The sequence below is a fragment of the Bidens hawaiensis genome, unplaced genomic scaffold (assembly GCF_021521415.1).
Source record: "Bidens hawaiensis isolate Kalapana, Puna unplaced genomic scaffold, B.hawaiensis_p1.1 tig00055040_1, whole genome shotgun sequence".
NCBI lineage: Eukaryota > Viridiplantae > Streptophyta > Magnoliopsida > Asterales > Asteraceae > Bidens > Bidens hawaiensis.
This window is the reverse complement of record NW_027499938.1, coordinates 34,994-101,488: the sequence shown is the minus strand read 5'-3', so window position 1 is coordinate 101,488 and position 66,495 is coordinate 34,994. Positions and strand designations below refer to the sequence as shown.

The 66,495-nt window shown below is 36.9% G+C and overlaps 1 pseudogene; it reads left to right on the top strand.

Annotated features, from left to right (window-relative positions):
- Window positions 1–21,114: 21,114 nt before the first annotated feature.
- Window positions 21,115–28,806, top strand: LOC143600903 (GDSL esterase/lipase At4g16230-like; annotated as a pseudogene).
- Window positions 28,807–66,495: the final 37,689 nt, after the last annotated feature.

Genomic DNA, 66,495 nt, shown 5'->3' with positions numbered 1-66,495 from the left:
AAGTGCCGGTCACCCCCCCCCCCCTTATAGCTGAAATTGGGATCCATCGCGTAGCGCGATGGTCCCTTCACTTAAGCCATCGAGTAGCGCGATGTCAGAGAATGACGTGTGGCATGATGACTCAGTCCTAGCTTCTGCCACGACAAGTGTTGCTACGTCATCATAGACCATCGCATAGCACGATGGCTTTGTTCTTGGGCTCATCGTGTAGCGCGATGGGCTCCAGAATTCTGATTTTTATTTTTTAGTCCCTCTTCTTTGATAACTTGCCACTTCTTGATCATACTTCCATTTTTCAAAAGTACTAAAGGGGCCCTTATACGGCTCGCGGCGATGCAAAGTGCGCCATCAAAACGCCACATTACGCCCATCGCCCGGGTCCGGGTCCGGGTCCGTGCGCGAAGCACCCTCCGCTAGGACTATGGAGAGTTGTTAGTCACATTAAAACATTTCTATGGAAACTTGCTTCCTTATATAGAGCTTCCATTTCTTTACTTGTTTCCATGTGGGATGAAACTTTTCTCTCTTATTTATGCCCATGGGAAATACTTCCCTTTTTTTTCATCTTTTCATGTGGGATGGGTTTTCTTACTATCTTAAAATGAAATGTTTATTTTACTTATTTCATTTTTCTCATTACTTATCTTGAGAATATTTTTAATCCTTCAACTTTCAACGTTGACAACTTAAGTCTAAAATAAATATGGGTTTTTCCTATATGTTACATCCTCCCCACCTTGGGATGAATCTCGTCCTCGAGATTCGCTTGTCTTATCATTCAAAGTGTGCCATCAAAACGGCACATTACGCCCATCGCCCGAGCCCGTGCCCGGTGCGCGTGCGCGTCGGGTGCTCCGCACCCTCCGCTAGGACTATGGAGAGTAGTTAGTCACATTAAAACATTTCTATGGAAACTTGCTTCCTTATAAAGTGCTTCCATTTCTTTACTTGTTTCCATGTGGGATGAAACTTTTCTTCCTTATTTATACCCATGGGAAATACTTCCCTTTTTTTTTCCATCTTTCCATGTGGGATGGGTTTTCTTACTATCTTAAAATGAAATTTTTATTTTACTTATTTCATTTTTCTCATTACTTATCTTGAGAATATTTTTAATCCTTCAACTTTCAAAGTTGACAACTTAAGTCTAAAATAAATATGGGTTTTTCCTACATGTTACATCCTCCCCACCTTGGGATGAATCTCGTCCTCGAGATTCGCTTGTCTTATCATGCAAAGTGTGCCATCAAAACGCCACATTACGCCCGAGCCCGAGCCCGTGCGCTGTGCGCGTCGGGTGCTTCGCACCCTCCGCTAGAACTATGGAGAGTGGTTAGTCACATTAAAACATTTATATGGAAACTTACTTCCTTATAAAGAGCTTCCATTTCTTTACTTGTTTCCATATGGATGAAACTTTTCTTCCTTATTTATACCCATGGGAATACTTCCCTTTTTATTTCCATCTTTCCATGTGAGATGGGTTTTCTTACTTTCTTAACATGAAATGTTTATTTTACTTATTTCATTTTTCTCATGACTTATCTTGAGAATATTTTTAATCCTTCTACTTTCAAAGTTGACAACTTTAGTCCAAAATAAATATGGGTTTTTCCTAGATGTTACATCATCCCCATCTTGGGATAAATCTCTTCCTCGAGATTCGCTTGTCTTAGGTTTGGATGTTCTTACTTTGTTAATCTGTGATTAGATTGTATCTAATCTGATTCTCGCGTTTAACTATCATTGCAGAATGATGAAAATTTTTAGACCTTAATTATCTAGGATCAAATGTATTTATGGCATATCAGTTGATGAAATGTGACATCATGCAACCGATTCAAAAAGTTTTGAAATGTGATGAACCTCAAATACTAAAATCCATTTTGCAAGTTGTGGCAAAGTTGGGATTTGTTTCTGATAAAGTGGCTCAAAATATGTTGAATAAAGATGTGATAAGATATTCAGTTATGTGTTTTAAACGATCTAGAGGTAAACATAACCTTGCCTATTTTCATGTTTGTTAGTTTTTTACATGAAGCATATGTTTGATTGTTTATAATAAAAGTAAGTTTGTATACAAAATCAGTTTGCTTTCTACAGGCACCATATCGATATAATATTTTTTTCATCAGCTCAATCGTAACACCTGACCTTAGGTTATCCATATTTACAGAGTTGTTGACTTGTTTCATTATGGAACTAACAATGCTACATATTTTAGTTATGGAATACTTTCATTGCATATTATGATATTATGTATAGCAAATTTGAAAGTTGGGTTGTTGGCAGAGATTATTAATTCAAGCTTCTATTTTTTTTTTTTTTTTATTTATAGGCAACATACTTTAAACAACCAATTTAACATTCGTGTAATAATTTCCGTTCTAGAGTTTACATAATAGTTATCATTTTTTGTTGTAATGGAATTGAAAAGGATTTTTTATTCAAAAGAATAAATCAAGTATGTATCAATTTGTAGTTTCTTATAATGAATATCTGTTTGCAAATAATATTTAAAATAATGTTTCTTTAAAACATTTTTTCATAATTGTCTTAATATCCTATTTCTTCTAATAATAATGATTTAGTTTTACATAAATAGCTTCTTTTAACGATGTAGTTAACTTAGATAAGCGTAAATGATCAATCTTGTGCAAGCGTAAATGAATGAACATAAAGTACATTCACGAACATAGTGATGTGTTATTATTCGTTAGTTTAACTAAATGAACAAAAAAAGTTATCCTTGTTCGTTAGTTTGTTGATAAACAAATATAAACGTACTTCCTATCAAACAGTACATTGAACTCACGGTTTGCTAACAAGCCCACATAAAGTAGGCGCTTGGGTTAAGATGATTTTTTTTTTTAAGAAAATTGTTAAATAAATTAATAGTTAACTTGTGTGGTAAATATGATTTTAAATTTTTATTTACCCATATGCGCATTTCTTTTAACTTTTTTTATGACTGTCTATTGGACCTATTAAAGATTAAAGTTAAAACTTAAGGTGAACCAACACATTTATAAATATTTTATTTCTTTTTGTTTGTTTTAGAAACGACTCGGGTTGATGGCAAAGATTTTTTTTGGACAATCCAGGTAAATATATGCGCCCTTGCAAATCTAGAGAATAGTATTACATAAAGTGTATTCATGTAAAATTATTTATTTGGCAAAATTTATACAAGAATTGTAATTATAGTAGTGCTTAACTTATTAGGAGCCGATATCATACGAGCAATTTGCTACATTCTTACTCAATGTGAATGAAAACAGTAAAAAATAATCGAAGGAGGTATGTGTTTTTATATTATTTTTTATAATATTTTAATTTTGCAAAGTGGTAATATTTTGTTTGTGATATTTAGTTGGGAGGTATGAAGTCCCAAGTTGAAATCTGGACTTGATGCCTTAACAAGGTTTGTTTTCGAAAGGACCAGCCCAAACAAGCCGGGTCTATAGTTATGACCGCGCCATTCTTGCCAGTATCACCCAATCCTATTTAGATGCTCCTAACAGAGATGCAGTGCCTATTATAACTTCTTCATTGCAGGTTTACTTTTGTTCTATTCATTATTTTTTTCTTATAAATGAGATGAAGGATTTAAATCTGAATGATATTATTTACGTGTGAAAGAGCAAATTCAAACTGCTCTCATTTCAAAATAGAATGAAGCAAAAGGTTTAGATGTATTTTGGATTTTGAAACCCTCTACACTTTCTAGTTGAATTATTCTAAAAACAGAAAGAATGATTATGCAATCTTATTACTTTTTAATTATTGATTTTTTTTTTCTTTGTAGGTGTGAAAACATAGCTATTATTTTTTACCTAGGCTGAGAATATTATACAATAGCCTAGGCAGAGACTACTGTTTTTTTAACCTATCAGGAACCCACAACAGGTTATTATAAATGTCAATTTTATGATGCATTAAATTTTGTATTTGACACTATAAATTAATTGGGTTCTTCAAGTATGTTACAAAACAAAATGGTTTTAAACAATTAAATTTTTGTTTAAAATTGTCTCACATTGCTTATATGGACAAAATTTTAGTATCATATTGATTCTCTTCCATTCTAATATGTTGAAACAACCTGAGAGATCTCACGGAGCCTTACGGATCTAGTTCTTAGATGACAACATGTGATTCGGATTCATTACGATTAGGATGATGATAATATGTTTAGTGTGTCTCTGGAGAGAATTTGGCAGAGTAATAGTAAGATTCATAAACAGGAAATTCTCATTACTTTAATGATAATGTACAAAGTATTTATAGATGACGAGTTCATTCGTTAAGCATACTTTCACGAATGACTCATTCGTTACATTAACATATACGAATGACCTATTGTCATTCGTCCTTATTACATTAATATGAATAGCATACATTCGCTATCACATTCGTTAGACAAGATAATGAATGTGATTTACATTATGCAAATGGACTCATTCGTTATAGGGTAACAAATGAGCCTTACATTTAGGCGAATGGGCAATACATTAATGACCTAAATGCCCTTGATACATTTAAACTAATATAATAATATAATATAAAAACCAAGACACTGAATCATTTATCAACAAACTCCCCCTCGTCTCGAGCTCTTTATAGTTTTCAAAATACTTTAACTTTGAAACATCTTCATCTTCCAACGGTGCAACTATGAATCTTGAATGCGTAGCATACACGTACAACTCGCTGGAACTAAATTGCAAGATCATAGTCCTTTACATCTGCAAATCGGATAAGATTATGGAATAACGCGTCGTTATCAGACTCCGATAAGTTAACCAACCACAGAGGATAGATTACGCGAATAAACTCATTATTCATTCCCGATCCTAATACAATCACCGCTTCACTAGTTCGATTATCATAATACCATCGATTGAACGTAGTGAACAGACTCTGAGGGAATGTTTTCATCGGAACCCTCTTCATCATCTTAGGTAGTTTAACCTGTAGTATCCTCTTCCTCCAGCCCATGCGCGGATCGATCTCGTCGATATATTTGTGTGTTGGCACCTGCGGCTTGAAGAATTTGAAACCACAATAAGCTTCGTGTTGAAGATGCTCATAGGGCCAATTTGCCCACTGATCTTTACCTCGATTAACAAACGATCGGTTGGCCAAGGTTCTCACATCCCAACGCGGCATGGCTAATACATCACGAATACGCTTAAAATAATATATACCATGTTCCCACTTAACCATGTATGCCTTAAGCTCCAAATCGTAAAGCCATGACACAATGTTACCCTTTACTGATCTCGAGCTCTTGTACTTCGTCATTTGGTATGCTGATGCTCGAGTCTTCGTTTGTCTGATTTCTTTCTTGTTTGTTGTAGCAAAGGGTCTCGATCATCTTGTTCATCTTCTTGACATTATGCTCAAACATACCATCCATAGCATGTTTCCTATTTCTTTCCTTTATAGTCTCTGTGCTCATCTCAGTTTGCTTATCCCACCGATCTCGTTCTTGCCTGAGACGTTCTTCTGCCGCATCAAAGTGTTCAGTAGTGAAAAACGGAATACCAGAATCTGAATTGTTTGTCATATACATATCTGGATATTCCTCGGCAGTCACGTCTTCAACCTTCTACTTCATCATAATCTGGAACATTCCCACGTGGAATGCCAATGTTAGTACTTGTCTCAAATTCAACCTCACATCCACAGTTTTCCCCAATTCTTCCACTTCATCCTCGTTTAACCCAGAAGAGAGCGATTTGTTCTTTCGTTAACGAGTGGTCAACAAACTCGCCCTCTTCAATCTCATCCGCATTAACCATGCTACCACCAACACCATTCATACCGACAAATAAATCATATTAGCCGCGATCGTGTTGACCGGCTTAACACTTGTATAATCCTTGTACGGTATTATCTGCATGTTATTACCACCACTACCACTCGCACTAGCCCCAGCTTGATTACCTGCCGACGATGAAGTACCATCGCCCGGTTGCTGATCACTATTTCCACCCATGTCAAGATCTTGATCATCATTCTTTAATTTCCTCAACTCATCTTCCTTGCAAGTCAACTGCAATATGATCTCATCTTGCTTATCCAGTCTCTCCCCCTGAGCAGCAACAAGGGCTTTCAAATCCTTGTTCTCCTTTTGAATAAACGTAATGTGTCTATACATATTTCTCTGCTCAATACGCATCTGCTCTTGAAATACCCAATCAGCTGCTATTTGCGTTTGTTGCAAATGTATCAAATTAAGCAACTGAAACATTTGAGCCTGGGGAGACATCTGATAGAAATTTGGGTGAACTGGTTGCATCGGACCATGAGGACGGTTAAATGACATAAAGGAATACTCAGGTCTCTACATCATAGATGGACTAGTCAGAGCCTGTTGTGTTGTGGGCTCGACATAGTAGCTAGTACGGTCTAAAGTATATCACCAAAATGAGGATCAGACATAGAAGTCGTAATCAAAGTCATCATCAAAGAAACAACTGGAGATGTAGGCATGTGAATCGGAGTAGGAGATCTCGGAATCTTAGGAGTCACCGAAGCAGGAAGAGAAACATGTATCGACGGTCTGATAGTTGGCATCGCCGGTTGACTTGATATCTCAATCCCAGTACCTCGTCGAACCCTTTGCTTCTTTAGTTTCTCAGCGTTTTCAAACATAGGCTCTTTCCCTTTCCGTTTCCTCATCTCAACACACGAAAAACCAACGCTCAGTCCTTGACCACCATCATTACCATCATCATTTCCATCACACGCACCACCATCACCCCTTCACGCTCAGAATCGGAATTATCATGATCCCAGCGATCATTAGGTGGAGCCTCATAATCAATGTTGGCGAGATGGCCAATCAAATGCTTGTACTGAGGACGTTCATGTAGCTTCTGATTACAATAAGTCCGAATGCGCCTCATAGTATCAAGGTTCATGTGATCGAGAACCATCAAGTCAATTCTGTCGTCGGGTCTTTGAATAACTCAGGCCGTAGATCGTTGATAATCAGCTGCAGGAATCGAGGATACATTAAGAACTTATTCTGACGTGTCGTGCAGTTTTCCTTCAAATGATAGAACACCATTTCCGAGAAGTTGAATGGTTTGTTGAGAACCAGAGCAACAAAGGCTAACTGCAACATGATACGACACACATCGTATCCACCCTTACGGCCACCTAAGCAATGAATAAGTACATGTAATATATACTTATATTGCTCACACAGGTTCGCCTTATTGTACATCGACCTGTCCAAATCCCCCATATACTTTATCCTCCCAAACAACCCTCTAATCAACGTATGATCAAATTCGCACCTATCGTCTATCGTATCCTGAAATCCTAATACATCTCGTATCACCAAAACGTCAATAACCACAGGCTTATCCTGTATAGTTGCCTCAATCTGGTTCTCCCACTCAATGTAACGAGCGGCATCCCAGAATGCGCATATAATGCTCTGGTAAACGATCGTATCAGTAGATATAGCTCAGTAGATCATTGAATGTCTCAGGAAACTGATAATGCCACCGAACATCGCAGAACCGAAAAAATCATCCTGTAAGAACGCATAGATATTGTGCTTCTTCTTCCACGGTAATACTACAGGTTCTTGTTCGGGTTAGGCTTCTTGCGCATCAGCTTGAGCTTCCTGATAAGGTTGTTGCTCGGGAACTGGATCAGGTATATTTTCCTCAGTCATACTGTTAAAAACAAATACATTAGCATATAAATATTAAAAAATTATCTTTTTGATTAACGAATGCTATCATATTCGTTAAGATAATCTGAACGAATGAGCACATTCATTAAGTTTTACTTTAACAAATCACAAGCTTATTCGTTATACTAACGACTAGAAAGCTATTCGTTAATTTATAACGAATCTTGTTCATTCGTTGACTTAACGAATGACCCACTTATTCGTTACCTTAACAAATAAGTTATTCGTTACTAATAACACTGTCATTCGTTACCTTAGCGAATGAGTATGTTATTCGTTCTATTAACGAATAACCCAGTTATTCGTTTACAATAACGAATAATACATTATCATTCAATTTTGACTATCCAGGTCAAGGTCAAAATAACCAGAAACCCAGAAGAAGTCAAAACCGATACACTATACATCAAAAGTTTGTCTAAACATTGATTAAACTCTAATTAACCTAATTACACTTCATCGATAGTATTTTTAACGTCTCTATTTACATCAAACAATAGAAAATGATTAAGAATTAAGAGTTATAAACAGTCTATCATGTAAGTTCCATTTGTTATCGATTAAACCCTAATTATACGGTAAAATCCAGTGAAGTTTATATCATTAATGAACTCGCCTTTACATGTATAAAAAAATCGAACAGTTAGAGTGAATAATAATGAGGTTTAGGATTCTGGGAAAAATTTGCAAGAGTTTCCTTCTGTAAATGCAATGTAATAGTGAAAGACGAATGGGTTCTCTTTTGTCGTCTTGGGATTATAAACCCTCAACAATAATACATGAAACCCTAGGCGATTCGTTAATTCAAATTAACGAATAAGCCTTCATTCGTTAATTTAAATATGCTAATCGTCCAAAATCACACGAATAACCATTATTTTTTAATTTCTAACGAATAAGCCATGTCATTTGTTAATTTCTAACGAATGTAATGTCATTCGTTATACTGTTATAACGAATAAGCTATATCCGTCAACGAATGAAACCAAAATCATTCAAAATGTATTAAATAATCACTTTATTTCCAATTCGGGTTTCAAGTGTTTAATATTTTAATATTGTTTATGTTAACCGATCAAACGTTGATCGAAGATCATTAAATTAAGCAGATATATTTTAAAATCAATACTTTAAGCACGAATTAACTTAAAATGTGGATAAAATCTTTTTAATTTTATCTTTGAATAGTTCGCTCACTCGGTAAATCGAAAATAAAGCAGAAAAATAAAATCTTTTTTATTTTTCAAAGTTTATATCAAAACACACTAAAAATATTTTTGTATTTTTCAATTTATCAAACAAAAATGAAATATGGAAATGTAAAGCAATGAATGTAAAGACCATTAAAGCAGCACATATTTTTGTGAGTTTGAGCAGGGAATCATATTGACTGATGACATCTCTAAGCAACAATTCAATTTCAATATTATTATGCACATAATCCAACGTTAATTGCATATATAATTGTCCTCTTAAACTTTACATAGACTTGTCGAAACTTTACGATATGATTTGGGTTCAATTAAGCACGAATCTTATGTGTACCCCACCTACCAGACGTAATTTTTCTATCTCTTATATAGTGAGTATTCACATGTACATTTTTCTTTTAATTTTTAGTATCTGATTAACTGTGACTCATGCAAAAATAAGAAAGTAAAAATAAAGAATTTTCCCTTAAGATCGGTATTACTACACGTAGATAAGGTTCCATTTTAACAAAATAAAAAGATAAAATAAGTTGAAGTTGCATAAAATCTTAACTCTAAATTCGGATAATCCCGTATTATCGTGCGGAGAAAGTCCAAGATTTTATACAAAACACCAAGAAAATAAAGTAGAATATTCAAGTATTAACCCTTAGGTCGGATAATCTCATCGCGTAGGAGAAGATCCAATATTTGAACAGAAGTAAAGAAAAAATAAATTTGAATTTCTTTGCAAAATTAAAGGAAAAATAAGTTGAATTTTCTTATCAAACTGAACGCATGCACACACAGTAATCTTTTAAACTTTTTGATTTATCAATTAGATATATTATCACGCGTCTAGATGTTATACCACTAGATTCGGTGATCGTTATATTTATATCTTATCAGTTCCTATATAGTCTGTCAAGCCTATCTTTGCATATCATATTGCTGGTCTTACGACACTTTTTAATCTAATTTATTCATGTGCTAGATCAATCACGTCAATGTACCATCATTTTCTCTTTTTGCTTCAAAAACTCATTTTGAGGAGCAATTTTTAATGTTTTTGTATTTTTTATATTTGAATGTTTTTGGATTTTTTAAATTTTCTCTATACAAACTAAAATCACAATATTTTTGTCTATCTTCTCCCCGTAAAAACATACAAATAAAAAGGAAAATAAGAAAAACAAAAATAAATGATTTAACAGAGTAATTGAACTTCTGTTAAAGTTTTAATCTGTTTATACCAAAAAAATATTTGAATCTCGTTTTATCAAACGCTTTGGTATAAAGGTCAGCTTTTTGAAAATCCATGTGTATCTTATCTATACTGACTAATTTCAATTCGTAACAGTCACGGATAAAATGATATTTGATCTCGATGTGTTTAGTTTTTGAATGATGAACGGGGTTTTTGTGAAAGAAATGGCAGCAGAATTATCAATAAAAATAGGCGTTGTAAGAAACTTCAAACCGTAATCCCGCAGATGCTGCTGGATCCAGAGAACTGATGAACAACAACTCGAGGCCGCCACATACTCCGCTTCGGCTATTGAAGTTGAGACTGTTGTCTACTTCTTACATTGCCAGGAAACAAGTCGGTTTCCAAGAAATTGACATCCCGTCGTCGTCGATTTGAAATTGATCTTGCAGCACTTGTAATCTGAATCGGTATAAGCCGTTAGATCAAAACTATCATCCTTGGAATACCATAACTCGATGTCAGGGTTACCCCTCAGATTGTGCATGATTCGCTTAACCGTCGCCAGGTAAGTCACTCGGGGAATCGACTAATACCTGGCACACAAACAAACATCAAACATGATATCAGGACGAGAAGCAGTTAAGTGCATTAAAGATCCTATCATAGCTAGATAAAGGTTCGGAACTACGGCTTCCTCTAATTCGTCCGGTGACAAATTATGACCGACGAAAAGAGGTGTCGGGGGGATTTTTCCGGCAGGGATCTTGAATCGGCTCAAGACGTCATTCACGTATTTTGTCTGATGAATAAAGATTCCCGTGTCAGACTGGTGAACCTGCAGCCCCAAGAAAAATTTCATCTCTCCCATCGAACTCATTTCGAACTTAGTCTACATCGTGTTCTCGAATTCCTTGCACAGCTTGTCATTTGTAGAGCCGAATATGATATCGTCAACGTAAATCTGGACGAGGAGCAGATCGCTACCAATGTTTTTATAGAATAGGGTACACTCCATAGTCTCTCCCCCCCCCCCCCCGGTTTGAAGCCACTATCCAACAAATGGTCAGCAAGTGTGTTGTACCAGGCTCTCGGGGCCTGCTGTAGACCATAAAGAGCTTTGTTTAAACGGTAAACATGCTCTGGATAGTCCAGATATTCAAAACCGGGAGGTTGCTTAACATACACCTCCTCATGTATTTCCCCATTGGAAAACGTTGATTTCACATCCATCTAAAACCTTAAAGTTCTTATAAGCTGCATAGGCCAAGAATATGCGTATACCTTCCAGTCGTGCTACTGGAGCATACACCTCTGTGTAATCAATGCCTTCCTGTTGATTATAACCTAGGATGACTAATCGCACTTTGTTACGCACGATCACCCCACGATCGTCCTTTTTGCATTTGTAAACCCACTTAGTTGGTATAGCCATTTTTTACTCTATCCGGTTTATCTATTAAGTCCCATACACCTAGTCGAACGAACTGCTGCAACTCCTCTTGCATTGCTTCGACCTAATATGGTTCCTTAAGCGCCATAATGACACTTGTCGGTTCTATCTGAGATAGAAAGCAGGTGTATCTTGCAATATTAAGAATTCCCGTGGCGTGTGTATCCGCATAAGCACACAACATGGATTCTTCACATACATTATCGGTAGGAGATACATTAACTTCAGTTTCTTTGTAACATACGTTAGAGATCTTGCGTCATGTTCTTGCATCATCGCTTACGTTACCGATTATCTATTCTTGTGGATGATTTGCGTGAATCCTTAAGGAAGGATTCGCCGGAACATATACGTTATCACCAAGATTGGTGATATTCTCCTCGACTGTGTCTAAGGAGATAGTTGGTGAAATATCTTCAGTTGGAATCGACTCGGGCAAGTCTTGAGCATCTTCCAAAGGAACAGAAGATGAGTCAACGAGCTCAGATTCAACGGAGGAATCTGAAAAATCATTCAATGTTCCCGATTGAATAGATACTTCGGTCTCTTCACGCGTAGAAGAACTCGGTCGTGGAATACACTGATCTTCCAAATATGCTCTAACCAAGTCTTCAGATACTACTTCAACCGACTGTGTAAACGAGTTAAATAACGACTCGTAATCGAACATCCATTCAGGTCCTTTACCGGTTGGAGGTGTGGTGTAACTCTGACAGTCAACATGAAACCATTCTTCCACACACCCCGAATAAATGTTAATACCCGCTTCTAGGTGAATTATACCCAAGAAAGTATCCCTCAAATGCCTTTTCATCAAATTTCCTGGCGTCTTTCTTCAGTACGATACACGGACAACCGAAAGGTTCCAAATACTTTATATTCAACTTACTGTTATTAAGAAGTTCGTAGCTCGTCTTTTTGAACTTCTTAACCATGAGGACTCGATGCAACGTGTAGCAAGCGGTGTTCAAAGCTTCGTTCCTAAATTGAAAGGGAAGCTTAGAATCCGCTAACACAGTCCTTGCCACTTTAATTAATGTACAATTCTTCCATTCAGACACACCATTTTGTTGTGGTGCGTACGGTGCACTAAACCCGCGATGTATTCCCCATTGAATACAAAAGAAGTCCAATACATTGTACTTGAACTCCGTACCATTATCACTTGGAATCCACCTCACTTTATGTTTGTAAACTGATTCGATCTTCGTGATCAAATTCTGAATCAAAACAGGCGTCTAATCTTTGGAACTCATAAATAAAACCCATGAGTATCTCGAATAATCATCGGTTACCACTAAACAATAGAAATCGCCCGCAATACTTGCACAATTCACAGGACCGAATAAATCCATATGAAGTCGTTCGTGTGGAGTGTCAATCGAGTTCAACGACTTGCTCGGGTGAGACTTCTTCTTCTGTTTACCCTTTTTGCAGTGATCGTTCAGCTTGAAATGTTTTAGGGATACACCATCCACCATATTGTTCACAATTAAATGGTTCATTTCGCGAATGTGGATGCGTCCTACACGTGTATGCCAGAGAATCGTGTCTTTCTTAATGGCTTTTGAGATGAAACACGTCTCATTAGGTGTAGCCGATACATTAATACCCATGTCAAGGACATAAATATCATTAGATCGTGGTGATCACATGACAACCATATCTTCTGGAATTGTGAATCCCGGTTGAAGGATTACACATTCCTTATCTGTGAAAACGGTAGTGTATTTCTTGCCACAGATCTAAGATACACTTAACAGACTGTGATCTACCTTCTCACAAATTAACCTTTTCGAACTTTATTCGACCATTCGACACTTCTCCCTCTTTCGTAATCATACCCCCATTATTACCCACAAACGCTACATAACCCCCTTGTATATCCTTAACATTGGTTAGAAGGTCTAGTGATGTGCTAAAAGTGGTCCACAAAAACCTAACCTAGACACTCTAGTTTTAAATTTATAAATCTAGACTATCCTAATGCTAGACCACTAGACAAGCAAGTGTACCTATCAACTATAGTAAAGCCTAATGAAGTCCGGATATCGAACCCAAAGGACACTAGCGACACCTAAAACTAGACTCTGACTTAAACTTAATGATAAAGATTTAAATGATTTTTTTGTGTTTTTTTATTTATTAACAATAAACTAATGAATACTTAAACTAAAACTGACACTGACACTAGCAGACTTTAACTCGATTACCTAGACGAACTCAAATATAAGAGAAGCACAACCTAGGTTTAGAATCCTACTTGTGAATCTTGGATCTCACTCGGCTATGGAAACTATGATGGAACCGGAATCTTAAAATATGACACCCTTAGGCAACCTATGGATCCCTGATCATTCTCCGGGTGTGACCTAAAAGGAAACTTTAAGGGGCGTGTAAACTTACCGGCTGGTCGGATTACCTGTTAGTCTCTCCAACAATACTAAAGTACCCTAAAAGAAAGATCACCCGTCGGTCTCACTATCTCAATACACACTAAAGTGCAAGGGTAACCTAAAAACAATCGATAAACACGGAATTACAATGAAACTAGGGAAATCTATGAAACCTCCTGTCAGAGCGGTCTAGCCTAAACACCTAATCCCAAAGACAACCCGACTATCTATTACCTCTCAGTCTCTAGATAAGTAGAATATAAAATCTTAATAAATCACCAACCAATGTTCCTATGGAATACTACGTCTATTAAAACCATAAAATAATCGCAAACACACAGTCATCGACCTAAACATGCGTCTATAACTTAAAGACGTTCAACAAGACACACGCGAAACAAAGATTAATAATAAATCAAAACTAGATACGCAAACACATCAAATCAATTGTAAAAAGATTCTTTACTTTAGTACTAATCCAACATTAGCAACCAAAAACCAAGAAAAATCCGCAATCATAAAGTAGTCATCAAAAACCTAGGTAGCTAGGGGGTTTAGCCAACAACCTTACTCAAAAACATAAAATATATAAGTTCAAAAACCAAGTTCATAATAAAAATAATAAGATTCAAACCAAAGATTATGACGTTGGTATGAATAGGTGTGAACCCAAATGACTCAACTCGAATAATCAATAACCTTCTTGTGTCTTTCCCCTTTTCGTGTGGCTATAAGGTTTTCCCCAGAATAATAATAATAATGTTAAGGTGGGTTCCATTTTAGTCACAAGATTAGTAAAATGGTTCCATTTTAGCTCATAGTCTCTAGAAACCATTAAACTCACATGCGAACCAAATATTAATAATATTCAATAAAAACTTGGCTCAAAAGCACTTAAAAGTATAGAGAATATTTATATAATAATATGTATAATTGAGACCACATCATCTAGGTTGCTAGTAATGTGCCGAGAAGATCCTCTATCTAGAATCCATTTGTCTCCCGATATCGTTCTAAATGAACTCTGCACATAAGGTAAAATGATTAGTTCAAAAAGACAGCCCAATCCTCAATCTTGGGCTCTCCTTTCAAGATTTTCGAAGAAACATTTACAATAGATTGTGATTTCAGGTATGATTGAGGCACTTGTGAATATGATAATGGTTTATTTGATTTCTTTTTCAAGTAACCATCTCTAATCACACCCGAATCGGTATTCTTGCAGATCGGTTGACCAGGCTCAAACAATTTGCTCGATACATTAACAGCATCAACTCGAACAACTTTTTGAGGATTGATGTTGGAATATATTATGAATGATCTATCAACATGTGATTCCACCGATTGTTGTTCAATGTCAATAGTAGGAATTTTATCTTTATTTATTTGTTTGACATTCTTAACCATAGCCCCACACTTTTTAGCAACATGACCGTGTTCACCACAATTAAAACCTAAACGTGTATCGAAAATTGTTTGTATTGAAACATTAGTCGTGTGAATAGGCTTAGGTTGAACAGTAACAACCTTAGGATTCACATCGGTTATCGGGTCTAAAACTGTATTCTTTATGTCCTTTATATTTTTGTAAAATTCCAGATTTATTGTGTTGGAAGAACTTTCCAAACCAAAAGATTTAACAAATTTTATAGATTTAAAAGAGTTAACAGTTTGTTTAGCATGAGATTTAGATGCTTTTGACATTAAAAATGCATTTTCAAGCTCGGTAACTTTTGATGTATCATCGTTGAAGACAATCTCAATCAGTTCAAGTTTAAGTAAGTTCAAAGGAACTTCCTTATCAGAAAAGACTTTGTTAAGTCCTTTCAATTTGACAACCCAACCCTGGTTTAACTTAGAATCTTTTAGAGGATTGATAAATTTCATCAAATCCTCATCAGAAACTTTCGGTTTTTCTGATGATTTTATATTAAGAGAAGATTTTGAACCGTACACGGCTTGTTCAAACTCTTTTGTTTCACATAAAATATGATTATCAGAAGGAATGTTATCATTCTTAACAACTACTTCTGGTTCGTTTAGCTCTTCAATAGAACCATCAACCTCGTTCTCGGTAAAGACCGATTTACTCTTAATGTGAATCTTATCATGAGTCGTTTTAACAGATTCAACATTTTCAACATTCACTTGATTGCTTTTGGGGTTTTCTGAGGTTCTATCAGTTTTAACAATTTTAGGTTCAACAACCTTGGGAATACTCGTATAATCATTCTTGAATGTTAGATGAATTTCCACAAATCCTAAACCAGCTTTACCATTCTTTTGGTAGAGTTATTAACTTCAATAATCTCATTCAAAAAAAAAGATGAATCCCTAAACTTGCTTATTTTATTTTTCTATTCTAAAATCTCATTTTCAAGTTTAGTTATGCTGGTACGCAACTTAAGAATCTCTTGAAAATGTTGATCTATTATTACGAGTTTACAGTTCACCTCAGCTTTCAAACCGTGATTGCTCACAGATAGATTTTTAATTTTCAAAGTCGATTGATCTAAAAGTTAGGTTTTCTATCTGTGGCATTCCTTGAGCATTGAAAGTTCATTAACGAGTTGATCATTCTGTTACAAAGCTAATTCAAGTTTACACTTGAGCTCGCAACATTGATCACAGTCAGTAATTACTTTAGAAGTAAATGTCTCATGAGATTCATTATCTGATACATTAAATGAGGAATTTGTATAAACCTCTTCAATCTTCGCCATACAAGCGAATAATTCGGTTTGCTCCATGCTTGAGTTGTCAGACTCTGTTTCTGACTCGGATGTATCACTTTCATCTGATAAGCTATCACCACTTGCATCCATGAAATGCTCAGCAGGTTCGACCTTTGCAAGATTCGCTTGATTCACTAAGAGCTTCTGTGACCAATCCAAACCCTCATTCACAACCAAATCCAGTAAACTGTTGGCCTTAACCTGATCCCCATATGTCTTTGTTTTCTTCTCTGGCACATTTGTGCTTTTGCCCGAGTTACGATCTGAAGTACGAGGACCGGTATATTGTTTCTTCAGCTTGTCACACTCTTTCGCGAAATGGCCGAATTCTTGACAATTGTAGCATTTCACCTTTAACTTATCGAATCCTACCCGTTTGTTAAGAGTGGGTAGATCCATTCTAATTCGTTGCATGAACCTCTTTACCTTACATACGATCATGGCCTGTTCCATTTCAAATCCGCGAGTTCAAGATCGTCTGGATCGATTTGATCGTAATCCTCGTCACTTGTGGCTATTTTACTCCCCACAAGTTGTTCATATGAGGTCATAAACGCACACATGAAAGCAAATTGTTGTTCGACCTCTTTCATGTTTATATTAGGGGTGAACTTGACTGATTTGATCCAGTAGTAGATCCCGATGTCATAAATCATACTTTAGGAGGCTGATTACTGCTAGGAATACCATCAGGAGAACTCAGAGAAAAAAAATTATAATCGAGACTGAACTGTCATTACTGTTCGCAGGTAACACTCCACCATACAATGTAGGATTCTGGCTATCTTTTAATGAAGTCTGACACTTCATATCGTATTCACGTTCCTCAAGTTTATTAATAAACTCTTCGGCCATGAGATTTTCATTTCTGAAATAGCCATTCTCCTTCAAAACAAGTAAGAATGTGGAATACATTGCAGGCAGAGCATTTTTCAAAGTGTCAATCTTGTCCACCTCGCTCGGTTCTAATTTAACCATTGACATCTCAGCAATCAGATAACAGAACCTGCTAATCATCTTCTCAACTGTCTCGTTCTTAAGCAGTGTAAAGTTTCTAAATTTAAACTTCACGATCGTTTTTTACTCTCAAGTGTATTACCCAAGCTTCGAGACTTCAATTAGGCAAATAAAGTTACACATGGCTTGATGTGACTGAATTGATGAAAGATGTTTTCAGGTAAGCCATTGTCAATGTCGAATAAGCTTTTGTCTCATTGTCCATCTCTTTTCGTTCATCTACCTCATACATGCTGAATAATTTGTCAGAATATCCAATAGTCGCACTTCCGACTTGCGGTGGCAGGTATACAACATCCAAATGACGAAGACATTCGGGATAAAGGCAACCCAAAAGTGCTCGGAACCTCGGTTCCCATCTTGCAAAGTCAAACAGTTTAAGTAGCTTCGGACACTTATTGTGAGATCCAATTTTGTTGTCCATTGTAAACATTTGTTGCATTAACGCGTTCTGGGAAGCTAACGCGTAATACGAGGCAAGAGAAGACATTTTTATCAACTTTTGAAAATCAAAGGACTGACTTTGACAACAATGAAAACTTGGTCAACGAATGACTAGTTTACTGTAGACACGAATGAGATAGGCAGACGAATGAGACACGAATGATACTTTAATTGACACGAATGAGTGATTACTGTGTACACGAATGACACACGAATGATATTGACACGAAAGACACATTAATGGGCTTTGATGAATGTGAGTGAGGAACATTGTTTTAATGAATGTGATCAGTTAACGAATGAGTGAAAGATGACGAATGGGTTGAACGAATGTGTTTAACGAATAGGTTTCCGATAAAGAATGACTCAAATTTTAACGAATAGTCAGTTATAACTGCTTGACAGCTGGCAGAAATCTATTGCAACTGCTTAGCGAATAACTCCTAACGAATGACCACTCATCCACATGAATGAGCATTCATCATCATTCAAACTTGTCCAGATTTTTCAAACTTGTCCAAAACTGATCAATTCATTGCAAAACTAACTTTAATCCACTCGGAATTCAATTCCGAACTCGTCCGAACTCAAACCAAACCTCAATTCACCTCAAAACCAAACCGATTTCACAATTCAAACCTTACACATCTTCCCGCCAAAACACAAATCTATTCCAAACCTTAACACCAATACAATTAACCTACAAATCTGTTAATAACACTCAATTAACATCAATTCGAAACCATAATTCATCCAATTAGGTCCAAATCGATGTAAAACTGAATCAATTACAGTCCCTGTTCTAATATACTATTAAACGATACTAGTAATCAACCAATCTATACGATTAATCAACGAAACACACGTAGATCAGAATCCCCTTGGCTCTGATACCAGATTACCAGTTGAGAGAACTCACGGAGCCTTACGAATCTAGTTTTTAGATAACAAAATGTGATTTGGATTCATTACGATTAGATTGATTACGATTAGGATGATGATAATACGTTTGGTGCGCTAAGTGTGTGTGTCTGGAGAGAATTTGGCAGAGTAACAGTAAGATTCATAAACAGGAAATTCTCATTACTTTAATGATAACGTACAAGGTATTTATAGATGATGACTTCATTCATTAAGCATTGGCTCATTCATTACATTAACAGATACGAATGACCTATTGTCATTTGTCCTTATTGCATTAATACGAATAGCCTACATTCGCTATCACATTCGTTAGACAAGATAACGAACGTGATTTTACATTATGCGAATGGACTCATTCGTTACAGGGTAACGAATGAGCCTTACATTTAGGTGAATGGGCAATACATTAATGACCAAAATGCCCTTGGTACATTTAAACTAATATAATAATATAATATGAAGACCAACACGATGAATCATGTATCAACACAACCAAACCGTGGGAATATGCGATTGACGTATGTTTCCATTCTTTACCATATGTAAAAGTTATCGCATAACGCACAACTAATGTTGGCACCATAACAAGCTAAAACGCTATAAACGGTATTCTTGTTGCGTTTCCGTTGCAACACACAGGGTCTCATACTAGTGATATTTATGAGCGTCTTATGTGGTTGCTAAAAGCGACAAGTTATAACTAGTAAAGATAGGATAGTTCGATTAACAGGTAAAGAAAATAATTAATTATATTGTCATTATTGTTGTTCCTTTTTAAACAATTTATTCATAGTTTCACACACCCATGAAACTTACAGCACTAGCTTAACACTAGCTTATAATAAGACTTGATACTCAAGTACAACTTTTTTTCTTTACCACTATAATTCCTTTGAATACATGCCCTTTGTTAATTATTTTGTCATAATGTTAACTATTAATATGGCACGTAATATTCATTTCTCCCATAGAGAAAATGTGTTTATTTAATGGGTTTAAGACGTTTTACATCGACTATTTTTTGTTGATTTTATAGTGGGTTTTAGACGTAATATTCACTTTTACTACAGAGAAAATGTGTTTTTTTTTCTTTTTTTTAAGGGTTTCAAACATTTTACACCGACTATTTTTGTGGATTTTATAGTGGGTTTCAGACATGCTGATTGAGCTTTTCATAACTACATAATTATTCACTCCTACAAACTTATTATTTTGTTGCACACTTCTTTAGTTCCATAACAGAATGGGCTCCTACACTAAAAAAATAATTCACATAAATTTAATGCTATCGAAATTAATAAATGTTACGTGTTTTTCCAAGTTTCAAATCATATCATGTAAACTCTCATCCTTATAACTAATTAGTATTCAAAAAATATCTGAATCAGGTACAATTCATTCTCTCTTTATTGTTTCTAAACTGGGCATGCTTTGTGACTTATAATATGCGTAAACGTCGACACTAAGGGGTATGCTTCCTTGTCAAATGGGTTTTATAATTAAAAATGGTGAAAATATGCCTTCACATATTAGGCATCTGAGGGGCTTGTCAGTTAACTTTAATGGCCATTAATTAGTGTTAATACCTAATTTTGTTACACAAAGTAAAGCATAGTACCCAAACTTATTACTTGAAACCTCAATACCCAAGTCCATCACTTTTTAAAAACCATATGTAGTAGTAGTGTAATTGCCTTAAAACTAAATTATGCATTATGAATCCAATAAATACTGAGGGTAAAACAAAATTATTCAATCTAGCTTTATCTAGCTTCCCGTGGGACAAAATTATTCATTCCTACTCTTGGTCTTTTGGATCTAGACTTGTAAGCTCTAGAGGCTAGAACATAAAGGCTCCGAAGCTATAAAAATTATTCATAGAAATTTAAGGCCACCGAATTTAATTGTACGCTGTTATTAATCCTTAACATGTGAACACCAAGTAATTAGAAGTATTCGAAATCAACGAATCCGTCCAATTCATCTTATCTTTGTTGTTTATGTATCGACCAAATTCATCAAATGGGCATGCTTCCTTGTGAAAAAGAGGCGGTAAAGATTGTTCGTGGAGTGTTGATAGTGTTGGTCTGGTCAGGGACGTGTTTTGCCAAAAATATTTCCGCTAGTTTTGTTTTCGGTGATTCGTTGGTTGATGTGGGCTATAATAACTACATTATCTCCATATGGAAGGCAAACTACCCCCCTAATGGGATTGACTTTGGGAAGCCTACTGGATGATATACGAATGGAAGAACAGTACCAGACATTCTAAGTTGGTGATCAGTTTTGTGAGTCACAAATTTTGGTCACTAGTGCGAAGTTTTTTGTTAGTAAATCGTGTTTCCCGTTATAAAGTTATCGATTCTCAAGATTGTTATCACATGAAAACGAATCTATTTTTGATTTTATTTTTTCTAGGTCAGGAATTGGGTTTGAAGGATTATCCACCACCGTACCTAGCTCCAACCACTGTTGGCCTGATGATACTTAAAGGTGTCAATTATGCATCTGGTGGTGCAGGAATTCTAAATGAAACGGGAAAGATATTTATAAGTAGTGACGGATTCATGATTTTTTTCATGATGTTTATTTTTAACATATGGATTACTGATCGATGTCGAAAGGTCAATCAAAACATTTATAAAAATTACCTTTACTAGCTAGGGCAGGTAAGGTGTCGAATCCACAGGGAATCAGTGGAAAGTGCTAATCAAGTTTAAGTCTTTGTAATTAATTATACTAGGGTGGACAAACGATGTCAAGCGGTTTGAATATTGATTTGTTTGTAAAACAGTTAGAGAAACAGTGACACACTTCAGGTTCAGGTAATGCAATGAACTGATTGACGATAAATTATAACAATTGGGAAATCACATAGACATGATTCGTTTATTAGAATAGATAAATGATTACTAAACATAATAGTTTGGTTATGATGATTCACATAACTTAATCCGAAGAATTGACACAACTGAACACGGTCTATCTAATTACCAGTTCATTAATATAAAACTTAGCATCTATCAATGATTAATGGTAAACGGTTCAATGACGATAAGAACTTAGTCCTAAATGTTGATGAACACAAACCAAATAATTGATGATAAACGAAAGTCCTAGAAACACAACTATTTAATCAGTTCCAATAAACATGTATATTCAATCAACCAAAAGATTAATCAAAACTAAATCCCAATACATGTAATGGTCATAAAATAATCAGTTCATATGCAAACCCTACACCTGAAGTGGTCACGAGTGATTTAGCCTTGCCTCTTCATCATAATTAGCTTGATAACAGATTGCAAGGATGAAACCATGGATGATTACAGTGATTGGGAGGTGTTAGAATGGTGAAGAATGGCCCCAAAATTGCCCAAATATGTTAGGGTATGAAGCATAGCCGTCCTAGGGTTGAACCGGGCTTAAATATGGAAGAAAATACCAAAAAATCGTCTTTTTCTGCCCAGGCGATCGTAGCCTACGGTCTCCCCACCATAAGCTTCGGTGGGACCGTAGCCTACGATCATCAGCCACTGCTTTACGGTGACAGCCCCCTTGCACTGTTTTGCCCGTAACTTCTTCGTTATAGCTCCGTTTTACGCACCGTTTTCGGCCACGTATTCGTCTTCAAATTCTCTATCATTCCATGCAATAAAATCTTCATTTCCACTCCATTTCATATGCTCCAATTTAGCTCATTCAAGATCTTTTAAGCTCCGCTCACCTATAAATGTAAAACCACTCAAAGTAATTGTGTCCAATACATATAAACACACAAAATGCATTATATAACTTAATTAACACACCATATTTCACCCACACATCACATTACCACACTTATCCTTTTTCGTCCGAAAAATATGTACAACGAAATCAGAACCGGAAACTGTTTTTTTTCTAAATAATTAAATTATATTTTGAATATCAACAAATAACACAAAAACCGCGATTGTTGATATTGCTACCACTTAAACCCATACCCCAATACTTACTGGGATAAATAAGGCATGACAATTTCATTAGTTTATACGATTAAATGGAACCCACACATCAAAGCCTTGAAGCCGCCTTACCATGCTTCATTATGGTTTACCAAGCCAAACCACCTCAAATTGACTTAAACCTTAGAGCTAGATGATCAAAACTATGCACAACCATGTGTACCATTTTAAACCCATATGTAATAGCTAAACAATCATGGATATTTTATCAAACCAAAACATAAACTTAAGCATCAAAGTCTACCAGAATGGCCGTTAGATACGATTAAGGTACAATTATGTAACTAACTAGCAAATAGCCCCCACTACATGGTATACCCTCGTTATCAAGCAACACCCCAAAGTCCATCACCATAGGTGAGTATGCACGAATTCATCTGTAGGGCTTACATATGACGTGTCCCGTGTGGTCTGTTTCTTAATGGTAATGAGACGCGAGCACAGGGACCCCATATGACTAACAGCATGGATGATCAAGTTAGTAGTGTAATTGTACTTTAAAAGCACGTAATAATCATGTTTAATGACTTATATTTGGCAGATAAACTGCGGGTTTGCTCTTTGAGCTCTTTTAATATTCATAAATCCACTTAGGAGATATGAATACCCAGATGATATACCGCATAAAGACCCATGGTCTCCGAACCCTAGAGCATCCCGTCAATACAGGATTTAAGGTTATAAAACCATACACCTATGAAGCGTTAACCACTTAAACTAGAAGCATTTTCGCTATGTTTATATCACAAGCCATCTAGCATACTCTAACGTTAAGCCTATCCAAGCATCGTTTAATAGTCTATTCATATTTTAAAATTTTCTTTTGGTGATCAAATCTAACAAAGGCTTGAGTATGGCCCGACCTTTCATCCCAGTCCTTACACAGGCTTAGCTAAGCAAACAAAACCCGAAGATGTTTCCCACTAAAATCAAGCAATTAAAAGTTCAATTAAGTCCACAACCAAACCGTCCTTTCATTCTTAAAGGCTGAGCCTACCGGCACATCCCAAATTAAGTGTGTTACTGTTCCTTTATTATTATTATTACTATTATTATTATTTATTTATTTATTTATTTATTTATTTATTTATTTATATATTTTTTATTATTTGCTTTTAAAAATTTTTTATTTTTTTATTATTATTTTTTTTAACAGCTCCACTTTTTCTATCATTTTTATTTGTGTATAAGTATAAAATTTTCGGGACATTCTTAGCATTACCCGCATCCCCACACTTAAACATTACGTTGTCTCCAATGTAATTATTCATTTAAAATTCGAGTGTGACACATGGGAACTTCAACATTTTAACAACCATAGTAAAGGAAAGAGACACATGCACCTGATTCGAATATCTCTTATCAAACGGGTCCTACTGATAAGTACTTTTGCAACCTTGGCCCGCACTCCTTAAACTTTGATGTTGCACTATATGCTCCACCGAATCTTGACTAGACCACCATGAACTTCCCCACACTTAGGGTTTAGTATAACTGCAAAACACAAACAAAAAGTAACACGGAAAAAGAAAAAAAAAGAAAAATAAAATAAAATAAAAGGTCGGGTTGCCTCTCGGTTAGCGCTAAGTTTTTGTTAAGGTCTTCAGCCAGACCAATACCTGATTTGGCGGTTATGGTGGTCTAATGGAACATTTACCTATCGAATTTCCTATAAAAGCTTGATAGTTAACCAGTCTTAAGCTTGCTTCCTTCTTCATGTTCATCAAGTCTGATGAATAAATACGGGCCGGTGTGAATGCACATTTACCCTTAGAGTTTCCAATATATGCCTAGTATTTAACAAGTCTAGCCCACACCCTCTTTCTTATCTATGAAGCATCAAACATTAATCGGGGCCGAACCAAGCATTTTCCCATCGAGTTTCCTGTGTAAGCTTGGCATTTGACTTTCTGTGTCCAAACTTTCTTCCTCATAGTTGACATGTCTGTAGAACCCATGTGAGCCCAAATATTCTTCATCTTCACTTTCTTTATATTCGAATTCAAATCATCATCCCCGACTTTATCAATATGAATAATGGGTAATGGAGGATGATCAGGATAATATGAAACTATCTCTTCGGCCGGGTCTAGACATTCAACTCTATACTCCAACAGCTCTGGATCCACTCCTACTACTACATCATCATCAAACAAAACCTGGGTTAATTCCTTTATCGATTCTTCAAAGGTTGCTATGTCTTCAACATGGTATAAACTTTTAACTTCATGCCCTATAAGATCTGAACTCTCCCCCTTTATATAATCATTTTCAACCACAACCGACGCATTCATTGGATCTTCGGTAACTAAAGGAATTGGTGTGGTATTATTCTCCATAACCACCTCCTCAAATTCATTTTCTGAAAAATCAAAAGCCTCTTCTATCACTCCCTCATCAACCACAGCACCACTAGCCAACTTCTCTCGTTCTCGTTTAATTTGGGCCACCTCTTCTAATAGTTGACTCATCAGTTCATCTTGGGCCGCATTAGACGTTTCTTGAAGCTCTAACCTTTGATTTATTGCCTTATTCTGAGCTTCTTGATCTCTCTTCATCTCCTTCAGAAAATCCATAACATCTTTCATAAGTACCCCCATGATTATAAAATTGAGGGATTTCTTCGTATATTGGTTGGGGGTAGTCATCATAATAATAGTCTTCCTCCTCTCGGTAACTTACAAAAGTTGGCGTCTCAGGTCCATCACTATCATATTCACTTGACTCATAGTAGCTCTGAGGGTTGTATGAAGGTGGCTCATAGTACGGGATTGGATGGTACGGATCTGCATCTTCCACGAACTCATATCCCTCATGTGGGTTATAAACCCAACTCCCTGTCATTGTGAGCTACCTACACACATGAAATACAAAGATACCAAGCGTAAAACCAAACAAATAAAACTAAAAACAAAAACAAACTAAACTAGCACTTTGCGCGTTGATTCCCCGGCAACGGCGCCATTTTGATCGATGTCGAAAGGTCAATCAAAAACATTTATAAAAATTACCTTTACTAGCTAGGGCAAATAAGGTGTCGACTCTACAGGGAATCAGTGGAAAGTGCTAATCAAGTTTAAGTCTTTGTAATTAATTATACTAGGGTGGACAAACGATGTCAAACGGTTTGAATATTGATTTGTTTGTAAAACAGTTAGAGAAACAGTGACACACTTCAGGTTCAGGTAATGCAATGAACTGATTGACGATAAATTATAACAATCGGGAAATCACATAGACATGATTCGTTTATTAGAATAGATAAATGATTACTAGACATAATAGTTTGGTTATGATGATTCACAGAACTTAATCCGAAGAATTGACACAATTGAACACGGTCTATCTAATTACCAGTTCATTAATATAAAACTTAGCATCTATCAATGATTAATGGTAAACGGTTCAATGACGATAAAAACTTAGTCCTAAATGTTGATGAACACAAACCAAATAATTGATGATAAACGAAAGTCCTAGAAACACAACTATTTAATCAGTTTCAATAAACATGTATATTCAATCAACCAAAAGATTAATCAAAACTAAATCCCAATATATGTAATGGTCATGAAAATAATCAGTTCATATGCAAACCCTACACCTAAAGTGGTCACGAGTGATTTAGCCTTGCCTCTTCATCATAATTAGCTTGATTACGGATTGGAAGGATGAAACCATGGATGATTATGGTGATTGGGAGGTGTTAGAATGGTGAAGAATGGCCCCAAAATCGCCCAAATATGTTAGGGTATGAAGCATAGCCTTCCTAGGGTTGAACCGGGATTAAATATGGAAGAAAATACCAAAAAATCGTCTTTTTCCGCCTAGGCGACCGTAGCCTACGGTCTCCCCACCGTAAGCTACGGTGGGACCGTAGCCCTACGGTCATCAGCCACTGCTTTACGGTGACAGCCCCTTGCACTTTTTTGCCCGTAACTTCTTCGTTATAGATCCGTTTTACGCACCGTTTTCGGCCACGTCTTCGTCTTCAAACTCTCTATCATTCCATGCAATAAAATCTTCATTTCCACTCCATCTCATATGCTCCAATTTAGCTCATTTAAGATCCTTTAAGCTCCGCTCACCTATAAACGTAAAACCACTCAAAGTAATCGTGTCCAAGACATATAAACACACAAAATGCATGATATAACTTACTTAACACATAATATTTCACCCATACATCAATTACCGGAAAAAATTTTGAGTTGAGTGAACTTTTTTGAGGTAATGCACATCACATATGGATTACCGGAAAAAATAACCCAATAATTGATGGTTGGTAATCTTGTTCGCAAATTGCTGGTAGTAAATCTTATTTGCGAACGACAATTTTATTTTTGTTATAATTTTAAACAACTAGCGACGAAATTTACTATGGGGTTAATTTACTGACAGAACACAAACAAATTTTTATAGCAAAGGATTATGCCTTTCTTAATCCATCTTAAGAATTAGTTAATTTGAAAAAGCAATCTGGAAAATAAAAATAAAAATAAAATTTCATAGGCAATTATCCGGAGGTGACATTCTGCTTTTTAAGATATTTGTATACTATGTGAGATCTATGTAAGCTTTGTAGGTTGGCAGGATAAATATGGATGCACAACTCGACAACTTTGCGAACACGAGGCAAGACATAATCTCAAGAATCGATGAATCTGCAGAACAGGATTTGTTCCAAATAGCTCTGTTCATAATAAACATGGGTTCAAATGATTTTCTAGATAACTACCTCACACCAATTCTTTCAAAACCTGAACAAGAACTAGTGTCTCCAGAAGAATTTGTGGAAAATACAAAGGTCAGCTGAAAGTAAAATTGTATAACATTAATTTTATCCCATTTTCGGGTTATATGTGAAAAAAATCTTTTATTTTTTGTTGATTTATATACAGAGACTGTATGATATGGGTGCTAGAAAGATTGTGGTAACAAATGTTGGATCTATTGGATGCATTCCATATAGTAGGGATATAAATTCTTCATCAGCTGGAATAGATGAATGTGTAGCTTTGCCAAATTACTTGGCTAACATTTTTAACAAGCAGTTAAGAGGCTTGCTCCAAGACCTTACTGAAAGAATCAACATTTGTATATGCAGATGTCAATCATATTTTTGGAGATATTCTTCACAACTTCAAATCATATGGTCAGTTTGAAGTATCACTATAAATATTTTGGTCAATCTTTGACATGATGGGTAGGACAACAAGTCAATATTTTGGAAAAATGGTGTTGGATTCACATAAAAGTATAAAACACTTTATTTCTTGGAAAAACATCAACGGTATGTGATATTTTTGCTTTTCGACATATTCGAAAACAAATGATAGCTCGAATAAACAAATTCTTAAGAAAATGGATTAAGTCCACTTGCTAATATCGAATTATGGTTTATGCAAGGCTTTCAATATTTTGCACTTGAGAAATGTTCAGTTGGACTAGAAGCTTATTATTTGTTTACCCAAGTGTACTTATTGTTATAGGTTTTGAAAATGCGGATTCAGCGTGTTGTCGTTTGGTCGGTAAACATGGTGGCATCATACCATATGGACCACCATCCAAAGTTTGTCCTGACAGATCAAAGTACGTTTTTTGAGACCCGTATCACATGCCTGAAGACGCCAATACTATCATAGCCAAGCGACTTATGGATGGCGGCATCGAAGAGATATATCCCATGAACTTAAGAACCCTTGTTAGGCATTGAAAAAATGATGGTTGTCGAGTGTCGAGTTGAATTAGTTATCCACTAATCGTTCAACAGAAATGATTGTATTCATCCCAAATATTGGGAGTCTTTACTTCGAAAAATGTACAACTAGGTAAGGAGTGTGTATTGAGCATCAACTTAGTCCAATAAGAGTAGTTTGCATGTATGCAATAGTTAAGCCTAAAACTCTATACATGTTGGCTTTCATTTTAGTAGGATTATAGTTTGGATCATTACGTCAAACATTATCTTGATTATTGTTTTTGTAAGGATATACTTCTTAGAGATTAAGAAATGTTTTTCTGAGGATATACTTCTTAGAGATTAAAGATTAAGAAACTATGTAATGAGTTAATTCAAACGGGTCATAGGATATATCAGAGAAGTTTTACCAAGGTGCAATCAAGTTAGTCATGTTCATAGCGAAACTTAGACGCGTCAATTATGTTTGGTAACGGGTTTCAAGTTGGCTGCTTGAACCGTTGAACCCAACATCACCCATGCATTAGAAATCATCCATAACACAACCCGTCTTACCCATTTTTCTACCCAAGTTAGTTGTAATCACATTGTAAAGTGTTAAGCTAGTTGGGTTGTACATATTGGATTAAACATGTCATGTTGCTAGTTTGCTATATATGTGTGTAGGTAAATGTTCAAAGCGAAACGGAAAATCTTGAGAATTGCGAGATCCACGTAATAGAATTTTACATTTTGCTTTAAATGTGACACAAAGCCAGTTAAATAGCCGCTTAGCCATCGATGCACCAGGTATAAATTATTTATGCAATTCTCAGAGTTGTTAACATAAAACTAGTTCTGGAAATAAGACCTCCATGTATATAACTCTAGTTCCCTAAACGCTGGGTCCGAAAAACGGACGGATTTTGTTCATGACAAGCGATCAAGACGGGTGTGGTGAAATCAAACAATCGAACAAATAATATAAAGATAATATGAATAGTGAACAACTCCGTAATCGGTAATAAAAGATAGAAATATATTAAAATGAGCCGATCCCGCCCAAGGTGAGCTCCCCTTGGGTGGTTGATTACACCATAGAAACACACACAAACAAAGACAATACAAGTCCCTATTTATAGCAAACTAATAAATATTCTAGAAGCTCTCTCACATTGAAGCTAAACGTTTGCATCGAAGCTCTCGTCTCGGATCTGAATTTCTCGACAACTTTACCTTTGATTAACCAATATATAAATAATGAGTTTCGCCACATTGATATAGCAAGCCACAATTTTTAGCCTTACAATAACATGTTATAATACAACCTTGTTTTACATGGTACTGAGTTATAATTTTGGTTGTTAATGAAAACGGGTTTGTATCTTGGGACATGTGTTTGTAAAGACTGAGATATATCGGTAAAAGATGTAAAGGCGGAATCAATACATCATATACATAAACATGATTAATCACAATGTATAATTGATTAGTAGCATGATATAAACAAGTTCTAATTTTATTTCATCAATATGCCCGTTACAATGAATTTGACCAACAAGAAAAGTGACAAAACAATACACCAAACCTATTTATACATGATATACAATCACAAAAACTAGTTTTTGCATTCCCCAAGTAGTTTTCGCTTTGACTAGATATACTTCAAGTTTTCACTTATAATATATAGTTTACGCATTCCGGGAAGGTTTTTGCAATTCGAATATAATTTAATTCGCAAGCCTTATAATCAAACCCTACGATGTATTTTCATAACAAGGAATGCCTATCACTTTTAGGGATGACAAATGAGCTGAGACAACCCTGATACATTTGGGATGATTAATGGAATTAATACTTGGGTATGAATCTGGCAACGAGATTAGATTTAAATTTGTCGGACATACGTGATATTAGTTAATACTTAACATGTTTGCATTACCCTAAACCAAAACAAGATAGGTAAACATTTTTTTTCCTTTGTACGCAGGTAATAGAAAATTTTGCTAATTTATATATTTTTAGCTTTTATATTTCTAATTTTCTAATTAGGTGATAAAGTTTTCTAACAAATGTTTTCGAGAATTACGAAGGGCAGGTTTTAAGAAACTAATTGATATACATGATAACAAGTAATTATCTTATGGATATTAGACAAGGTATAAGACAATAAATTGAAGCCTTTACAAACTTTTTTCCTCACGCCCTTTTTGTACTCTTAAGATATACTAGCATAAAAACCCGCACGATGCGGCGGGCGGCGACAATTTAAGGTTAATCGGATGCTGAATGCTTTGAGAGTTTGAGGTCTAAGGTACGAGAACCGTGCGTGTGTAATCAAATTGTTGTAAGCAAGTTGTATTTAGGGTAGGAATGATACTATCAGTAGCATGGTTGCTAGATTATGAACCGACATGGGGCTGGAGCTATTGTTGAAATGTTGTGGTTAGGTGTCAAAGGGATGCAGGTTTTGATGAGATACTTTCAAATTTTGGCTTTATATTAGTATCACTAAAAGCAAGTTTTGACCTACAAAAGGTTAAGCATACTTCATAGCTATAAATTAAAAACATATATTTAAAGAATAAACACAATAAACGTTTAAAGCACATTTTCAATTGTTAAGTAAATATGAAAACATACTTCATATTTACAAAGCACTTGAAAAATCTATTTTAGACTTTTAAGTTACAAAATAATCTGAATCAGGAATCAATCACACTTGGTAGTTTAATTCTCCAACTCAATGTGACATATATATATATACATATATGATGTGAACTTGAATTCTCCAACTGTTGAGCTGTGAATAACCACCTTCTTAGCTGCATAGAACTTATTTAATTAAGTATAAAAATATATAATATTGCAAACATGATTTAAAAATGAGCTAATTTATATATCTACTTACCAGATCCCACCTACAAGACTGTCGGCCTAGGGTGGATTTTTGATGAAATACAACTGCTTGATTCCAAAGGCCCCATAGATTTGAAACAGTGAATATACCACCCTACAAAATAAGATAATATGAGGTATAAAATTATGCTTAAAAATGACAATAAATAACTTAACAAAAAGGTGGGAAGTATTCAAACCTCATAATCAGCTTGGTTTCAAGCTATTTTCTCCATCTTTCTTGGCTTTTAGATCCTCTAAAATTGCTGACAAGCCCTTCTTATCAGCATCCTGCACAAATCCAAATTATAAACTCAATTGTATTTTCATAAAAAGTTTAAATTTCAAAAGCACATATATATTAGAGAGGTCGCAATTTGAACTGATTTACTTATAAATGGGTCAACTTAAATTATGTTGCATCTTTAACAAGTCAAAGTTGTATATCACGTATTATTTAATAGGGTTTAAGGCTGCTTTGGGTCGGATTTGGTAATTGAATTTGAGTAAGTCAGAAGTTGTTTACAGAAGATATATAATTCAATTTTAAATTTTAATGGTTGCAGGCTTGCAGCTAAAAACTATTAACCATTGTTAGGTGATACAAGGTACCTACATTAAAGAATAGCTATAACTATAAAAATGGTAGTAGTAAATTTTTGTATGATATTAATCAAGGGGAGGTTTGGAGACGATTCGTTGGTGATACAAGGTAATCAGGTAGTTTAGGAACAATTAATTAATTAATGAATAAGAAACAAGTATAGCCCTGAGCAAGCTCAAGCTTCAAAACTTACTCCCGAGCCGAGCTTGAGCTATGTAGAGTTACACGAGCCAAGCTCAAGCTCAACTCACTTAACCTAAAAGATCTTGAAGTCAGCTAGTTAGTTTAAAATCAGTTGTTTTTAACATTATTTACTTTGATTGGGATGTAAATGGGTCAACAAATTAGCATACCCTTGTCAGCAATTGTTTTGTGAGGGTTGTGCAACAATTGGTGACAAGGGTTGTGCAAGTTTTGTGACAAGGGTTGTGCAACAATTGCTGAGTCTGGAACCAATTGTTGCACAACCCTTGTCACAAAACTTGCAATAAAAATTGTATCATTACTGACTCTATTACAACATGATCACCAAGTTTGATATTTAGATCATAAAACATACCCATGGGATTTCCACCAATCTAGAAGTTGACACTTCAAGCAATAACATGAAGCTCGGGTGGTATTCCACAGAATTTGTTTAGGACCATGGGCCCACCTCGTCTTTAGTTCCTGCTGAACCTCTGAGATAACATGCAAAATTGAACATATAAATTTTGGTGAATATAAATGCAATGATAAAAAACCAAAAAAAAATATGCATCATAAAAAAGTCACTTTTGACCAATTAATAGCAGCCTATAAATAGTAAATTGAATAAGGCAATAAGCAACAAAAAATATGACAAAACCATTTGTAAACAATATGACAAATTAAGGTCTAACAACTTACTTATCACTTAGTTAAGTCATGAGCAGTGGTTCTCTAGTTTTGATCAAAAATAAATATGGATACTGTGGTTTTGGATTGCATCCATCCACAGCAAAATTCCTAGCAGCAGCGTGAAAGGTAAGACGAAGGCCATCAAGTTCAGGTTTTGCAATTACTTGACAACCAAAGCAAGATCTGCACAAAATAACATAGACATTTATTTATGTTAAATTTTATATAATTCGTAATAAATCATGTACTCTAGATATAGCATAAGTTTATATTTTTTAACTTGCTAACTTTTAGACTTTTTATGTAAAACTTCATATATATGAGGCAATGCATCTAATAACAAATGTCCATAACACTGCCACCTGAATGATGACCTCACTGCACCATCACCTAACTGTTGACTTCACTAACCACCCTACACATAGTAACCCTGATTATATACATGTACACAAATGTAATAGTAAAAATTACAAACTAAAATGTATTTTAAGTTTTTAACCTTTGGCAAATTGCCTCCAATCGTACAAGGCATGGCACTGTTACATCATTCTCAGCCATGTCCATTATGTTATGCCAACACCAAACACACACCTACAACAACTATGTCATCATAACTATTATTCAAATTATATATTCCATCTTGTTTACCAATGTTAACAAATTACATTTTGATATCACATCGACTAAATGTGCCCAATTATGAACAACAGGTGCAAACATTTACACAGGTACCATCATATAACATAAAACAAATTTCAAATATAATAAAATAAATTAACTTAACAAGCAAATAATCTGTCAATAACTAAGAATTCAAGCCTCCCAAACCCAAATCAATATCAGATTTAAAGTTTACTGAATCACCTCCCCGTTCTCTCAAATCTTCCAGCGAAAACACCATCGTTGTTGGCTATTGACGGATATTCCGACGCCATTACTCGTCCCTATACCAAATCGCATAATATAGGGTTAGAAATCCCCAAACTGAATACGACTAATTAGGTCAAATAATAAAACAAGATTATAGAACAGGTGAAATAGAGGGTCAAGTTGGGTGAAATGTGTATCAGTGACCGGAGGTGATATGCAATCCCATTTGTGATGAACAAACACAACTGGTTGCTATCAAATCCGCTTGTACCTAATTATTTAGAGGCTGACACGCAAATAATTTGATCTGGATTGGGATATACTTTTGGAAGAAAAGCATGTTCGAATTCAAAATATCCAATCTCCTGGTGGCTAATTATTTCAATGAGAAGCGTACCATAAGCTTTCAAGAGTTTTTAGTGAAATGACTATTTTGCCCACTCTATATGTATTTTAATATAGTATAGATATCTTAAAGATATAATCTAACTTCATTTATAGAAAAAAGTTCAAAAAAGAAAAAGAAAGCTTCTTTTATAGAAAAAATTCAAAAAAGAAAAAGAAAGCTTCTGACAACAGAACCTAATCATTTTCTAGTATTATTGAAGAGGCATTACTGGTGTGGTACTAGTGATTTATTTGTAAGTTTTCAATATTCATTGATGATTTGAAATTAGAACCCAATCTTTATATAGTATTGTGTTGTTATTAAGGATTGTGAACACTATATTGAAATGGTGTGCCTTTTGTTAGAGTTTAGACACTATTTGGTCATAGTGTTGGTAGGCTTCGGTATTTTGACATAATGAATGTTTGAAGGCTCGTAAAGATTAGCTATCTTGACATAGAGTGTTGAAAAAAATGATCCCTACTGTTTAAGTAAATGAGAGGGTTAAAGAGAGGACTAGAGTTAATTAATTAACATTCACATGAACCTCTATAATCAGTTGTGTCATCTCCTAAAAATCAGACATCCGATAAAAGAAAAACATCAATAAAAACCTAAAAAAGCAAACTGTAAAGAAACATAAAATGAGCCAACATTGAAAAATGGATAACAAAAAAAGGTAATTGTTTGTAATGTTAAAAAAATCAGCATCTACATCTCAGATTTTGGAATCAACAGTCTGTTATACCAAGTTGCATCGGACACATCCTTTGGGTCAAACTTCTTCTGGTTACTTGACGATAGAGCAAATGAGCCATCAATGTTGTATACCTCTTCGAGACATATATTTTATTTGTCTAATGGAGCAAATCAGCATATATCATATATTTAAATAATAACACCATGTTAAATATAAAAAATATGTTCAACATATATAAAGATATAATATATGGTAGAATAAATCACACAATACAAAATATGAAAACTAAAAGTTAAAAATTCGTAAATCTCTAAATATGTCTTTGTATATAGTACTTGTAATTTTATTTATAATTTTGTCCTTCACATTTAAATTAGTAGTTTCACTTTGTTTTTAGTTTCAACTCTAGATAATGGAACACATAACTGATCACGTGTTAAAACAGGCTGTCTCAAAAACACAAACCATCTAAAGCGATTGATCTTAGATTTTATTAATCTTCAATGCAAAACAAACATAAAGTGTAAATTTTCTTCTTTGAAATTTGAAATTAATTATCTTATCTAAATCAACATGAAAATTCATTACTTATAAAATCTTAGTGTTAGTAACTAATAAAATATATTTGTATAAAACAAAATAATATGTTTATGTTGGTATTAAAAATTTTAAACCATGAAATAATTATTAAAAAGAGAAAATAATAGATTAAAAAGAAAAAAGAATAAAATATCAAACTATTAATAAGAAAAAGAAATATGCGTTTAATATGAGAGAGAGCCAAAAAAAATTTTTAAGAATCGATCTTGTATGATGTCACGTGGCATTGACATATAGCACTAAGAAACCCGGGTAGAACACATGTTAGAATAAATAAATTTATTTAAATAATAACACAATGTGAAATACAAAAAATATGTTCAAAAGATATAAAGATATAATATATAGTAGAATAAATTATACATTACACAATATGGAAATAAAAAGTTGTTGAAAATTCACAAATCTCTAAATATATATTTTGTATACAATATTTGTAATTTTAACTTCCGTATCAAAATTAGTAGTTTCACTGTGTTTTTTTTTCAACTTTAGATAATAAAAGACATAACTTACCATGAATTAAAACATGTTGTCTCAAAAACAAATAAGTCATCTATAGTGGTTGCCCTTAGCTTTTATTAATCTTTAATGCAAAACAAACATAAAGTGAAAATTTCCTTGTTTAAATTTGAAATTAACTACTTTAAATAAATCAACGTGAAAAGTCGTTACTTATTGATGTGCTAAAAGTAGTTATTAATTTATTAACTAAATAAACGCTAATCTAGACACTAAGAAATAAATTCTAGACTCTTAATTAAACTAAAACTACAAACCGGCAAGTGAACCAGTCGACTCTAGTATAGCTAAGTCCGAAAATCGAACCCACGAGACTCTTTTAATTACGTAAACTAGCTAAATTAGACTCAACTACAAACACAACTATTTAAAGGGGGTTTTACTAATAAATTAATTTTAAACTAATTAAGGAAACTAAAGACGACTAAACATAGAACTTGGACTTAATTCAGATGATGATGAACAACCACTTAGGCTAGAATCCCCTAAGTTTTAGTTATCAATTAACCCGAGAAAAAAGTTAGTTATGGAACTGGTATCGTAAAATAGACGCTTAAGAGAAAACCCGAACATGACCCCTGACCCTTCTCAAGAGACACCTATGGGTTTCTAATAAGTTTTAACGCACACCAGTATTAAAAATCAAGTTTCCTTACGGTCACCTAATTAATTACAAACTAGTTCCTTTATACGAAATCCATCCTTACAGCGTGGAAATTAAAGGCAGTCTAATATATTCAATTGACTCAATATACAAAGGTAATCTATAAAAACTAAGCGGACTCCTTACGAAAAACTAAATCTAGCAATCCTGATCAACAAAGACCTACCAATAACCTAGCATCTTACAGCTATTTAGGTTAGCGGCACACTTAGGTTTATTAAATTAAATAATATTATTCCTATGATCTTATTCGAAATCAATCATAAAATAGTTAAAAACACAAAGTAGATGACCTAATAGCAACTATCATAATGACAAACAATAATCAAGGCAACTATGGAATAATAAAACTCAACAAACAACCCTAAGCACACATATGCATCAATTTAATATAATTAAACCTTTTACTAGTTCATAAAACCATAACGATAAATAAATCTCTAGCCAAGATCAAACGTCAACAAAAGTTCATTATAAGCCTAGGCGGTCTAAGGGTTTAGCCAACAACCATACTCAAAACAATAATAAAATATATACGTGCAACACCCAAGTTCATAATATAAGTAATAAAGTTAAACCAAAAGAACCGTGTCTAGATGAGTAGGTGTGAACCAAGTGCCTTCACTCGAATAATAAATAATCTTTCTGCGTTTTCGTTTGTTGCTTGCCGTGAGGCTCCCTCTACTTCAGCTGACACTTTTTCCAATATATATTGCATCTGGCTGGATATCTCTTCTTATATTATAATAATCATCCACTTTTTAAACCTCCTCGTCCAAACCCTTTCTTGAGCATCAAGTTGCCGAAAAAAAAAATAATAATAATGCAATCCTTTATTTTAATCTTTGGTCCACCATTTAATCGTTGAATACAACTGACCCTTCAAACAAAATGATTAAAGCAATTATATTCATGTTACTTGTTGAATTTTTGAATTAGTTCATCATCACATCAACCGAACCAAATATTTATATATTTAATCTAACTAGAATTATTATTAGTATTATTATTATTCAATGATCTCAAGTTTATTTTTAAATACCTTATAGTAGCTCATTGTCTCTTGAAATCATTAAAACTCAAATATGAACCAATTAAGGATAATATTTAATAAAAACTTGACTCAAAAGCACTTAAAAGTATAGAAAATATTTATATAATAATATGTATAATTGAGACCACATCAAATATCCCCACACTTAAACATTTTTCGTCCCATAAAAGCTATTTTGCAATGGAATCATAATCGGAGAAATACAGTCTTAAAAACATAGAGGTTATCTTAAGATTTTAGAACAGCGTAAAAACCGCGATTGCCGATATTGTTATCCACTTAAACCCAGCCACCAGCCTATCAAGCCCCCACACACATTTAGCAATTAAGTTCATGTGATATCAAAAACCTATGGGTCTTACACCTTTGGAGCTAAGATCCACCTACCCCATCTCAAGCATAGTAAAGACAATTAAAAATAATCGAGTTGAAACAAGCTGTTTCAGCATATCACCATAAGATAACAACCCCTTAATGGTAAAAAGAAAATGCACTTAGATGGAATTAATGGATGATAGGTCAAGTGAGGTCGTACGAGCATGCCCTAAATATTATTGGACTTTGTCCTATATATTTCCTAAGAAAATATTTATTGACTAAAAACTTTCGAGCCCCAATAGTATATCCTCAGAGTCGCCATCCCCTTGGTAACACGTAAGCTCTCAGTCTCGTCTAGTATGTGCACTTTGGCCTCTTTTTCTATTTTTGAGAATGCTTCTTTGGCATTTTTCATTACATAACTTTTCTCACCTTTTCTTTTCAGATCAATTTTTGGAATACTTTTTTATTTATTTCTTTATTTATTTATTTTTATTTTTTTATTGTGCACTTAGGCATCTTTAACGTAAAAATATATAACTAAATACTAAAGCTCGTATAAAGTTGGACATTTGCGGGCGCCACCACTCTTTATTTATTTTCATAAAACGGAATGGCGTGCTAAATTTAAAGTACATTCAATTCTCACCACCTTAGGGTAATCAGCTTATGGTAATACTCCCTATACCTTATCGAATTTCAGCTTCACTGTCCCCCCTAGGATGAGAACCCACAAAATCTAATATTAATTAGGTTTATTAAGAATATGCAATGGAAAACCTTTCAAGACTAGTTGGGCCTACCGACACATCCCAAGTTTAGTACGCTCTCTTTTATATTATCTCATATTATTAGTAGTTTGAAAAACCGATTCCCGATTATTAATATCATCTTCCATTATAATGCAAAAAACCATATTCAAGGGACATTTTTTATTTTTACTACGACTCAAATATCCTATCCCAACACTTAAATTTTGCATTGTCCTCAATGCAAGGATAAGGACTAAAAATAAAAATAAAGTCGAAATACAAAAAACTAAAAACCTAAAAATAAAAACAAAAACAAAACTAAAAATAAACTAGCTAGATAAATAATGGAAAAGACTTAGCTGGTAATATGCGTAAGAAGTATAATGCTAAAGTCTTCTTCCACAAATGCCTTCCAACTCCGAACGTACTCAGCAAACGGTATCTCCTTCTCTCACACACGATCGGAAGCGACAAAAACAACAAACAATATCTAAAACATATCTTATCAATTTGATAGATATTAATCATTTAAAGTATGTAACCAGACCATCCAACCCAACCAATATATAAAACATGAATAAATAGCAGCAAAAAATAAAAAATTATATAGTTCGGCTGCTCTATCCCCACACTTGAATTTTGCATTATACTTCGTGGGGGTCATTTTTCTAGCTCAAAACCTACAAAACTTAAACAAAAACAAAGAAAACTACAAAAATCTACTTTAGTCACTCGACACGACTCAAAAATAAAGATAGGACAAATATACATAATCTCTACACTTGAGCTTTCACTCAAGACACTCTCCTATGAGAACTACTCGGTTGTCCGAGTGGAGCTTCCTCCACCTCGTTATAACTCCATGGTTCTCCAAGAAACTGCATCACGATACGACCACTCATCACTCTTATTTCTCTTATCTCCAAATCCTCCAAACTCCACAAACTTCTGCTTTCCTCGGTCACCATCATACTTCAACAACTCTCGAGAACTCGCGGCCTCTCTCCCATCCTCGGAACGAAAATGATCAAGACGATGATCCACGCCCAGAATAAAAGACTCAATCACATAAACGGGATGGCACGGATCAATGAGACCGTCTTGTCCAATCGGGTGTCTCATGGATTTAGCAATATAAGTGGCACTATCGTCGCCGGCTCTAAGAGTGATCTTACCATCAAAAAATTTACAAGTGCCCTAGCAGTACGCAGGAATGGACAACCTAAAATATAGGAACTCTCTCATCGGCCTCCATATATAAGACCACAAAATCTACGGGGAAAAACAAATTATCGACTTTCACGAGCAAGTTTTCTATGATCCTCCTAGGGTACTTCACCGAACGGTCAGCTAAAGTGTTGTGCGTCGGATATGTCGATAACAATGAATGACCCTCACAACTAAGCTTTAATTTTAAACCGAAAATCCTAACCACACACAACTGGCAAGTGTACTGGTCGCAAGTAGTATAGACCTAGGAAGTCCGAGTATCGAACACGTGGACACATATAAACGCTAATGATCACTAACCCTAGACAATACCAACCCAAGAATAATAATTAATTGATTTTGATTTTTAATAATTTAACTGGACTAAGTGGACTGACTGACAGAGGTTACCAAAAATAGAAAACTTAACGGAAAACTAACTGTGTTGACTTAGGATGGAGAAAAATGTCTACCTAGGTTTGAATCAAATTGTAGGCCTAACAAGCAAATGGATTGAATGATATCAAGACACCGGTTCCTAAAGATGACACGACTAAGGATCACTCAGGCTCGCTGGATTACCTCTCGGTCTCACTCAACAAACCTTAACTACTCTTAATCGGCTAAAACGACCAAACCGGAAAATAATTGATAACGTGTTATAATGCTGACTCACCTCTCGGTCTCACCAACACTCGACCCTAATGGTAATGAATACTACACAACCAAGGATAGAGGAACAATTTAACTTAAACCAAAATAGATTAACTAGTCGCTCAAAACACCTAAACCGGACAAGAAACGAACTCGCTCTAGCGCAATCCTTATTCTAGCATGCAAAGGTAATGAGACGACCCTACTTCTTAACACCTCTTGGTCTCTAAGAAGGTGCCTAACCGCTGTACTTTAACCAATAATTCATGCAACAAAACACTACGGTTGTACCTACCGCAAACAAACCCTAAACACAAAGTCTAGAATCAAACAAGCACCGATCAATCAATAAAAAATTAATTAACCAACGCAAGGTGTTTAAGCAATTAATTAACCGACAACTCTTGGTCTTATTTATTTATTATTATTATTATTATTTCTTTTTAAAGTATTAGAACAAGTGACCATTTACCCAAATATTTCTGTCCACTTTTCAACTTTCACCTAATAAGCTAGATCAGGTCGATTGCCGGTATTGCGGGCCACTTAAACCCATGCCCCTAATACTTACCGAGGCAAATAAGGCGTGACAATTTTATTAGTTTGTATGAATAAGCGGGACCCACACTTGAAAGCCCTGCTGCCACTTCACCATGTTCCATTATGATTTTACCGGACCGAGTCACCCCAACTTGACTTAAACCTATTGCCACACAATCAAAACATTTTCGACTCATATACAACCTATAAACTCTAGCTTGGTCCTTGATCGACCGACAGTAGTTTCCTTCTTGGTGGTTTTGATTTGAATTTTTTTTTCTGTCTTTTGGCTTTTTACATTTTTTGTCTCTGCCTTTTTTTTATGTTAATAATAGAAGATCCCTTAAATCGATCGACTCGAATGGAGATTGAGTACAAGCGGTTTCATTTTGGAAAATCCTGAAATAGACAAACACATATAAAACAAATAGCACACACAAATAACAGAGACACAAACTCTACAACTCGGGCAGTCTCTCTAGTGATGCATCTTGCACGTCTACGTCTCGGAGAGCGAGTCAAAGTAGAATACCTCGACAGTCTGATCAGCCATCGGCTCGCCAATGTAGTGCTTCAGTCTATGACCGCTCACTTTAAATTTCCCGCTTTTATCCTCTATCTCAACAGTGCCATACGTGAGAACCTCAGTGACCGTAAACGGTCCCTACCATCGGGATTTCAACTTTCCCGGGAATAACCTCAACCGGCAATTATACAATAAGACCAAATCCCCACACTTGAACTGCTTGTTCCCCTTCAATTTCCTATCGTGCAGTTCCTTCGTCCGCTCCTTATACCTAAACAACTGCGCGTAAGCGTGATCTCTCAGCTCCTCTAACTCGTGCAACTGGTGGAAGCTAGTGCCTTTCGCGGCGGACATATCAAAATTGACTCTCTGTAGGGCCCACAAAGCACGGTGCTCCAACTCAACAGGCAGGTGGCAGGCCTTCCCATAAATCATCCGAAACGGTGTGGAACCGGTCAGAGTTTTGTAGGCTGTACGGAAGGCCCACAGCACATCATCCAACTTGTCGGACCAATCCAGACAATTCGAACCAACCGTTTTCTCAAAAATACGTTTGATCCACCGATTACTCACTTCCACCTGCCCACTAGTCTATGGGTAGTAGGCGGTTGCAAGCCAATGGGTGACCCCATAGTGTCACAACGCCTTCTCCATCTACAAATTGCAGAAGTGAGTACCTCTATCACAAATCAACGCCTTCGGGACACCAAAACTAGCAAAAAGGCTCTTGAGAAAACGGACTACAACTCGGTCATCATTCGTGGGTAAGGCCTTGGCCTCAACCCATTTCGAAACATAATCACAGCAACGAGTATGTACTTATTCCCACACGAAGATGGAAACGGTCCCATGAATTCAATGCCCCACACATCAAAAACCTCACAAACCTGAATAGCATTTTGGGGCATTTCATTTCGTGACGAAATGTTGCCGACACGCTGGCAACGATCACAACTCCTAACGAACGCGTGTGCTTCCTTAAAAATTGAAGGCCAATAAAAACCACAATCAAAGACCTTCTTTGCTGTAAAACTCGCACCGTGGTGACCTCCTGTCGGTCTAACATGGCAATGGCTCAGAATCTGCCATCCCTCCTTCACATCAACACACCTCCTGATCAACTGGTCAGCACCTATCCGAAAGAGATACGGGTCGTCCCAAAGGTAAATGTGACATTCGCGATAAAACGAAGTACACTATATTCATTACGTAACAAGTAAACGATAAATCGGTTAAGTCGTAGTGCTTAAACGAGTAACCGACCGATACTAATTATGACCCGTATACATACTGAGGGGTCATATACGAGTTATATATATGTTATAGAGGCTAACATATTGATATTTAGGCCCCAGTACGTTTAAAACTCTTTAAACGAAAAAGGTTTCGTTTATCGATACGCTATAAGCTTAAACGCAATCGTTAATATCAAAACGAGCATTGTAGCATCCGTTAAGCCGAAAAAGATTTATAAAACACTTATATGACATGTTCTAAGCAATCCGTGAAAATATTTTGGAATTTTACAACGAGTCAGTACGTTTTTCTTATTTTACAAAAATAAGCTGAAAAACACTCGTTTTTGCGCTATTTCTCACACCCGAATTAATTTTCTTGCGAAAAACCGAACCCGAACTAAATTTGAAGTGGGATTTTCATGTTTGGGCTTGTATGATCAGATTAATGGGCCAAAACAGCCCATTAAGGGCCCCTCCTTGGTTCCGATCGCCAGCCCACCCTACCCCACATTTTTTTTATATAACTTATTCCTTAAGCATTGTTATTCATTCTAACTCACAAAAATTTGAAGTCCAAGCAGCTGCAAAGTAGAACTCCAGAAACTTTCAAAAACCTAAGGTAATTAGTGATTTTCTTTGAGTTTTAACCATGATTAACATAGTTTAACCATGAAAAATTAATCCTTGATTAGTTTTAAACATGTTTAACCATCCAAAAATCCTAAAAATCAAGTAAAACCATGTTTTGATGTTAAACATGTTTACAAACCTGGAACATATACTTTTTTGGTCAAAAACGCGGATTAGAACATGAATATAACGTTTTTACGGTTAGAAAGTTCGGTTTGAACCCAAAACCGAAACCCTAATTATCAAGGCTGTTACATGGATGATTTATGCTTGGTTTGATGTTATATGATATGTAGATATACTGAGTTTGCAACCCGAGACCCGGAGAATCGTTTAAGCTAGCAAAACTCACCGAAAACCGACAAGGTAAACCCGTAACACTCGTTTAGGGGCTGTTTAGTATTAGATTGTGACGTGCTTGTTGTTAGCTTGTTAAAACTTGCAGGGACATTAGGGATCATATTAATGAGTCCCTGTTCAAATTTGGTAATTTTTTCGATAAACGGAGAATATTTGGTGAATTTATTTCCGTTTATGAGCGTTTATTTGGGAAAAATAGCTAAACATATTGAAAAATTATGAAACTTGGTTTTGGAGTTTAATATGTGATGGTAAGATCACTGGTAAAGTTTGGGGATCATTGGAAATGCCTAAGTATGGTTTGTGCAATCATGGTTTAACCGAATTTTAACAGCCGAAAAATGCACAAAAAGGCATTTTGTCAAAAGAGTTAGGTTCTGGAAATTTTGCAGGGGCTATGTAATAACATTGAGGCCATTTGTAAAAATTATCGGATTTTTCGGAGGTCGTTTGATATAAACGGGCCATTTATTACACGATTATAACCTATTAAATGAATTTTTATAAATAAATAAATAATCATAAAATTTCTGAAAATATTTTTATAAAATTCTCCATGTCTTAATGTATTTTTACAAAAATTTACATAATTTATATATAAGTACATATTTAGTTATGATTAATCAAAGATTTAAATTATAATTGTTTTAACGAAACCGGCAGTTTTGTGTTTAACGGACTGACTGGTATGTCAAAATGTCAAAAGTGGTCAAATATCATATTTTTTAATGATATTGATAAAAACGAACTTTTTACGAGAATTCCGGAAAATTCGGGTGAATTATGCGCGTTTTGTATAATCAAACCCGTGTGAAAACGGAAACGAACCCTGCGATCAAACCAGACACCGAAACCTTAAAATTCTTTCATAAATCAAATCATTTTATCAATCAATATATTTACTTAAGTTTATGTGATCTTACCTAATCCCGAAACGTATAAACGATCAACTGGGCTAGGCTCGGGAAACGGTGAAACTGAGCCAAATCCAGTTTTAAACATTTCATAGTATACAACGTCACAATCTAAGACTATGGTCATGTTCTGGGCCTACAGCTATACCCAGATTATCTATACAGCCCGACTTAGCTTGAACACTGTACTAGTAATAACAATACGATACCGTTTATAGGAATCAGGCTATAAACGAGGCATCTGACTTATTGATACGTAATTTCCGTGCGAACTACGATAAGGTGAGTTTCACGACCCCCACTTTCTGAACTGTTTTACGAACTTTTGGGGTGAAAATCATGTTTACATATACTTATATACTTGAAAACGTGTGACGATGTGGATTATCTAAGTACTAACACTTGACAAGTCCCCACAAACACAAGTGATTAACTTCGTGCCGGTGACGTGTGGATAGTACTATCGGTTTGACAAACCCAACTGACAGAGCCGGAGGGGTATGCCGGAATATATGTAAACCCAGTTGCACATTGTCATTATATTTTTACATACTGCTATGTGGTGTTAGACATAGTACATACTTGGGGCAAGTGGCTGTTAAATGCCAACGGGAGTGCATGGGCAGTAGAGGCCATGTGTTTTAGCTCGTTTCGGTTTCACTTGTGGCTTAGTATAATACATCATACACATACATATATACATACACACTGTAAACTTTACGAATTCGTGTACTGATTTCATTGACACTCGTGAAACTTGAAACTCACCAACTAGACGTAGTTGACCCGTTTTAACATGCTTTTCAGGTAAAGCAAAAGTGGAATAATTTGCTTACATGCTTGGTGTTAGAAGGAAAGTTGATTAGCTGTGAATAGACGCTGATATAATACTGAATAAGAAGCTCGTAAACCGGTTATGTGTTTTTCACCTAGTTTGTAAACATAGTACCTACCAATGTAATATGATGTAATTTAGCTGTTGAATTTCTTTATAAACAATGTGGTTGATACCAGTGTTATCTGTTACATTCCCGTATTACGCTTCCGCAACTACCTAGTCGGGGTGTGACAGAAGTTGGTATCAGAGCCATTGGTTATAAAGAATTAGGATGTCCATTAGGATACCCTAAGATAACCGTAGGCTCGATTAACTCTGGGAATAAAATAATATTAAATAATATACACGAATGATTCTCGTGATGAACGCGAATGGACAAGTGGGTTATTATGGTCCGGAACGTAATAACGGACTTGTTTGTACGAGGGAATTCGAGAGGAAGTCAATAAACAATCGAATAGGTAAAAACAGCAACATATGTGTATAAAATATAATAATAAATAAATATTTGTGTATATAAACGATTATTTGTGCTTATCTGTATAAATACCTTATGTGTATAAATACCTGCATGTAATAACAATTGTGCAGGAATATGTCAAGATCTACTGATCGCTTACCTAATACCCTACCAACAGGGTCTGAGGAGGAGGAGGAGGATCCGGAAGAGGAAAGTGGGGAGGAATCAGAGGAAATGGAAGAAGGTGCAGACGCGGTAATTCCGCACGAGGTACCCTTAGATCAACCCGACTTATCGGGTTACCGTTGTGACACCTATCCCCCTAGGGAATCCCCTAGGAATGTTGCAGGACAGGGAGCTACTAGTGCTTATCATTCACCTGTTAGAGCACCCAGATCCCCTACTCCACCTGTACAGCATACACCAGTACCCCCACCCACTATTAGAAACCGTCAGACCGCTCGCATTTCAGTGCGTCCACCTGAGCACACCTCTTCCCCACCTTGATCTACATACCATAGGGGAGAAACATCACGTGTCCAGGTCACTGAGATACCTATTCCTACTTGGGGTTTACCCGCCCCGGTACCCGAGCCACCTCGTCATTCTGATTCAGCATGGTTTGGTTTAGCAACTGATCAGCTTTTAGAACAATCACATTCGATAAATAACCTAAACCAGCATAGACATGATATGCAAGATCACATGCGGTACATGCAACAAGAAATCAGAATTGTGCAAAGATCCAGTGCTCATAGCCACGGGCGTCAGGATCGGGCAATGATACTACTAGGGGTATGCTTAGCGGTTAATGCGGCCCTAGTGGCTGCTGTTGTTTGGTTGTGGCTTTATGTTACAAAGAATGGTAGGACATAGTAGTCTAGTCTTATGTATATAGTCTTTTGATATCCCAAGCAGCATTTTGTTACAGCGTGTTGGGCTGGCTTGGGAGTTATTTGTGGTTTAGTACTATTTCAAACACTGGCCCTTATCGGGTTAAGTCTACATGTCACTTAGTGACAAATTTTGATACGCATATACAAGCGCTGGCCTATACCAGGTTAAGCCTATGCGCTAATTTTGGATGCATATGTACAGTAATGATTATAATTAATACAAACGTGTTTTCTTTGGCATAGTTATGTGTTGTGAAATTGTAATATTGTAAAGTTGTGCTTATCATAGTGAAACGATATTGATTATTATATAATTGATCATTTTATAGAATGGCCCCTAAGAAAGCAAACCCTTTGTCTGAGGCGGAAGTGGCCGCAATGATTGCTCGTCAACTACAATCAGTGATACCAACAATTGTAACACAAGTCACTGCAGGCATACGTGCTAACAATACTGTTAATCAACCTACGAGCACCACCACGGCCACTGTTAATACACCTCTGCCGGACACTAATGTAGCCCCGGGTGTTACTACCCCGGTGAATACTGATAATGTCATAAATAATAATAACACTCTCCCAACTATGAATGTCACTGGGAACCCAGAACCTGTTGTGCACCCTGATAATATCCCGAACCCTGTACCGGTTGTTAACACAACTAATAATGATAATACTCGGACCAATATCGATAATAATAATAATAATAACCGAGAACCCCCGCGTCAGGAGTACTCATACAAACAATTTACATCATGTAAACCGGTTGATTTTAAGGGTATTGAAGGACCTAGCGGGCTGGTCAAATGGATAGAAAAGACCGAATCAGTAATTAATATCAGTGAGTGTCCACCGAACCGCGTGGTCAAATTTGCTACCAGTATGTTTCTAGACCAAGCGCTGATGTGGTGGAACACGGTAGTCCAAATAAGGGGACAAGATGCTATTAATCGTATGTCATGGACTGAATTAAAAACCCTCATGCTAGAGCATTTTTGTCCTAAAAGTGAGATTCAGAGGTTGGAACACGAGTTATGGAATCTGGAAATGAAAGGAGCGGACCATGTGGGATACACGAATCATTTTAACGAACTGTCCCGCTTAGTTCCATGGTTAGTTACACCGGAAGCGAAGCGAATTGAACGTTATATCTGGGGACTGACCCCTGCTATGAGAAGTATAGTGAATTCAGTTGCCCACCCGACATTAGAAAGTGCTGTATCTCAAACGGGTGTCGTTACTTTTGATCTGATGAGAAGTGGAGTGATAAGGATGCCAGGTGAAACAACAAGTTTAAAACGAACTGATTATGGGACAAGAATGCAAGGAAACCCTCAAAACAAGCGGGCTCGTCCGAATACCCGAAGTTATGCCATGACCAGTTCTAATGTAAAACAAGAGACCTATAAAGGGACGTTACCGAAGTGCAGAAGATGTAACTTTCATAATGTGGGTGATTGCAAACCGATCATTTGTCAAAAGTGTAGAAGAACGGGACACTACGCCCCCAACTGTAGAACCCCCACCAACACTGTTAACTGTCCACCGCAATCAACTCAACTCCCTCGACCTCAACCAACCCACCCACAACTCAACCAACAAACCCCACCTACCACGAACCTCCGTGCCTGCTATGAATGTGGCAGTACGGAACACTTTCGGAGATACTGCCCCAATTTGAACCCGGGTACAGTGAGAAGGCAGAACCAAGCACAAGCATCAACCTCCAACGCAGCTAGGGGACGCGCGTTTGTATTAGGACCGGGTGAAGCGCGTCATGATCCAAATGTGGTGACAGGTACATTCTTAGTTTCGGGTCAGTATGCTTCAGTTTTGTTTGATACGGGCGCCGATAGAAGTTTCGTATCTGTTAATTTCTTACCTTTAGAAAATATGCCGGTTAGTGAACTAACAAAACCATATACTATAGAACTCGCTAACGGTAAGTCTATACTTGTTAACCGAATAGTCCGAGACTGTTCCCTTATCCTAAACGACCACCCATTCCTTATTGATTTACTTCCAGTGGAATTGGGAAGTTTCGATGTTATAGTCGGTATGGACTGGCTATCTAAGTATAAAGCTGAAATTGTCTGTAAGGATAAGACCGTTAGGATACTTCTTTCGAATGATGAAGCTATGATTGTTCAAGGTGAGAAATCTGGTACGGTACTGCCTCTCATATCTCAACATAAGGCATTGAGATATTTACGCCAAGGTTGTACTTTATACGTGGCGAGCGTAACAGTTAAGGAACCCGAGGAAAAACGAATGGAAGACATCCCAGTGATACACGAGTATTCAGATGTATTCCCCGATGAGTTGCCTGGTTTACCACCGACCCGACAAGTTGAATTCCGTATTGACTTGATACCGGGAGCAGCACCCATTGCTAAGGCACCTTATCGACTTGCACCTTCTGAAATGCAAGAACTATCCAACCAGTTACAAGAATTACTGGACAGGGGTTTTATTCGCCCTAGTTACTCACCGTGGGGAGCACCAGTGTTGTTTGTAAAGAAGAAGGATGGGAGTTTTAGAATGTGTATTGATTATCGGGAATTGAATAAAGTGACTATAAAGAATAGATACCCCTTACCTCGAATTGATGACTTGTTTGATCAGCTCCAAGGTGCGAAGTATTTTTCAAAAATTGATCTTAGATCTGGTTATCATCAAGTAAGAATTCAGGAAGAAGACGTACCAAAAACAGCTTTCCGAACTCGGTATGGTCACTATGAATTTTTGGTTATGCCGTTTGGGTTGACAAATGCACCTGCAGTGTTTATGGACCTCATGAACCGAGTTTGCAAACCTTACCTTGACAAGTTTGTGATAGTGTTTATCGATGACATTTTGATATATTCGAGAAGTAAGGAGGAACACGAACAACATTTGCGGGAAATCTTAAAATTATTGAAGCAAGAGAAGTTATACGCAAAGTTATCCAAATGTGAGTTTTGGCTACAAGAAGTACAGTTTTTGGGACACATTGTGAACCATCAAGGATCCAAGTAGACCCAAGTAAAATTGAGGCCATTAAGAATTGGCAAGTGCCTAAGTCACCAAGAGAAATTCGTCAATTCTTAGGACTAGCCGGGTATTATAGAAGATTCATTGAAAACTTTTCAAGTATTGCACAACCTCTAACCCTCCTAACTCAAAAAGATCGAGCATATGAATGGGGAGAAGAACAAGAAATGGCATTCCAAACGTTAAAACAGAAGTTATGTGAGGCTCCAATATTAAGCCTTCCAGATGGAACTGATGAATTGGTGGTATATTGTGACGCATCTCGTAAAGGTTTAAGATGCGTACTGATGCAAAGAAAGAAAGTAATAGCATATGCTTCCCGACAATTAAAGTACATGAAAAAAATTATACGACCCATGATTTGGAAATGGGAGCAGTTATCTTTGCATTGAAGATTTGGAGACATTACTTGTATGGCACTAAATGTACCATCTATACTGATCACAAAAGCCTACAACACATATTTGATCAGAAAGAGCTAAACATGAGACAAAGGAGATGGGTAGAACTGTTAAATGATTATGATTGTGAGATTAAATACCATCCGGGTAAGGCCAACGTAGTAGCTGATGCTTTAAGCCGAAAAGACAGAATCAGACCATTAAGGGTACGAGCACTCGGAATGATTGTTCAAAGTAGCCTAACCGAACAAGTTCGCGTTGCACAAAATGAGGCCTTGAAGGCAGATCAGCTAGAAAAAGAAGAACTACATGGAAATGAAAGGAATTTTGAGAAGGAAATTGATGAAGTATATTATTACAAAAACCGGGTCTGGATTCCAACACTTCATAAACTCCGAAAGTTCATTCTTGATGAAGGACACAAATCCAAATATTCTATTCATCCAGGTACTGATAAGATGTATAAGGATGTTAAAGAATTTTACTGGTGGCCTGGTATGAAAAAGGATATAGCCGTGTATGTAAGTAAATGTGCAACATGTGCAAGGATAAAGGCGGAATATCAAAAACCTTCGGGAATTTTACAACAACCCGAAATCCCACAATGGAAATGGGAACAAATTACTATGGACTTTGTGACACACCTTCCTAAAACCTCTCGAGGACACAACGCAATTTGGGTAATTGTGGACCGGTTAACTAAATCCGCACACTTTATTCCCATCCGTAACAACTACACCACCGAAAAACTCGCTCAAATTTACATCGATGAAATAGTATCTCGACACGGAGTACCTCTTTCGATTATTTCCGATCGAGACAGTCACTTTACTTCACATTTCTGGCAAGCAGTACAAGAAGCCTTGGGAACCCGAATCGACCTAAGTACGGCTTACCATCCCCAAACTGATGGTCAATCCGAACGAACCATCCAAACCTTAGAAGATTTACTTCGTGCTTATGTACTGGACTTCAAAGGGAATTGGGATCAACACCTCCCGCTCATTGAATTCTCTTACAATAACAGTTATCACAATAGTATACAAGCAGCACCTTATGAAGCTCTATACGGGCGAAAATGTAGATCACCACTATGTTGGACAGAAGTGGGTGATACTCAAATTTCAAGATCCGATTTAATTCAGGAAACCACCGATAAGATTCACCAGGTTAAACAAAAATTGAAAGCTGCCCGTGACCGACAAAAGGGTTATGCCGATGTTCGCAGAAAACCGTCATCTTTTGAAATAGGTGATAAGGTATTTTTAAAAGTATCGCCATGGAAAGGTGTTATAAGATTTGGAAAGACTGGTAAACTAGCCCCGAGATACATTGGACCTTTTGAGATTGTCGCAAAAATTGGTCCCGTAGCTTACCGATTAAAACTACCCTTAGAACTGAGCACTATTCATGACGTGTTTCATGTATCGAATCTGAAAAAGTGTTTAACTGATGAAACGACAATAGTACCACTGGAAGATGTTCAGATCAACGAAAAGCTCAACTTCGTAGAGGAACCGGTAGAAATTATAGACGGGAAAACCAAACAGTTACGACACAACAAAATTTCATTGGTAAAAGTTCGGTGGAATTCAAAACAAGGACCCGAATATACTTGGGAACGAAAGAACGAATTCCGAAAGAAATACCCACACCTGTTCCCTAAAAAGAAAACCGATGACACATTAAATTTCGAGGATGAAATTTCTTAACGGGGGGAGAATGTGACATTCGCGATAAAACGAAGTACACTATATTCATTACGTAACAAGTAAACGATAAATCGGTTAAGTCGTAGTGCTTAAACGAGTAACCGACCGATACTAATTATGACCCGTATACATACTGAGGGGTCATATACGAGTTATATATATGTTATAGAGGCTAACATATTGATATTTAGGCCCCAGTACGTTTAAAACTCTTTATACGAAAAAGGTTTCGTTTATCGATACGCTATAAGCTTAAACGCAATCGTTAATATCAAAACGAGCATTGTAGCATCCGTTAAGCCGAAAAAGATTTATAAAACACTTATATGACATGTTCTAAGCAATCCGTGAAAATATTTTGGAATTTTACAACGAGTCAGTACGTTTTTCTTATTTTACAAAAATAAGCTGAAAAACACTCGTTTTTTGCGCTATTTCTCACACCCGAATTAATTTTCTTGCGAAAAACCGAACCCGAACTAAATTTGAAGTGGTCTTTTCATGTTTGGGCTTGTATGATCAGATTAATGGGCCAAAACAGCCCATTAAGGGCCCCTCCTTGGTTCCGATCGCCAGCCCACCCTACCCCACATTTTTTTTATATAACTTATTCCTTAAGCATTGTTATTCATTCTAACTCACAAAAATTTGAAGTCCAAGCAGCTGCAAAGTAGAACTCCAGAAACTTTCAAAAACCTAAGGTAATTAGTGATTTTCTTTGAGTTTTAACCATGATTAACATAGTTTAACCATGAAAAATTAATCCTTGATTAGTTTTAAACATGTTTAACCATCCAAAAATCCTAAAAATCAAGTAAAACCATGTTTTGATGTTAAACATGTTTACAAACCTGGAACATATACTTTTTTGGTCAAAAACGCGGATTAGAACATGAATATAACGTTTTTACGGTTAGAAAGTTCGGTTTGAACCCAAAACCGAAACCCTAATTATCAAGGCTGTTACATGGATGATTTATGCTTGGTTTGATGTTATATGATATGTAGATATACTGAGTTTGCAACCCGAGACCCGGAGAATCGTTTAAGCTAGCAAAACTCACCGAAAACCGACAAGGTAAACCCGTAACACTCGTTTAGGGGCTGTTTAGTATTAGATTGTGACGTGCTTGTTGTTAGCTTGTGAAAACTTGCAGGGACATTAGGGATCATATTAATGAGTCCCTGTTCAAATTTGGTAATTTTTCGATAAACGGAGAATATTTGGTGAATTTATTTCCGTTTATGAGCGTTTATTTGGGAAAAATAGCTAAACATATTGAAAAATTATGAAACTTGGTTTTGGAGTTTAATATGTGATGGTAAGATCACTGGTAAAGTTTGGGGATCATTGGAAATGCCTAAGTATGGTTTGTGCAATCATGGTTTAACCGAATTTTAACAGCCGAAAAACGCACAAAAAGGCATTTTTTCAAAAGAGTTAGGTTCTGGAAATTTTACAGGGGCTATGTAATAACATTGAGGCCATTTTTAAAAATTATCGGATTTTTCGGAGGTCGTTTGATATAAACGGGCCATTTATTACACGATTATAACCTATTAAATGAATTTTTATAAATAAATAAATAATCATAAAATTTCTGAAAATATTTTTATAAAATTCTCCATGTCTTAATGTATTTTTACAAAAATTTACATAATTTATATATAAGTACATATTTAGTTATGATTAATCAAAGATTTAAATTATAATTGTTTTATTTAAACCGGCAGTTTTGTGTTTAACGGACTGACTGGTATGTCAAAATGTCAAAAGTGGTCAAATATCATATTTTTTAATGATATTGATAAAAACGAACTTTTTACGAGAATTCCGGAAAATTCGGGTGAATTATGCGCGTTTTGTATAATCAAACCCGTGTGAAAACGGAAACGAACCCTGCGATCAAACCAGACACCGAAACCTTAAAATTCTTTCATAAATCAAATCATTTTATCAATCAATATATTTACTTAAGTTTATGTGATCTTACCTAATCCCGAAACGTATAAACGATCAACTGGGCTAGGCTCGGGAAACGGTGAAACTGAGCCAAATCCAGTTTTAAACATTTCATAGTATACAACGTCACAATCTAAGACTATGGTCATGTTCTGGGCCTAACAGCTATACCCAGATTATCTATACAGCCCGACTTAGCTTGAACACTGTACTAGTAATAACAATACGATACCGTTTATAGGAATCAGGCTATAAACGAGGCATCTGACTTATTGATACGTAATTTCCGTGCGAACTACGATAAGGTGAGTTTCACGACCCCCACTTTCTGAACTGTTTTACGAACTTTTGGGGTGAAAAGCATGTTTACATATACTTATATACTTGAAAACGTGTGATGATGTGGATTATCTAAGTACTAACACTTGACAAGTCCGCACAAATACAAGTGATTAACTTCGTGCCGGTGACGTGTGGATAGTACTATCGGTTTGACAAACCCAACTGACAGAGCCGAAGGGGTATGCCGGAATATATGTAAACCCAGTTGCACATTGTCATTATATTTTTACATACTGCTATGTGGTGTTAGACATAGTACATACTTGGGGCAAGTGGCTGTTAAATGCCAACGGGAGTGCATGGGCAGTGGAGGCCATGTGTTTTAGCTCGTTTCGGTTTCACTTGTGGCTTAGTATAATACATCATACACATACATATATACATACACACTGTAAACTTTACGAACTCGTGTACTGATTTCATTGACACTCGTGAAACTTGAAACTCACCAACTAGACGTAGTTGACCCGTTTTAACATGCTTTTCAGGTAAAGCAAAAGTGGAATGATTTGCTTACATGCTTGGTGTTAGAAGGAAAGTTGAATAGCTGTGAATAGACGCTGATATAATACTGAATAAGAAGCTCGTAAACCGGTTATGTGTTTTTCACCTAGTTTGTAAACATAGTACCTACCAATGTAATATGATGTAATTTAGCTGTTGAATTTCTTTATAAACAATGTGGTTGATACCAGTGTTATCTGATACATTCCCGTATTACGCTTCCGCAACTACCTAGTCGGGGTGTGACAGTAAAACTTAACATCAGCAAAGAATTTTTTCTTTTGCTAGTACGGCATCTTCGGGTAGTACCCGTTCGCAAGATAGTTCGCGAAGTCGGCGAACTATGGATGACCCTCATCCTGAGCTGAAACAAACATGAGACTCTGTCGGAAAGTGGTCATTAATCCTGACCCCTGACTCTCCTAACTCAGCTCCCTCAAGACGCGAAAGATGATCAGCCGCCACATTCTCGGCCCCTTTTTTTATCACGGATTTCAATATCAAACTCTTGAAGCAACAGGATCCATCGAATAAGACGAGACTTAGCATCCTGTTTGCTGAAGAGATAACGAATAGCATAATGATCCGTGTACACAATCGTCTTGAACAAAACTAGATAGGACCTGAATTTATCAAACGCAAACACCACCGCTAAAAGCTCTTTCTCGGTGGTGGTGTAACTCTCCTGTGCACCATTCAAGGTCCGACTAGCATAGTAAATCGGATGAAAGTGTTTATCCTTCTGCTATCCAAGAACCGCTTCGACTGCGAAGTCGCTCGCATCACACATCAACTCAAACGGGAGCGACTAGTCGGGAGCAATCATGATCGGGGCGTTAACGAATTTGTCTTTTAAAAGATTAAACGCATTGATACACTACTCAGAAAACACAAACGGGGCATCCTTCTCCAGAAGTTTGGTCATGGGTCTCACGATTTTAGAAAAATCTTTAATGAACCGACGGTAGAACCCAGCGTGACCCAAGAAACTTCGGATGGATCTCATAGAAGTGGGTGGGGGAAGATTAGAAATGGTCTCGACCTTCGCTCGGTCGACCTCTATCCCCGCACTCGAAATACGATGCCCCAAAACGATGCCCTCACGTACCATGAAGTGACACTTCTCATAGTTAAGGACTAGGTTGGTGTCAACGCATCGGGCCATCATCCTCTCAAGGTTGGAGAGACAATGATCAAAAGAGCTCCCAAACACAGAAAACTCGTCCATGAACACCTCCATGGAGTCCTCGATCATGACATGAAAAATAGCCACTATGTACCACTGAAATGTGGCTAGAGCGTTACACAGTGTGAACGGCATACGTCTATAGGCAAACGTTCCGTATGGGCAAGTAAACGTGGTTTTCTCCTGGTCATCGGGAGCAATCGGAGAAACCATCCAAGAAGCAGTAATATTGCTGACCTGCCAAACGCTCCAACATCTGATCAAGGAAAGGTAAAGGAAAGTTTCCTCGTGGCATCATTCAGTCTGCGGTAATCAATGCAGACTCTCCAACCGGTCACAGTCCTAGTAGGAATGAGCTCGTTCCTCTCATTGGTGACGACAATCATGCCACCCTTTTTAGGAACCACTTGGACTGGACTGACCCATGAACTATCAAAAATGGGGAAAATGATCCCCGCATCAAGGAGTTTGATAATCTCCTTCTTCACCACCTCCTGCATCTTTGGATTAAGCCGCCGCTACGGCTGAACGACGGTATTGAAATTATCCTCCTGGAGGATTTTATGAGTGCAGAACGAAGGGTTGATATCCTTAATGTCGATAATCTTCCATGCAATGGCCTCCTTGTGCTCTCTCAGCACCCTCAACAACTTATCTCTCTCGACCTTCGTCAACGCAGATGCAATAATAACCGGCAACTTCCTCTCCTCGTCCAAAAACGTGTACTCCAAATGGGCGGGCAAATCCTTAAGCTCTAAGAAAGGAGGGGGACTCTCGACGGAAGGTCGGTCCATCGGATCGACTCGTACGATCCCATCAGACACTTCAGACTCAGGGGTATGAGACTCAGTGTCATCATCCGTTGACTGATTGGTCATGGCAACCATCTCAACCTCCGGAATCTCCCTATCGAGAATCTGAGTGTCGGAGGCAAATCCTCCACAGATCTCACTAAAAAACTCCCCAACATGTTCCATGATGGTATCAATGAAGTAAAAGGAGTCATCAGCAGACTTGGGGTGTTTAAGTGACTGTCGAACGTCAAAGGTGACGTTTTCATCCCCAACTCTCAAGATCAACTTACCCTCGCAGACGTCGATCAACGCCTGTGTAGTGGCAAGGAATGGTCGGCCTAAGATAAGCGGTACACTATCATCATCGTTCATGTCCAGTATGACAAAGTCCACCGGGAAGATGAACTTGTCGACACGAACAAGCATGTTCTCGACCACCCCTCGAGGGTATTTCACAGAACGATCAGCAAGCTGGATACTCATCCTGGTAGGCCTCGGTTCACCTAAACCCAGCTTGCTGTACACGGAATACGGCATAAGATTAATACTAGCCCCGAGATCGGCCAGCGCATGAATCACCGTATCATCACTCAAGATGCAGGGAATCGTGAAACTCCCTGGATCGGACATTTTCTCCGGTAACTTCCTCTATAAGACAGCAGACAACTAGCACTCAATGGGATGGAAGCAACCTTAGCTAACTTCTCCTTGTTCGAGAGAATATCCTTAAGGAACTTCACATGTTTCGGCATCTGAGTAAGTGCCTCAAGGAATGGAATATTAAGGTGAAGATGCTTCAAAAGATCAAGGAATATGGAGTTCTGCTCCTCATCTCTATCTCTGCGGAGTCTCCCGGGGTATGGCACTCTAGGTTTGTAGACTCTCGGTGGCTCGCTCGGTAACTGCCATCTCTCGGCCTGTGCTGTACTCCCTGGGCTGCTCCTCTGATGCACCTGGGCCGACGGAGACTCAATCTAAATCTCCTCATCCACCTGCTCATCTCTGTCTAGACCTCTCCTGAATCACTGGCATATCTCGTGCCCCTGCACCGCTCCTCGTCGTCACAGTTTTTGCGAATCCCTTCGGGTTTTGCTCGGTATTACTCGGTAGCGTACCCTACGGCCTCTCATTCAAACGACTGGCTATCTCTTCCATATGCCGCTCAAGACTCTGAATCGATGTTCCCTGATTCCTCATCAATGACTCATGCTCTCGAAATTCTCTTTGGTCTCTTTATGACGGGAATCCTCTCGTATCATAAGCTGTGACAACATCTGCGTCTGTTGCGCCATTATCTCCTCTAAAGTGGGCTTCTTCTCCCCACTGCTCGCTCCTTCACCTGGATCCTGGAATAGACTCTAACGCTGCTGAAAACTGGACTGATTCCCGCTTCTCCAGTTTGAATTCTGATTGCCCCTCCATCCCGAATTATAAGAATTGAAAGAATTTTGATTTCGGTTTGGATTGCCTACATAGTCTACCTCCTCCTCCTGAGAACTGACTGGGCACTGAACGGTATCATGCCCACCTCTGCATATCTCGTACAACTTGCTCTTCGTCTGCAAGTCCTTCACAATCTTCCCCAACACCTCAACCTGTGTCGTAAGTGCAGTGTTCGTGTCCACCGAATGCATGCCACGTGATATGGAATTGGCGGTCTTACCGCCCCTTGCTGGTGGTCGCTGGTATCCACTCATATCTAACCCATTAAACAAAGCGATACACTCATCCGCGTCCTTCTTCGTCAACAGATTTCCTCCCGCCGCCGTGTCAAGCATGTTCTGCGTCGCGTACGTCATTCCATTATAAAAATTCTCGACAACCACACAATCTTCCAAGCCGTGGTTCGGGCACAACGCTAACAGCTTTTTAAAACGCTCACATGCCTCGTAGAAACTCTTGGTGTCCTCCATCTGAAAAGAATGAATCTAGTTACGCAAACGAGCGGCCTTAGCCGAAGGATCGTATTTCTCAAGAAATTGGGTCTGCATGGCAGACCAAGTAGTTATAGAGCCCTGTGGGAGGGACTCGAGCCACAGACTCGCATGATCAACGAGTGAAAATGGAAAGACGCGTAGTTTAACGGCGTCTTCGGATACGCCGACAAGATGGAAAGTGTCGCAGATACGCGCGATGCGAGTGAGATGAGAATGCGGGTTCTCGTGAAGTAACCCGTGAAACTGAGCAGAATGTGAAATGGTGTTCAGAATGTTCGACAGGATCTGCCAACTCGTGTTAACTGCAATGGCGGGTGGTGCGATGCTGGATCTCACACCAGCATTGGCTGGACGGGCCCGGTCTACAACTGTCCTCCTCGGTGGTGGGTTGTCGGCCATAATCCTATCCCTATCGTCAAAGTCAGAAATCGTAAGAGAAGAGGATCGACTACTAACGGACGAAGAAGTGGACAATGGTGAAACGGTGCGACGTCTCTCACGAGACTCTCTATCTGGCTCGGGAAATACTTCAGTGTCGGGTGGTCCACGAGATCGAGTTTGTCGTATACAACTACAAAAATCAATAAAATTAGCCAAACTATTCTAACAAATAAGCAAAGTAAAACAAAAATAATTACAAGTAACAAACAAGTTAAATCCTAACTCGAGTCGCTCTCAAAACGCCTAAAAACCGTGTCCCCGGCAACGGCGCCAAAAACTTGATGTGCGTCGGATATGTCTATAACAATGAATGACCCTCACAACTAAGCTTTAATTTTAAAATGAAAATCCTAACCACACAACCGGCAAGTTTACCGGTCGCAAGTAGTATAGACCTAGGAAGTCCGAGTATCGAACACGTGGACACGTATAAACGCTAATGATCACTAACCCTAGACAAGACATACCCAAGAATAATAATTAATTGATTTTGATTTTTAATAATTTAACTGGACTAAGTGGACTGACTGACAGAAGTTACCAAAAATAGAAAACTTAACGGAAAACTAACTGTGTGGACTTAGGATGGAGAAAAACGTCTACCTAGGTTTGAATCAAATTGTAGGCCTAACAAGCAAATGGATTGAATGATATCAAGACACCGGTTCCTAAAGATGACACGACTAAGGATCGCTCAGGCTCCCTAGATTACCTCTCGGTCTGACTCAACAGACCTTAACTACTCTTAATCAGCTAAAACGACCAAATCGGAAAATAATTGATAACGTGTTCTAATGCTGACTCGCCTCTCGGTCTCACCAACACTCGACCCTAATGGTAATGAATACTACACAACCAAGGATAGAGGAACAATTTAACTTAAACCAAAATAGATTAACTAGGCGCTCAAAACACCTAAACCGGATAAGAAACGAACTCGTTCTCGTGCAATCCTTATTCTAGCATTCAAAGGTAATGAGACGACCCTACTTCTTATCACCTCTCGGTCTCTAAGAAGGTGCCTAACCGCTGTACTTTGACCAATAATTCATGCAACAAAACACTACGGTTGTACCTACCGCAAACAAACCCTAAACACAAAGTCTAGAATCAAAGAAGCACTGATCAATCAATACAAAACTAATTAACCAACGCAAGGTGTTTTAGCAATGAATTAACAAAATTTCCAGCCATCAAACACAACCTATTTCATGTCTAAACCAAACTTTACAATAACAATTCAAGTCTATCAATGAAACAATCCAATAAACTCATCAAACTCTAACAATAATCATCATTCCTAGGTAGAACCGACAAGTTTAGCCTCTAATCATTTTTGGACAGTAGCTTATACTTAATAAAAACACCAAATAACTCATCTCAATCAGCTTAACAATCATTCAACAATCAACTATAATCATAAACAATTCAATCTTTAAAGCAATTGCAAAACTAGTTAACAATTGAACAAGAATAAGAGAGTTGTTGAACAGTGGAATAAAAGAAAGGATATGAGAGGTTCCGGGGCTGCTCTTGGCTGAAATAATTGACGGAAAATATTCTCGAGGCTTGTTCTTGACCTCCTTCTTCTTCTTCCTTAGCCACCACAATGTCCAAAACCCTAGCCGAAAAACGTTTTTCTCTTCTTCTTTGCTGCTGCTGGTCCGATCGCAATCTGCTAGGGGGCTCCTAGGGTTTTATTTTTTTTTATATTATAATATGTGTAAGACATGGGCTTGTCCAATATGCACTTGGGCTGGGCTTTGCATTTTTACTTGAAATCGTATGCGTCCAAGGTCTTTAAACTCCTTACGAAGCCCGGTTTTTCTTCCATTAACCCATAACCTACAAGATAAATAAAACTATATAAAACCTAGATAAAATAAGTTAAATTACATTAAATATAATATAAAAATATAGATAAAAGATGCGGAAAATAATTGTGTTTTACAACACATCAAACATCCCCACACTTAAGACTTTTTCGTCCCTGTAAAAGAATTCTACACAGGATCATAACCGAGTTTAACCGACAACTCTTGGTCTTATTTATTTATTTATTATTATTTTTTTCTTTTTAAAGTATTAGAAAAAGTGACCCTTTACCCAAATATTTCTGTCCACTTTTCAACTTTCACCTAATAAGCTAGATCAGGTCAATTGCTGGTATTGCGGTCCACTTAAACCCATGCCCCTAATACTTACCGAGGCAAATAAGGAGTGACAATTTTATTAGTTTGTATGACTAAGCGGGACCCACACTTGAAAGCCCTGCTGTCACTTCACCACGTTCCATTATAGTTTTACCGGACCGAGTCACCCCAACTTGGACTTAAACCTATTGCCACGTGATCAAAACATTTTCGACTCATATACAACCTATAAACTCTAGCTTGGTCCTTAATCGACCGACAGTAGTTTCCTTCACGGTGGTTTTGATTTGAATTTTTTTTTCTGCCTTTTGGCTTTTTGCATTTTTTTTTCTCTGCCTTTTTTTATGTTAATAATAGAACACCCCTTAAATCGACCGACTCGAATGAAGATTGAGTACGAGCGGTTTCATTTTGGAACATCCTGAAATAGACAAACACATATAAAACAAATAGCGCACACAAATAACAGAGACACAAACTATATTTAAAGTGCATTCAATTCTCACCACCTTAGGGTAATCAGCTTATGGTATACTCCCTATACCTTATCGAATTTCAGCTTCACTGTCCCCCCTAGGATGAGAACCCACAAATCTAATATTAATTAGGTTTATTAAGAATATGCAATGGAAAACCTTTCAAGACTAGTTGGGCCTACGACACATCCCAAGCTTAGTACGCTCTCTTTTATATTATCTCATATTATTAGTAGTTTGAAAAACTGATTCCCGATTATTAATATCATCTTCCATTATAATGCAAAAAACCATATGCAAGGGACGTTTTTTTTTCAATTTATTATTTTTTTAAACTACGACTCAAATATCCTATCCCTATACTTAAATTTTGCATTGTCCTCAATGGAAGGATAAGGACTAAAAATAAAAATAAAGTCAAAATACAAAAAACTAAAAACCTAAAAATAAAAACAAAAACAAAAATAAAAATAAACTAGCAAGATAGATAATGGAAAAGATTTAGCTGGTAATATGTGCAAGAAGTATAATGCTAAAGTCTTCTTCCACAAATGCCCTTCAACTCCGAACGTACTCAGCAAACGGTATCTCCTTCTCTCACACACGAATGGAAGCGGCAGAAACAACAAACAATATCTAAAACATATCTTATCAATTTGATAGATATTAATCATTCAAAGTATGTAACCAGACCATCCAACCCAACCAATATATAAAACATGAATAAATAGCAGCAAAAAATAAAAAGTATATAGTTCGGCTGCTCCATCCCCACACTTGAATTTTGTATTATACTTCGTGGGGGTCATTTTTCTAGCTCAAAACCCGCAAAACTTAAACAAAAACAAAGAAAACTACAAAAATCTACGTTAGTCACTCGACACGACTCAAAAATAAAGATAGGACAAATATACACACTCTACACTTGAGCTTTCACTCAAGACACTCTCCTATGTGAACTACTCGGCTGTCCGAGTGGAGCTTCCTCCACCTCGGTATAACTCCATCGTTCTCCAAGAAACTGCATCACGATTCGACCACTCATCACTCTTATTTCTCTTATCTCCAACTCCTCCCAACTCCACAAACTTCTGCTTTCCTCGGTCACCATCATACTTCAACAACTCTCGAGAACTCGCGACCTCTCTTCCATCCTAGGAACGAAAATGATCAAGACGTTGATCCATGCCCGGAATAAAAGACTCAATAGCATAAACGGGATGGCACGGATCAATGAGCTCGTCTTGTCCACTTGGGTGTCTCATGGATTTAGCAATATAAGTGGCATTATCGTCGCCGGCTCTAAGAGTGATCTTACCATAAAAAACATTTACAAGTGCCCTAGCAGTACGTAAGAATAGACGACCTAAAATAATAGGAACTCTCTCATCGGCCTCCATATCTAAAACCACAAAATCTATGGGGAAAACCAAATTATCGACTTTCACGAGCAAATTTCTATGATCCCCCTAAGATACTTCACCGAACGGTCAGCTAAAGATAATGATATATGGGTGTGTGTAAGTTCTCCTAGGCCTAGCTCTCAAACAACGAATATGGCATTAAGTTTATGCTAGCTCCTAGATCTGCTAAGGCTTGGCACGAGGTATCCCTACCGAACAAACATGGAATAGTGAAAACACCGGGATCGGGTAACTTTTTCGGAACCTTATTGAGTACTACTGCAGAACACTCTCCGTTCAGTGGAACGGTCGAAAGCTCCTCCAAACTTTCCTTTCGTTTAAGAAGATCTTTCAAAAACTTGGCATATTTCCGCATATGTTGGAGGACCTCGATAAACAGAAGGTTAATCCTAAGCTGCCTAAACATATCTAAGAAGTTCCCGTACTCTCTACGAAATTTTTGATTCCTAAGACGGGCTGGATACGGCACACGAGTATGATTTATAAGCGGTGACGGCCTAACATCTCTCGGTTTCTTCTCCTCACTCCCTCTAACTATGGGCTCACTGGTTGGTGCGGTACTTGCTGGGCCTAGCCTAGGTTGCACCCTCCCAGGAGTCTCCATCACTATCTCCTCATCAACTAACTCATCACTTTCCTCTACCTTAATTTCTCTCTCCGGACCCAAAACCCTACCACTACGAGTGGAGATGGCATTTAACTAAGCTGCCGGATTTTGCTGAGTGGAACCCGAAAACTGACCTGGGGGTCTCTCATCTAAACGTCGGGATATATCACCTACGGTTCTCTGAAGATCTAAGAGTGCAGATTGGTGATTCCTTAATAGTAAATCATGATCGGCAAATTTTTTCTGAGTTTCCTGATCTCTAACTAGTATTTGCTTCATCATCTTCTCTAACCTATCAATACCACTACTCAAATCCTGCCCATTACTCCTACCTTGACTACTTTGATCCCCACTAAACGACTGATCCTGCCCTCAGTTAAGATTTAAATTTGATTGGAAACCAGGGGGTGCACCGGAGGAACGCCAATTAGAATTATAGTTATTATTTTTAAAATTGTTCCAATTCGAATTATTATTTCCATTAAACGCCTTAGGAACCCTATTTTGCCCTCCTATGAACTCTACCTGCTCCTGACTCATCAACGGACAATCTGAAGTCCCATGCCCCCCTCTACACAACTCACACTTATCTACCTTAGCCTTAAGTTCTCCAATCTCACGGGTTAGGCTTTCTAAGGCAGCAGCCACAATAGTATCCAGATTAACTTGGTGCACACCTCGGACGGATGAGGGTGTACTAGTGACGGGATTTGAATTCCCGTGACATGGATTTTTAGCAGACTCGGACTGGGCAAAACTTTCAAACAATTCATTACACTCAACTACACTTTTCTTATCCATTAAGTTACCTCCAGCAGCAGTGTCGAAATGAGCCTGAGTCTCATATGTCAGCCCATTGTAAAAGTTCTCAACAAGGGCCCAAGGAGTAAGACCATGCTATGAACAATGGGCCAGTAAACTCTGAAAACGCTCCCAATCTTGATAGTACGACTCGTCCGGCTCCATATGGAAAGAATGAATTTGATCTCAGAGACGAGATGCTTTGGCAGGCGGGAAGTATTTCTTCAAGAAAGCAGTACGCAACACCTCCCAAGTAGTGAATGCTCCAGCAGGTTGTTAATCGAGCCAAGTGGTGGCACGACCCGTAAGTGAAAATGGGAACAAATGGAGGAAAATGGCATCTTCATTAGCACCTTGTAAATTGAACGTTCTGAGCACACAGGTGAGACGGTTGATGTGCGCTGGTGCATCTTCATCGTCACGGCCATGGAATAGATTACTCTGGGTGATATTGGCTATGACGTAAGAGGGAATCTACTAGGAATTAGGGTTATCGATTACGGGGGTGATGATGGGAGAGTGATCTCCGGTGAAACCCTCGAAGGCTTGTCGGTAAATGGTTCAGTTGTCGGCCATTTGAATATCGGGAATGGTTCTGGGACTCGACGACAGTGAACTGTGTGGTGATGACTTCGGTGGAGAATCTATGATGATCGGTGATGCCGAAATAGCTTCTGACTGTAACAAAGGTGAACCTTGTGAACGAAGATGTGACACAAACCTGAAAAACTCACAAAACCAACTCAATAGATACTATGAAAATACGAAAATAAAACTAAGAATAAATAAAATAAACTAGACTTAAAATTAAACTAAAATTAATTAGACTCCTAAAACTCAAAGACAAAACAAAACAAAACAAAACAAGTAGCTCGTATGTAGCAGATAAATCTAATCAAAGCTAACAATGCAATCGCCAAGAGTCCCCGGCAACGGCGCCAAAAACTTAATGTGCTAAAAGTAGTTATTAATTTATTAACTAAATAAACACTAATCTAGACACTAAGTAATAAATTCTAGACTCTTAACTAAACTAAAACTACTAACCGGCAAGTGAACTGGTCGACTCTAGTATAGCTAAGTAAGTCCGAAAATCAAACCCACAAGACTCTTTTAATTACGTAAACTAGCTAAATTAGACTCAAATACAGACACGACTATTTATTTATTATTTGTTTAAGAGGGTTTTACTAATAAACTAATTTTAAACTAATTTAAACTAATTAAGGAAACTAAAGACGACTAAATTTAGAACTTGGACTTAATTCAGATGATGATGAACAACCACCTAGGCTAGAATCCCCTAAGTTTCAGTTATCAATAAACCCGAGAGAATACTTAGTTATGGAACTGGGATCGTAAAAATAGACGCTTAAGAGAAAACCCGAACATGACCCCTAACCCTTCTCAAGAGACACCTATGGGTTTTTAATAAGT